At 39.8% G+C, this 54,236-nt stretch overlaps 1 protein-coding gene across 1 annotated transcript; it reads left to right on the top strand.

Moving 5' to 3' along the window:
* Positions 1-3,021: 3,021 nt before the first annotated feature.
* LOC134212014 (SWI/SNF-related matrix-associated actin-dependent regulator of chromatin subfamily A containing DEAD/H box 1 homolog) lies at positions 3,022-24,637 on the top strand. Its single transcript, XM_062689491.1, has 8 exons — positions 3,022-3,479; positions 20,351-21,852; positions 21,915-22,055; positions 22,114-22,271; positions 23,213-23,360; positions 23,420-23,734; positions 23,855-24,038; positions 24,100-24,637. The coding sequence occupies exons 1-8, from the start codon at positions 3,407-3,409 to the stop codon at positions 24,231-24,233; spliced, it is 2,655 nt and encodes an 884-aa protein (XP_062545475.1). The 5' UTR covers positions 3,022-3,406; the 3' UTR covers positions 24,234-24,637.
* The last annotated feature ends 29,599 nt before the right edge of the window (positions 24,638-54,236 follow it).

The following is a 54,236-nucleotide window of genomic DNA, read 5'->3' as shown; positions in this document are numbered from 1 at the left end:
GCCGACGCCGACATTACGTCATTATAACTTAAAATACAATTTTAATACCCGATTAAATACGCCGACGCTCCAATAATACGCCAATACCTGCTAATACCAATCAGTTAGATTATTTTGACAGCTATGAAATTACTGTTTTGGAAAAAAAAGCTGCTGTAAAAAATGTCGGAAGTCGTGTAATCTCGACTCTAATATCAATTTACTCGATTATCGTTATCGAGCTGGACATCGATAATTACTAATGCTATACTGTGGAGAAAGTTCTTGGGGAACCAATTTTTAAAAAATGTGAAAACTGGGGGATTCGCTCGCTTGAACACATAAAAGATCATTTCGGATAAATTCAAGGTATAGCTGGAAAATGATGCAACTGGAATAAGACCGACGAGCACTGTTCAGGCAGGGTAAAAATCCAGCAGTGGCAGCTTTTCTCAGAAAGTTTCCATGCATTGATCTTGATGAAATTATGAAAAAATAAGCACCCGACTATGATTTAGATTTCGGGCTGCCTAGACTTAAAATCAAAATTGTTTCCGAAGAGTTCCGTGGCCATGATATTCTTGAACCTTTCACTCATTTTAAATATTTTTCCCGATATAAAAGTAGCAAGTTTTTTTTTTCTTTTTCTATGGCAATACATTCCCACTTGAACATGGCCTGCTTTTCAACTTAGCATTTTATCAGCATTTTCTCAGTTATTATAGTAGAAAGCTTTTCCATGCTTCGTTCTATGCCCGCCCGCTTTGCCCGACTTCCTGAGAATGTTTCACACCCGAAGAATGTTTCAAACCCGAAAATCGACCTCTCCATCTCCGGATTAGCAATGTTATCCCTTTTTTTCGCAAGGAGACCAAAAAATAGTAAATATGCCGTTATCGTTATTTTTTTACATGCGATGCAACATATATATATAAACAATCTACACGTCTTTGTTTTAAAAACATTCTGATGCTGAAAAATGCAAAAAACAAGCGACAAAAGAGAATAGCGATAACTCTTTGTTCTCATCTGCAGAGGATAAAGACATTGTTGCATTCCATTTTATTTGCAACAAACATAAAGAGGAAATTGTTGTGAACTTTTTAAACTGCGATAACTTGTATATTTCAGAAGTAAAACACAAATCATGTCAACAGATGGTTGAGTTTATGTCTAAGCTATGATAACTGATACTTATTTAACCAAAAACATCATCGGAAACCGACTACTTCTCAAAATGCGCGGCAGACGATCATTGTCCTATTCTGTTGAAGTTAGGGACAAACGCTTATTGCGAGTTGAGTTTGTCCCAACATTTACAAGAGAGGACAATGTTGTTGTCATTGGCAATGTTGTTATTTTACATTCCTTGATTAAGAGCTATTCCTGCAAACCCTGATAGTAGGCGAAAAAACATTGGTAGCTGGAAAAGGCCTAATTTCGTAGAAAATATTGTAGATCCAGTTGAAAACCGAACTGAGCTCTCGCAACAATCGCATTTTCTCCCATTTCTGGATGTTGCAATTCCATCGCGAGTAATGCGCATCTATGCCATAGCCGTGCGCAATCCGGCGCACCACCCGCGATGCAGTTGCGGCACTTGGAAATGGGAGAAAATGCGATTGTCGCGAGATCTCAGTTCGGTTTTCAACTGAATCTACAATAAGCTTCTTCAGCTTAAATGGCTTAAATTGTTTGTTGGGCAGACCATGACCAGAAATCAGCAACATATATCATGCGGAAATAACGCGAGAAGAACGGATGAGTTAAGGTTAAAGTTGGCAAGGATTTCTTCACGATCCGGAGATATTTCGCTTTAAAGGTGCTTTTCCAGAATATATATTGTCGCAATTATCTTCTATTAGATTCTCGTGTAGGTCTTACTCTTGCAGACTCAACTGCGAACTGATAGATGTCAAGATAGCCGCTGGGTTAAAAGATAGGAAGAATTTTCCCACTCAAGTCAAGAGAGTGTTTATCATAACATAACATGTAGGCATCTTTGCCGTGAAATGTGGTCCTTCTGTGATTTTAAGACGCTAGTGAACCTAATGGTGGAAGTCAAGCTTTACTGAACAACGCCTATAAGACAGATCAACTTCGCATGCTTTGCTGTCTCTTTCTTTTGCATTGGATATACGGGACTGATACTAGCTTCAATCATTTGGCCGATTTCGGGGAATTTTGCTTCATTTCACCGAAATCTCAACAGCAGAACTGTTCGGTAATTATTTCCCCGATTTTCTGGTACTTTTTTTTGTTAAACTGTTTTTTATTTATCGAACTGTTGAGATTTCGGTGGAATTTTACAGTAATCTGCGATTTATTTTAAGAGTGATACGCCTTTGCACACAAGAATAACTGGAGATTCATTCAACATATTGTTATTTATCTAATAACCGTAACGTAAATATTTGCAACAGTAAATGAGCATGTTACGCCAATCTTGATAAACAGCACTTTTTTGATTTTTTGTTTTAAATTTCAAAAATACTTAGATATAAAAATATAATTACTTTAGGAAAGTTGACCTTAAATAGAATAAAGAATCGATTAAACGAATAAATATGTTTCACGGGAAAGGTTAATACATATTACGAACAACCTCCTTAAGAAATGCTGTCAGTATTGCTTTTTGCATTGAAACTTTTCGTTTCGTCACTGAAACCATTGACAGTTGTCTTCAGCGACTGCTTCCGCGATAGAGCATTTGCACATTTCATTCACTCATACATCTACATTGCTGTCAAATTGTGCATTTGACAACTAAATTTTCAGCAAAAAGCTCTATTTTTTGACACCGGTGCACTCACACAACCAATCGACCTAAGTTGTCAAAAAATCAGGAGTACCAACTTGACCACTATCTCCTTGTCGCCGAGCCTGGCGCTGAGTGCTCGGCGCGGAAACCCAAAGGTGGGAATAAAATTTTGGGGCTTATGCGCAATATTCACAACTTAATTTTGCCAGCATTGTCCATTCGATCAAACAGTCCAAACCCACCAAATGTCATCCGTTTTTCTCTTCATCGTTTGTTTCTTTTGGCACCGCCGCCGCTTTCATGTGTCTTCCTTTCAATCTTCCATTCGCGAAGCATTTTTTCGTTCCGTCGGTTCTCCATGTTGCGAAATCGGTTCAAAATTGTTGGCATTTCGGTGTAAAAAGTGCATCTAGGCTTACTGGGTCTGCCACGGAACGGAAGATCGTGCGATCGGGAATCCGGATCAAGTGGAAAATACGGTTCAATCCGGCGATAAAGAGTGTAGTTCGAAAGTGTTTCTGCTGCCCTTTGGTACGGCGTCTTGGTCTTCATGTTTTTTCGTGGAATCATTTCATGAGCAGGCTCGTGAAAAGTGGAAATTTTTATAAGTTTGATCAAAGTTTTCTCGGTTTTGTATTTGTTGTGCGGCCTCAGTAAACTCGTACGATGTCCCTGCGGCAGTTCCGGAAACCGGGGACAAGTGGCTCCAATGGAACTGTTACGCCGAGTTCCGGCCCAGGTAAGGAAAAAGATGGGAGCGAGTTCTGGTGTGACTTTTGATGATGCCTGTTTGCCGAACGAAATCAATCCGAATTTTGCACTAATGTGATATTCATTTCCAACTAGGGGTGATCGGGGCAATATGGGCCACCTAAGGAAATCGTTCCGAAAAACGCTGAAAAGCTCAAAAAACATCTTTCAAATGTAGTTGACTTATACTAGAGAATGTTACCTTTCATATTACGTCGATGAATGACGAAAAATGCGTTTGGAAATTCTTGGAATGCACTTTTGTAAATGTATTGATTTCAATGTGTGTTCCCGACTATACGGGGCAATATGAGCCACCATTTGGGACAGTATGGGCCACCCATCCAAAACGTTCATTTATGCGAAAAAAGATACGTAATATGGAAGAATATGATATTCCTACAAGAGTTGTCAGTATTCCATACCAAATACAACTAAAAAACCGCACAACAGCGGACTGAGCCGATTTTCCACTCTTCACAGTTTGAACATTCAATTGGTCAATGGTCATTTTTTTCTGCTTCGATCGCAGTAATGCGCTGTTGTAATTTATCCGTAATGAATCTTACATATATGATAATATTCTTGTATTTGACAACTGAAATTTAAACTTTTTCGCATATAAAGGCCTGATATTTTGCTCTGTGCAGGTATGCCCATATTGCCCCATAGAGACTGGTTTTAAGGACAAAAAGTTTTATGATAAATTCAGATTTGTATCAATACAAACATGTGTGCACACTATTCAATTTTAATATATCTTTTAATTGTGGTGTATTTTTGACCTGTATTTTAATCAGTTTTGTGTCAAAACCTTATTTATAAACTTCAAATCTTATAATAATTTTGCCTATGCAGCGAAAATTTACATTTTCAAGTGTATTTTTATATTTGAATTGAATTTTAATGCGGTTTTCACGTTGAGGCATATGTGGAGCATCCTCTTAAAGATCATTTAACTTTTACTTGATAAAACTTGTCAATAAGCTCAAAAGGAAGGTGGCTCATATTGCCCCGTATGTTCATATTGCCCCTACTGCCCCTAAGTGTTTATAAAGTTTAAATTTTTAAAATTCCCTGTCCATGGATAAGAGGCTTGACGTTGATATTTCAAGCACAGACAAACAGACATAACACTCATGAAATTCTCATCGTTCACTGATTTACCGGTCATTTTAAATAATCATTAGTTGGCCAATCGGTCACAAGTGGCGTGCGCATCGCATTTGCTCGAGTTTGACGTTTGCTCACTAACGCCATCTGGTTTGTGATTTGCCCAACTAAGTGAAACCAACAGATGTCGTTAGTGTTTGTACGACGATGAATTTGATGAGTGAATGTTCAATGTGTTATGTCTGTTTGTCTGTGTTTCAAGTGTCTTAAAAAGATTTTTATTTTATTTTTATTTTTGTTGTTTAATAGAGTGCTTTTTTCAAACAAAGGTTAAGTTCAACACTAAATTAAAAAATTAAGATATTTTTCCATTTTTTATATCTCCTTCACAAGAATATCGTTATTTTAATGGTAATGGTTTGAAAATAAATCCGTAGAGAAACTTTTATCACATCTTACTTAAATAAGGTCAACAGTTATACCAAACACTTGAGGTACCATGCCTCCAAGTTAACTAATGGTTAGTGTCGCACGATCTAACAACAACTGCCTATTGGTAAATTTTGAGGTGCCGGCAGGGCTCAGTAGGGGTCTAACTAACATAACTCTAATACTAACAAGACCCTGAAACAAACGCTTATCCAAATAGCATACATCTATTTATACTTGTAGTAGTAGCTAACAATAATTCATTTTGTACCCGTATAGCTGAAGTAGAATTTTAGTAGTGAAAAGTAGAATTTGTAGATTTACTAATTTGGCATTGGAGATAGTGAATGTATCTATTATATCTTCTCGATAATCTTTTTATTTTAGTCTCTCTAGCTGTATGGATCCACGCAAAAAAACTGTTTCTCTCTTCCTTCTATTAGGTTAGTTAGAAAAATTAGCGGATATATAGGGGACATGACTTAGTGTTTCTCGTATTAAGACAAATTCGCTGACCTTTACTGCCGTGAATCGCATATCTGTCCCATCTTTGCTGGGTTTCCTATTCATATGGGACAAATATGCGATTCACGGCAGTTTACCTTATAATAAAATAAATGACCGATAGTAAAATAAATGACTGAAATTTAATGATATCAAATAAATAATAAAAAAACGAAAATAAATACATGACCATCGGTGGACAGAAAGACAAGAGACAGAGTTCTGTTTAGAATAGTTAATTGAGACCATTGCACTCACAAGATAGATAATAACTAGTACCACTATTATTGCTACAAGACTAATAACTTGACCACTTACGGAAATGAGGATAGACCATATGATGCGTTCATCCACTATTATATTGAATATTGTATACCCTGAATCTGAATAACTGAATTTTAGACCTCATTATTTTAATAAATAATAAAGGTTTGAATATTAGAAAAGGGAATAGAACTTGACCAAAAAAAAGCAATTACGGAACAACTGGACAGAAATTTTGTATAATGATCACTATTAGACTACTGAAACTTTAACATATGACATTACTGTGACTGATAGGATACAATTAACTCGACGACGTATTGACAAACATCCGATACTCAACCGTGTTAAAATAAGGGAAGCTCTTCAATGTGTCCATTTATTACAATAGTACTTAAATTAATCTATTTTGAAACTACCCTACCAGAATGATATCATTACATCTTTATTCGAAATTGTTACTTGGAAATGGCAACAGTATCACCCGTTGTCAACATAGACTACTATTAGGAATTGAATGTCGGCTCCAAGTAACTAATAATTAAATTTACATGTTAACTACTTATTCAGAAAACATCTATGTACATGTTGAGCTTCCATTATTTGTTCGGTTTATAATTGACAGACTGTAGATAGAAAGAATAATGTATCGGTATGATCACAATACAAACCCAAGCCGCAGTGACCTAGTGAGCAACATAGCTTGAGTCGTCTGCTAGTATTGTGTATCACATGGAGAGCCCAGCCGAGATACCAGTCTATTAAGACTACAACTGGTCAACTCTCGAAAAAAAAAAAAAATAAAATTTTAAATTTTAAAATTCAATGTCTACTCGTGGTTAAGAAAAAAAATGTTTTTATATGCACGTACATACCTTGTTTTCTTAATTATCTTTTAGTATGAATAATAATTGTTTTATTTCATTTGGTTCTCGTAAGAATAATTATTTGTAATTTATTTATTGTCATAACGGAAGCCTACAGGTTACCCCATATTTTAGATCAAGGATTATTTAAATTGAATCCTTATTAAATTTTCTAATAACTTAAGAACAAACTTCAAACAAACTGTTTGAGAAACTTCCTATGTACACGCACTTTGAAGAGCAATTATGAAGTACCGCTTGCAGTTTTCGGACTGGAAGTGCTCCAAGGTGTTTGGTACATGGACCCTAGTGCTTTGCCTTTCTTGTTTATTTTTTTCGGAATTAAATGAAATCACGGTGGAAAAAATGTAATTTTTATTATAAATGGTGGAAAGTAGGGCCTCCGCATACTACAGACTTATCTCTTATCCTTCTATTTTGGGTCGATTGTGTAATATTAGTCTGCACAAATATTGATTAATAAAGTTTATACTTCTCATGAAATTGGTTTCAAAAATATGTTTTTTCGAGGCGTTCCCTTTTTCCACAAGATAAGCAAGATTCATAAAATGTTTGAAAATTTTTTTTGGACCTAATAAAACATTAGTTACCATTTTTTTGCTCTTCAAGGGATTATGCACAAATGATGTTTCTTCCAAAATTGTCGCTTTATATGTTGTTTTTGGGTTCACTGGTCATAAATTTGATTGAAACTAATGTTTATGGTTTACTTCATATTCGTTGTTTTAGTCAACTCTGATTTAAACCAAAATTATTCTGGTTCTTTTGTAAGCACTTGGGGAAGCATTTAATATTTGGGTCTTACTTATTGCCTTTTAAATATTGTCTATAACACACCTGGCAGTATTAACCCAAGCCGACAAAGTTTTATAGGTTTCTGCTATCAATTATATTTTCTTCAAATCTCATCCAATTATTAGTGTGGGTAAACTATTAGGCATAAATGCATTAGGGGATTCAATTTTTCCAACAAAACAAATAATTGGTAGTCATATGGCTATCGCTTCTGCCTCATATGCAGGAGGTCATGGGTTCAATCTCAGGCTCGTCGTCCCATTCCTCCTACTTTTTATCTTTCTTGTATCTTGTTTTTTTTGTATCTTGTTGGAACCTTGCGTTGGAATTTCACTTCATGCTGTTATTGTCCGACGGCCACTCGATGACTTTTCGCAAAGACGCCACCATTTGGAACACCTTCCAGCATAGCCACTGGTGGTGTGGGATCGCTACAGACGCCACCACCAATGATTTTCCATCGAAACTGCTCCGTTGCGTCCGCGCTGCATGAAATCTTGTTCGATCGCTCTCTGCGGAATCTCGGTCAAGATGGATCATTTGCAATAAATTTTCAGCATCACGCGGGATTGCAACAGACGACATTTTTGTAATCTAACCTTTCTTCACATAAAATGCTGGTTCGTTCAGGTTGAATGTTGACCACCGACGCCAACGACCACCATAAATACAATTGTTTTCTGTTGAAAATGCTGCCAGTGCCATCGTGCTGCTGTTTACACTTTGCTGCGTTCGCTCTGCATAAAATATTGTCAGAACTGAGGATAAGATCCAAACCCATAATGGTTTTTAAATATTTGTATCGGCCTTATTTAGGTTGAAAAAATGTGTTTTCCAGTTTCATCACCCTTTTACATTATAGAGCATCTTCCCTTGTGAGCATGAGCATGAGCATGAGCATGATGACCGTGCATTTCGTAGTTGCTACTCCGTGATCAACCGAACAATCGCAATTGCACAGGGAACCAATGGATGGAAGCATGGGATTTGCTCTCCAACCTCAATGTGCACAGTCCGAGAGTTCTAGTATTTTGGATGGTCGATAACGGCGCTGGCCACGTCCTCACGGTCATCGGGGATGGGAAGGAATTGATGATGCAGTCACTCGCCCACTGCAAGCCGAGAACACCTCTGCACTCGCCACGAGTTCCTGCGGAATTTTATTGGAATCTGGGGGTAAGGGTTCTATGGCAGAGGTTCGTCTTGGTTAACGGGTTGCCAATGTGATAGTAATGAAAGGGAGATGTATTCTAATTGGATGCCGAAACGAGCTTTTATGCTCATTTCGAATTCTAACAGTTACCTGCTAGAACTAATCAAGTTGTAGGTATAGGGATAGAAGACGGAAACGGTATGAAAGCCCATTTCCAGTTCTAGCGATTGCTAGAACATGAGAAATATATGAAAGATACAAAGTAGGAGAAATGGAACGGGCCTGGGATTGAACCCACGACCTCCTGCGTATGAGGCAGAAGCGGTAGCCATATGACCACCAAGCCCGTTATTATAGAGCATCTTCCCTTGTATTAAAAATGTGAAAATAATGCTTACTGATGCTACAATCGTTGTTGGCGATCTTGCCCCACTTTCCCCTACCGCAGCGGTTTTCAACCTGGGGTACATGTACCCCTGGTGGTACCTTCATTGGCCCTAGGGGGTACCTCGGACAAGAATGCGTAATGGCGGATGTATTACAATTCCAATAAAAATTTAGTGGTAAAGTTTTTAAATTGTGTAATTCTTAACACTCTCCAGTAGCCTTGCAAGCACGCTTTTGCCAATCCGGAGATGGCGAGTTCGATTCTCGGTACGGTCTAGGATGTTTTCGGGTGGGAAACATTCTCGACACCATTTAACTAACTACTAACGAATATTTCAAGAAGGCAGCTACAAAAGGTTAACTGAATCAAGAAGCCGAATAGTGGCTCCCAGTTGGATGGACTTTGAGTCATAGGGCATAGTGTGTCCATTGTACTTGCCACACAAGATACATACTCATGCAATGGCGGGCATAGAAAAGCTTTCAATTAATAACTGAGGAAATGCTAATAGAATACTAAGTTGAAAAGCCAGCCAAGTTCCCTAGCCAAGGTCACGGGGGTTGACGGTACTGAAGATAATATTCATCTGTGTAATATATCACATTTGGAGCACTTCAGTGCGCCTCTAACGATTCACAGTGGATCGGCTCTGCTTTGCAGACTGAACCCCTGATCGTATGTCCCGGCATACCCAAATAACCACCAAGCATTAATTGATGCAGGTAATTAATCACAGATCAGCATATTAAATGCTAATTCATTAGATCAGTTTTAACGATGTAAAGATGCATTTATTCATCAACTGTCAAGCAACGATGCACTAGTTCAGCATTACAAATGCAGCAATGCATTACTTATGTTTTATTTCAACATGTCAAAGTAATGATGCATTATTTCGGTCGTAAAAGGGCCTTTTTGCACTTTAAGTCAACTTTAATGGCTGTATTATTTGCAAGCATATATAGCTCATGGTTACTTGGGTACTTATCAGGTATAGCTCTTTACATGGAGGATCCGCTAGGGCTCATTAGCATTCTCCAAGGGGTCGGGAAATTAATCAATTTCTCGTCAACTGGAAGTAGCGAAGCCAACCCGTGGCCATAGGTAGGATAGGATAGGTTGAAATATAGATTGAAATTCAGAAGTCATGAATCACAATATATCATTCTTGTATTTTAAAGACATTCAATTTTCAAAATGTTTGCAATTGGGAGTGGAGAACTATTTAGACTTATCAGGATTTACATCAGGTTGAAAAATTCAAAATAGTAATGTCGATGCATTATGCAATTAAATGAATAGAAAATAGCTTAATGATAGGAATTTGAATTTATGTTTCCCCATTACAATGAATATTTTTTGCATAAACTTTGTATTGGTTCTGATGATAATTCTTAACATCATAGCAAACCAGAAATCAGCCAAGAAAAAACGTAGGATTAAAAAAATTAGATTGATCATAAAATGAAATAATAATAATGAACATTTTAGATTCAGTTATTAAATGATTGTTTTTTAAATTTTTGTTTGAGTAATTGTTTAGAGTAGCCAAGGTAGAAGTTTACTGTACTGTTGGATAGAAAAATATTGAATTGAAATTCTGAGATAGAAGAAAGACAGAAGAAAAAAGTAGAGATTGAGATATAAAAGAGAAAAGAGATTGATAAAAGTAGAAAGCAGATATTGATAGATATAGGAAGGACATAGGATTTGTAAGGCAATACTCAACAATTCTTTTATAGTTTTATACATACTGTATCTAACAATGACTAAAACACTAATAAGACAAAATTGTATAAGACGTTTATGTTGAAACATAATAGACAACCGAGAACAACACAATGACAATAACAGATCTCAAATATAGAAGACAAGTAGTGTTTTACATTAATTATACAACACACAATAATAGAAATGGCTCAATAAATAATCAACGCCTAACGTACATACAAACAATACTGACATACTCAAATTTACATTTTGACTATACTTTGTCCTATGTGACTGACTTGACTGACAAAACCGCATTCCTGGAAGTTTTCAAGAGGATTATGTTAGCTGATTCCCACAGTCCGGTGTTCATTTGGTCAAAGTAGACTAGTTCTTCCGGCATAATCACTTGTCAATTTTCAAAAACCCACCCCGATCATAGCAATCCAAAGGGGCAAAAAAAAGTTGAAAAGCCAGCCAAGTTCCAGTTGGAATGTAGAGCCATTGAAGAAGAAGAAGATTACTATTGCTCTTTATCTACAAATAATGAATCAAGCCTATGTTTCCATTGTTATGAACGTATCGTTTTTTACTTGTCATACTGTGCGACGATTCTCTGAATCGTGCGACAAAGGTCTTGCATATCAACGGCAAACTGGTACAAAACATTAAGGATCTCCACCGAACTATTATACGCAAAACAATCAAAAGGCCGTCATATTTTTTTGTTTTACTTCTTTATTGAATTGATAAATATAATTTTTGTTGGGAAGGGGATACTCGCTATGTTTGTTGATAATTTGTAGAAGATATTGCTTCTGCTCTTCATCGTTAGTATTTTTTTCATTATAATCAGTTATTAACTGTGCCACCTCGGGTCGAAGACGGTGATCCAGTTTTTTTTAATTTAACTCCTCTTTCTGCATTATCACTTGTTCCGCGGATATTGAGTTTTTGTTTGAGTTTTTCCTGACCGTTGAGATATTCTTCATATTTTTTTCAATATTGAATATCTTTGTCCAGAAATGTGGTGTTTATTTTAAATCTTGCAAATAAATGTCTGGTTTCGGAATTTACAAAATTTGATATGCAGATTTTTCGTACATCCATTGTACATATTTTAGCTTGCTTAGCTCCAACGTGATCTGGAGCTCTATTCAACGCGTCGACCCTTTTTTTTAATTCCCGCATATAAAAAAAACGGGAGAAAGGTACCACAAATGTTGCTTGAATTTGTCTGCAGCCGCCTTCCACACACTATCATTTTTCTTTTTGGCCAATGACTTAAGTCACAGTATATCCCATCGTGCTGCGCATAACGGTAACGGTGCTGTGTACCATGAGGGAATATTAGTGGCCACGATTAATATACAAAAATTTTCAAGAGATTTTTTAATGTGTAACAGATAACAATAAATGTTTCCGGAACAAATATATTTTCAGAGCATATATGCATTTATTCATCCACCTAGCTCTGTGTATTGATCCTGGTGAATGAACTTATTGGATCTTCTCCAAGAAAGCAGAGGGCAAGTTCCAGAAACTTGTAATCAGCGCTGGGTAGGTCTGTCTGATTTTCGTTCTACCAATGTACCTACATGCTCCGGATTTATGTTCTGTATTCGAGCTTGTAGTATCAAAGTACATTCCTACATAATCAATGTCGCTTTCGTGTTCGAAATGCCGTCGCGATCGAGTACCATACTTAAATCTTGACTTACGCATGTTTTCAATTTTTTTTTCTTTTCTGGGGGTTCAAAATCCGGTTTTGCGTCTAGGTTGTCCAAATGGCTCATGTCAAAATTCCTCTCGAATGTAGAATTATTAAAAGCGGCTGGTTTATCTGGAACATTGTTCACAGCTGCAGTATGAATTGAATTGCCTTTCTGGCCAATATCATCGAACAGTTCACTCAAAATCAAATCAAAATTTGTCCGTTTTTGAATATGAACTTCTTCATCTCTCCATTTGCTCTTCCTCAAAACAATCCATTTATCATGGAGCTGCAACAACATCTTCAGGGGATAATCTGATCGTCGAGTTGGAATGCCAAAGGTTTTCCAAACATCAGAGATCATGTTGCATGCCTTGCGTGCCGCGTATTTTCTTCCATTCTTGTTATAATAAAAGTAAAACTGCAATGCCTCTCTATTGCTTGGAAGCTTCTACTCCCCAATTGCCGAAATTGCACGTTCGACAAGCCACACCGGATCTCAATTGTGTGAATTTGAATTTAACGCTCAATTTCATTACACTCCAACCCAAAACAAATAAATAAAACAGTTACTAAGTAACAGTAATCACAACATCATTGATGCCCTATCGGCGAAACTTGCCTTTTAAAAAGTGTTCTAACAACAGCAAGGTTTCATATTTTTTATTAATTTCGTTACGAAAACTAGTTTATAATTCTTATATGTCTTCTTGAAAAATATTAAGAATAGATTTAAATATTATCTCCAGCAGAAACTACTAATCAAGCAAAATTACAGCATATCGAATGTAGATAATCGATTCTCTATAGTAATTTTTTTGTATGTAAAACTTAATCGTCTTCGCGCCACCATTAAACCTTATCCAAATGAGCTGAAACTTTGTCAGAGTACTACTATAATATCTTTCGATCCAATGTATGGGAGTTTGACTTTAAACACATTTTTTTTCAATTTAAACTGCCCTATGCAACAATCGTTGTTGGTGATCTTGCCCCGTATGGCGGATTTGCCCACTTTCCCCCACCGTATGTTTTTTTTGCCTTTCTCGTACAACTTGAGTTCAACAATCAACAAAAACATTGCTTACATTCACACATTGAATCATTAATAATTTAAGCCGTGGCGCAATCCATTACTCTCATAATTGACTAATTTTTTAGCAGCTTGCATGAAACTAACCATTTGTAACAAAATGAGAGAAAAACGAGTTTTTTTTTTTAATTCTTGTGTATATTTGGTAGGCACTCGGTGTTCTTAACCGTTACTGCACGTAAAAAAATGTAATGTTGTTTATTATTAATATTTCTAATACTTTTTTGCCAAAGCAGGCGCTTAATGACATGTATAAGAAAAAACTTATACATCGCATTAGTCACCTACATTCAGAAACTTATACTTTTCATTAACTTATGAATGTTATTAGCTTTTTGATATGGGATCATTCATTATGTGGCATAATGAAGAGTATAAGTATTTTCGAATGGTTTTTTGCCATAACATATAAGGTTATTTTTTTACGTGTGTGCCGTGATCTACAATTCTCGGGTACTTATTCAAAAGGACGTATGTGATTTTGTAAACAAAGATTCAAACGTCGATTTGTCCAACCTGATGGCACTCCCACGCAAACCAACACCACCAACAGGTAGCCGAAGGCTTCCCCTACCTGTGTGTGGTGATGGTTTGCGTGGAAGTGCTATCAGATTCGTCAAATCGACGTTTGAATCTTTGTTCACAAAATCACATACGTCCTTTTGAATAAGTACCCGAGAATTGTGGTACTCTGCAGCCAGAATCTACACTTACTCTATTTTTAGATGTCCATAATTGGTTATTGTTGGCGTTACCACACGTGTATTGTTGTTGTTGTCGGTGGATCGTGTACATTATTCACTCCGGCTAAATCGCGTCGTAATTTTCTATTTATTGCTTCTGGTCACTAGTGTCACTTTTATGTGGTAAAGAATCGCGCGCAAATAATCTGTGATTTGAGAACTTTGCATTATTTTATTGCTCACCAACGGCGGCGCACCGTTTTCGCCTTGTGTTTGTTTTTCTGTGCCCTAGCTGCACTTCACTTTGCTACCGTACTTTTGCATCAAATAACAATTGAAGCGTCACGCAGATTAAAGCATCCCCATCGTTGTTTTAGTAACATTAATTTTGGTTTCTCACTGCATCATGTCTTCTGCTTGAGACAAATGTGCGAAGTCAGTTGAAGCCGATGAGGAATCTGTCACATGCATTGGCTTCTGCGACATAATGATCCATTTGAAGCCCTCTGGCTCAAACCTAAAGCTGAATAAAAACCTAGTAAACTTGCTTCTGACCAGTCCGAACCTATTCTGGATGTGTGACGAATGTATGAAATTGATGAAGTGTGCTCGGTTCAAAACCACCGTCTTGTCGTTTCGATAACTCAAAGTCAGGAGTTGGCCCGCGGAACTTAGAAAGGAGATATGTTAAATTCGGCAGCCACGATGCACGTGACCTTTCCACCAGAACGCACCGACAAAAGCATTTTGGGAATCCCCAGTTCCTCTTACTCAGTCGCGCCTACTGCAGCCAGCGTTCACCATAGTCGTTCTGGCCCTGAGTTTAGAGGCGGATTAGGGGACTCCCAACTTGTTATTCAAGGCAAGTACATCTCTTATCGACATTCATCGCCAGATGCCGATTCAAATTTCAGCATCATCGATCAATTCTCAAACTCTGCTGGTTGGTCGCCTGCAATTACTCCAAACTTCCGATTCGCGCCAAGCCAAACTTCTGTTATCTCTGCTAACATCCATTCGGAATTCGGCAAGTACAATCAGTTACCAGTATCTTATGTACCTGAGAGCATTCCGATTTCCAGTATTGCTACAACATCTGGCGTGGCGTGGAACTGGCGTGGGTTCAACTGCATGTTACCGGATGTTTCAAGTGATAGGCGTACGGTTCAAGAATCTTCGAATGTATTGATATACTACCAGAACGTCGGCGGGATCAATAGTTCTCTTGCCGATTATCATTTGGCCCTTAGCGATGGCTGCTACGACTTCTATGCCTTCCCCGAAACCTGGCTCAACAATAATACCACCGTAAATCAACTCTTCGACGAATCATACTGCGTTGGAGGAGGTGTTCTGTTAGCCGTTCGCTCCTGCTTCAAATCTTGCTTAGTGAGTCCTCCTGGAAACTCGTCGGTTGAGCAAGTGTGGGTCGCTGTAACTACTGCTGATGCCGCTCTCTTCATCTCCGTTCTTTACATCCCTCCCGATCGAATCAATGATGCGGAGTAGATCGACAGTCACCTCGCTTCGCTTAACTGGGTGGTCTCACAATTAGGTCCAAGGGACAAAATGATTATCATCGGTGACTTCAACTTGAGCACAATCAATTGGCAGCGCCATAAATCGGGATTTCTCTTCCCGATTGCATCGAGATCCCTGATCGGCCAGACGTCTCGTTTGCTGTTTGACGTGTATAGCACAGCTGGACTGAACCAGATGAATAATGTGGAAAATGAAAACAACCGAATACTTGACCTGCTTTTCATCAGCAACGAACTCCGCGGGAGCTGTTCGGTCATGCAGGCCCCATCACCGCTCGTCAAGATTGTCAGACATCATCCTCCCGTCCAGATGCAACTCAAGATAAAACCGTTCCATAACTTCCACGAGCCGTCTGAAAGCATTTCATATGACTTTTACAAGGCCGTGAGATCCACACCAGAACCGGTCAAACCAGCCTGGTCTAACGCTCATCTCTAAAATCTGAAAAGAGTCAAACGCGCGGCCCTCAGACAACACTGCAAATATCGTACGGACTCTACAAAAGCTAGGCCAAGGCCAACTACGAATTTCAGAAACTCAACGATCATATCTATAACGCCTTTCAAAATCGTTTGCAAAGTCGTCTCAGGAATAATCCCAAAAGCTTTTGGCGGTACGTCAACGAACAACGGAAGGAATCTGGATTGCCCTCAACGATGAGTGACGGTTTATCTGAAGCCCAAACTCTTCTTATTGCACACGCAGCCCGCACTGACAGTCTATTCAGGCCCTATATAAATGCATGGGTGAATACTATCACTTGAAAGACAATGACAGGAAATTTGTGCCGAATGATCATCAGCTTCAGCCCGCTGTTGGCAAACCGAGTTTGCTAAGCTACTCCTGGTTTGTCGTTCTGACTGAAAGGCACCGTCATATACAAAGAGGAGCAGAGAAAAATACAAAACAAAAGAATCACACTCAGCAGGCATTGTTGATAAATTGCACCACTGATCTCGACCCTCAAGATGTAGTTATTGCCACTAGGGATGCTCCCAGTCTGTGCGCCGTTTCCAAGCTATTTGAGTTGATTGTTCTTGGCGAATTGACTTCAAGCTACGCCCATTACATTTCAAACGACCAACACGGGTTTATGCCCAAACGTTCAACGACCACTAACCTAGCGTGCTCCACTTCCTTTGTAATAAGACAAATAGATAATGGCCATCAACTGCACTACGGGACCCCCCCAACACCCCAAATACCAAGTATATTGTAACAATTATCGCAGCATCTCATCCTTGTGCGCTGCATCCAAATTATTCGAGCTAGTTATAACAGAACCACTCATATCTCACTTTAAGCAACATCTGAGTGCCGATCAACATGGGTTCATCTCAGGCAGATCTACGACCACTAATTTTTTGTGCCTAACTTCGAGCATTACCGACAGCTTTGTGCAGAAAGCACAAACGGACGTTGTATATACGGACCTATCTGCAGCTTTCGATAAAATTAACCACGCTATCACGGTTGCGAAATTGGAAAGACTTGGCATTGCTGGTTATCTTTTGCGCTGGTTCCATTCATATCTCACCGGACGGAGACTGTCTGTTACGGTAGGCAATTCTCAGTCCACTGAATTTTTGGCAACCTCAGGCATTCCTCAGGGAAGCCATCTTGGCCCCTTGATATTCCTCTTGTATTTCAACGATGTAAACAATGTGCTTCGAGGACCGCGACTGTCGTATGCGGATGATATGAAGATCTATGCACTAATTCGGTATATCTCTGACGCAATGGACCTACAACAAGATATTAATTCATTTGCGGCTTGGTGCACATTGAACCGGATGGTTGTCAATCCTAGCAAATGTTCCGTGATCTCTTTCACTCGTGTACATCAGCCAATAATGGATCAATCAAGGTAACTCATTTTGCACTCACCGCATCAAAACAACGGCGGCACTGTATACGCATATTTCTATTCATGTGTGTTTGACAGAACATGTCTACGGTGGCGCAATCTGTTCATTTCATAGCGGCAGTTTTTGCTTATTGATTGGTCCATTTACAACTACGAGCTCAATGGAATTGTGATGCAACGTGTGAATTGTATAAAGGATCTTGGTGTTATTCTAAGGCTCTGTCTCATTTCCCGAATCAAATTTAATTTTACTTAAAACTGACAGTTCGAAAATTTAAAAATCACCCGGCCATAAGAATGGCTGCGTGCTACCCAGCAATTCCAATAAGACATCGATCAAGAATGATTCGATATCTGTCAAAAGTAATCCTGCTCATCCAGCAGGGTTATTCGATAATTATTGAACTGTCACTTTTAAGTTTATTTGAGTTTAATCATCCAATTGAGACAGAGCCTAAATACGCAGCAAACATTCAAGCATCATGTCTCTTACGTGATTGAGAAGGCTTCTAGAACATTAGGATTCATCTTTCGCGTCGCCAAGGGTTTCACCGATGTTTATTGCTTGAAATCACTGTACTGTTCGCTGGTTCGATCTACGCTGGAATATTGTTCCGCTGTATGGCATCCTAATTACCAGAACAGATCAGTAAGAATTGAATCTGTTCAACGCCGCTTCATTCGTTTTGCTCTTCGGTTGCTTCCATGGCGAAACCCATTCCGGTTACCAAGTTATAGCAGCTGTTGTTAATTAAATAATCTTGAAAGCCTACAATTGCGGAGGCACATGGTCGTTGCTGATATGCTCCAAGGCAGAATCGACTGCCCTGAAATTCTGGAATCAGTAAACTTGAACGTTCGACCTAGGGCACTGCGAAATAACGGAATGCTGAGGATACCTTTTCGAAGAACGAATTACGGACAACGTGGAGCGATGGTGGGTCTACAGCGGGCATTCAACGAGGTTGCCCCATGTTTTGATTTTAATCTATCCCGACAGACGATTCGTCGTAATTTTATAAGGGCTTATTCTGCCATGTTTCATAATTAACGATGATTTTATTATAATTACTTTTATTAGTATTAATTAGGATAAGCATCATTAGGACCTAAGTTGTCTGTTGATGAATCAAACAATAAAGATAATAAAGATAAAGGTCTTCTACACATGTTATATATGCTTGTGAGCGAGAGAAGGTTGAAATTATTGTCTGTACGGGTCAAATGAATGGTCCTGAATGACAATCGTTTCACCATTCTGCATTCTACTTTACGTTATGTTCCAAAGATCTCATGATCCGGATCATTGGACTAAATGACCCAGATCTGATCCGTTCAATGAATTATTTATTTATTTATTATTTATTCAGACTAAGGCCGAAACCGTTCAATGAAGTGATCCGTTTTGACCATCTCGTCACCACTGAGGGATACATTTGGGTTCTAAAAATATATTTTTAAAAAATATTGTTCTCCCTTCTATGTCAACTTTGCCAATGAACTACTAATTTTCCAAATATCCCACCGAATTACTCGCAGTTGTAAGTGAACAAAATCTCTGCCAAACAAAAATTGTAAAATTATACAATATCGAATAAAGAGCCCATTTTTTGTCTTTATTAACGAGACTTTCAGCCCAATGCTGGCTCGTCTCGTATGAGCCCAAAAATTAAATCAAAATTTAAAAAAAAATCAAAAATCTTATATTTTGCATCTTTGAATTTGCTATAAGCTCTTTCTGTATGTTACGCTTAGTACCGTTTCTGTTTTGTGGTGTGAATCTTTCTCCGCACCACCCCCAGCTGACACGATTTTCTCACCACCCTCGTCACTTGTCACGCTGTTCGCGCTGTTCACGCATCGCCCTCGCAGCTGTTGACAGTTTTTCTGTCGCGCTTTGTGTGTTTACTTTTTCATTCTCTGTGTCATTATCCGGCTTTTCTAAACTTGAACTCGGGAGGCAGATTTTTACGATTAGAAAATCGCTGATCATTGTTCAGCAGAGGAAAATGGTCTAAAATGTACATACGATCAGATTTACAAAAAAGGCAAACGGCATTTTTACAGTAGTGGTCATAATTACTTAACGAATCATAAAGCGACATCTTTAGTTTGATAAGATAATATTTTCCTTCCGAAAAATAACACGAAATTGACTTGTGAACATCGGTATTTTTTGTATGCTTGAGCAAAAATCGTTTTGATTTTGCACTATTTGATCATTAAAATAATAATAATTTTGTGATTGCTACTGAGAAGGTGTTGTTTGATTGTTCCTAATGCCATTTCAATTTGTCACAAAGAGTGTACAAAACAAAGCAATACAATCTGAAAATAAATGCACATCAGTCAATTACACAGAACGTGCGAAGCGAACAAAATTATTTCGCTACTTCAACCGTATCCCTAAATTGTTTTTGATTCTTATAAAGGCTGGTTTATAGTTCGGAAAACGTGTCACGGGATTTGGCCCCCCATGCATTTTTAAAGGGGTGGGATTCAAGGGATTTGGGCACGGAAAACGAAAATACATTGGGGACCAAATCCCGTGACACCGTTTTTTCAAACTGTAAACCAGTCTTAACATGCCGCCTTTATCAAGTTTCAAAGCTTGTAGTCAAAATATCCTGTTAGTCAAGTCACAGTCACGAAACAAACAATTTTGATAACCCTTACTTTCTTTAAATGCCTAAAACTCCATTCAATTACTATTTGCAGATGACAAAAAGCTCGAACTGGTTCCTGGTCGGCAACGCATTCAAGCGATGGTAGACAGTGAAAGCGAAAGCGAGTGCAGCAGTACTCCAACAAAGGCAGTTACGGACAAGGTGATTGTTTCGCCTGTCCCGATTCCTACGGTTGGAGCGGTTTCATCCACCACCACCAGTCCAGCAGCCTCACAGAATGGGACCTCCGCGGATGCTTCCTCTCCGGCGCCGGTTCTCACAGTCAGAGACAAGGAGCTCTGCCTACAGAAAGTTCGAGCTGAGCGACCCGACGTAGACACGATGATCGTCCAAGACACCTTGGTAAAGCACAAGTGGGACGTGGAGAAGACTCTGGAGGATCTTAAAAACAATACGTACAACAAAAAGCGTATCTATGAGCAATCCCCAGTAGTACCAGGCCAGAGAACTGCCATCATGACGAACAGTAATTCTCGGAACAATCCGCCCAAGAAACGTCGCGTCGATGACGTGGATGGCGGAAGTGACAGTGAAGATGAATCGGGTAAACAGCAGGATAGGGTCTTCGACAGCGATGACGAGAGTGACGATGGGGGCAATTATGGCATGTCGAGGGATCGGAAGGGAGTTTTTGAATTCCTGAATAATGCTACGGCGAACGAGTTGACGGCTGTTAAAACCCTCTCCACGAAAAAAGTGGATCTCTTAATGGAGCAACGGCCGTTTAAAAGCTGGGACGAGCTGGTGGACATGCTCAAGACTCACAAGAGTTTAAAAACAGACATCCTCAATCACACGCAGGGGTATTTGACGCAAAGAAATAATCTGGTGACCATCATGAATAAATGTAGGAAGATGTGTCAAAAGCTAGAGTCGGCAATTGCGTCCGACAAAGGTTCAATGGAGCAACCTTCTAACATTCCCGAGGAACTCAAACTTGCCGAGTATCAGCTAGTTGGCTTGAAGTGGCTGTCCGTGATGCATCATAACGATATGAACGGTATTCTGGCCGATGAAATGGGTCTTGGCAAAACAATCCAAGTCATTGCATTCCTCGCTTGGTTGAAGGAGAACGACCTCATCAAACATCCCCAGCTGATTGTGGTTCCATCATCCACGTTGGATAACTGGGACAATGAGCTCAGGAAATGGTGCCCGGAATTGATTATTATGAAGTACTACGGCAACCAGGAGGAACGGAAACTTATTCGAATCGATTGGGCCAAGAACGGCATATCCGATGTGGACGTCGTGTTGACCACGTACCACATGATGGGGGCTTCCGGTGAGGAGAAGAAAATGTGGAGAGTAACTCCCTTCCAGTATGTGATATTTGATGAAGCCCACATGTTGAAAAATATGACCTCGCAGCGGTACGAAAATCTACTGAGGATCCGAGCGGAACGGCGCATTTTGCTGACCGGTACTCCACTTCAGAACAACCTTCTGGAGCTGATGTCGCTGTTGTGCTTTGTCATGCCCAAATTGTTCGGAGGCAAAGTCGAAGACATCAAAGCACTGTTTCAACGGATTGTAAGTTCATGCACTGGCTAATTGATTTCTTAAATTCTCATCGAAGTCTTTCTATTTCTTAGAAAACAAAGGACAGCGGAGAGGATCAAACGACATTTGAGAAGAACCAGATTGAACGGGCCAAGCAAATTATGAAACCCTTCATACTGCGGCGATTGAAAAAAGATGTGCTTAGCTTCTTGCCCCCAAAGACAGAGCAGATTGTATGTCGCAAACGCTGCCTTCGAGTCGCAAAATTTTAGTTTTCCATTTTACTTTTAGATGAAAGTACCTATGCTCGACTCGCAGAAGGAGAAATACGCGGATTTGATTACCGAGTACCAGAATGCAACGGGTTTGTTCAAAAGCAGTACGGAGATTAGTGGTATGTCGATCATGATGGACATGCGTAAGCTCGCCAACCATCCGTTACTTCTTAGGTAAGTTGGAGCAAAGCTGTCTTTTGAAAAATGCGTTTTAATTGCTGCCTTATTGAGTCGAAAGGCAGCTCTTTTGGCGGGGTTATCCCACTTCCGGCAAAGCATCTCAGATATTTTAAAAATAAAAAAAACATCCACAACTGAAAAAAAAATGAAATTCGTTGACTACATAAACGGTTTTCCACATATTGCTCACAAAGAATGTGCCAATCGATCCAGGTTATTCACCTTGGAATATTTTTTTTCCCCATTTCAGCTATGTCGATTCTCAAATTAATCTGCAAAGCTGATATCTCCTAAAAGATTAGTCTAACTATTTTCGTCGTTTTAATTTATTGATCCAAATCAGGGACAAGAACGGCTAACATTTCTTTTTACCTTCCATCTGCCATGCAGTCAAAGAAAAACAAAACCACGGCAGCCGCAGCAGCAGTGGCAGCCAAGCAGACGACAGTCAGCAAGTGCTTCTACTATATTTTCACCCCACAATTAATGCTTTCGTAAAATAATTTCACAACATATTACTGTTTTTTGGTGGAAAATATGAATTGCATTACTCAAGGAGTAAGATTAGAAGATATTAGAACTAATAAATCAGTACCTGTGGCAAGTTTTCCTTCCAGGCTGTGCGTCAAGGGTAATTAAACTCGATTCTGTTCTGACCCGAAACAAAAAATCTTATGCAAGCGCTGACCGCACCGTCGGCACGAGACTCTTACGCAGCAGCAAACGAACAGTGTGCAGATAATGAAAAAAAAATGCAAAAATGTCGGCAAATTTTTTTGGCAAATTGTCTCAGTTTGTTCAGTGCGTAAAATTTGACCGAATTAAATGTAAATATTCAGCGTATCACAGAGTTTTACGGTACCACACTGTTCTTTTCCCAATACTTTTTCCGAACCTTAATAATCTATCATTTTTCATTTCGCATATTTCATCAGGTACTATTTTTCGGACGCAGAAGTTCGCAAAATCGCCCGAAAGTTGGCCGGCGACTCTGACTGGAAGAACAAAAACATCGATGAGACGTTCCAAGATATTGCATATCTATCGGACTTCAAATTGTTGCAGCTTAAAGATAAATACACTGTAAGTTGAAAACGTGATTTATGAATATTCAAATAATTATACCATCCGTTCGTATTCAGAGCCTATACGATCTGCGCATACCCGATCAGCTGATAGTAGCGTCCGGCAAGTTCCGGCAGTTGGATGAGCTACTCCCCAAACTGAAGAGCGAAGGGCACCGAGTTTTGATCTTCAGTCAATTTGTCATGATGCTGGACATCATGGAGAAGTACCTGGATATCCGGAAGCATGGGTTCCTACGGCTGGACGGTCAAACGGCAGTTACAGAGCGACAGGAGATGATCGATCTTTACACGCAGGATCCAAACATTTTCGTGTTCCTGCTGTCGACGAAAGCCGGTGGCTTGGGCATTAATTTAACTGCGGCTGACACGGTAAGATTCGTTGCGGTTGCCTCGAAAACTGATCTTGTGTCAATTTTAGTTTATATGAACTTCACAGCTGCTTTCCGGAGTATCCCAAAAGTGCTAATATTTTCATTCAAATTCAATTAGGTAATCATCCATGACATTGACTTCAATCCGTACAACGACAAGCAAGCCGAGGACCGGAGTCATAGGATGGGACAAACGAAACCTGTAACTATTTATAAGCTAGTAAGTGATGGAACGATCGAAGAAGGAATGCTCATGATCGCCCAAGAGAAGCTGCAGCTGGAGAAGGATGTGACTGATGAAGGTAAGCAAATGATTCTCGAATCATCTGGTAGACATTTTTCTAACTTTCCAATCCACCACAGACGTCGACAAGAAGGAAGAGCACAAGTGTATGGTCCGGCTGCTGACGATGGCACTTGGCATGGATAAGAACAAGGCGGAAACTATTCTCAAGAACGAATCCCCCAAAAAGAACCACCAGGAGGAAGACTTCTAACCCTTTAGTGTTTCCAAACTTTATTTAATTTTACTTGGCTACCATTCGAAAGTGATGTTACTTAAGTATTCATTTTCCTGTTTTCTTTTTTAATTCCATTTGCACCGATCCACAAATTGTACAAACTATCGTCGGGATTCTAATTCTGGGTCGCGATCCACTTTCTCCTATGGATTAGTTTGTTAAAACCAAAAGCTATGTAACTGCAAAATAGTGGCTGTATGTTGAAAACAGAAAAAATGCGACTTTGCTAGCAGCAGCATCGTCGATCGTCTCTGTATGTGTTTTATTGAAATTTGTTTACGTCCTGTTAAGTTATGACTTTTGTCGAGGTACGAACATTGAGGCGTTTTCGCATATACAAATTATGATCACGAATAAACTATTTAATGTACTCAAACTGACTCTATAGCTTTCGTAGCTTTCTGTTGAATATCCGAAACTCATTTTTTCTTAACTCATTTCAGACTAAGACCGAAGGGGCCTGTGCAGTGCATAAAAGTCTCAAGTGCCAAGACTCCAGCTGGTAGAGTAATTTTTTTCTAGTCGATATAGAGGTCACTGCGGCAGCTAATGCACGAAAACGGATTTCCGGATAAACTGATACGGTTGATCAAGGCGACGATGGATCGGGTAATGTGCGTAGTTCGAGTTTCAGGGACATTCTCGAGTCCCTTCGAAACGCGTAGAGGGTTACGGCAAGGTGATGGTCTCTCGTGTCTGCTATTCAACATCGCTTCGAAGGGAGTAATACAAAGGGCAGTGATTGACACGAGTGGTACGATTTTCACGAAGTCCGTCCAGTTATTTGGTTTCGCCGACGACATTGATACACGCAGAGAAATGTTTTTTAAACTCAATGATATTATGTATAAAAACAACAAAAATAATTATTGTTCCCCGGCTAATAATTTTATTTGTTGAATTCAACAAAAAATCAGATTTGATTAGACGAAAAATATTGTTGTTTCTACAATGTTCCAAAACAGCACTCAAAATAAAAATTGTTGAATTTACAATATATTTTTTTGTTTGTGCAAAAATATTTTTAATCCAAAAAGAAAAATTTTTGCTTTCAACAATATTTTTCTTAAATTCAAAAAAATAATAATATTATAATCAAAAATTTATTTTAAATGTTATGTAAAATTTCTTGTGATAATCAATTATTTTATTTCTGGGTAGGCTTCGTGTGAAAAATGAAACCACAATAATTATATTTGTATTTTTTTTCAAATATTTTCTCCAGAAACTAGTTACACTGGATTGCAGTAGAAACAACAATGAAAATTTTTGAATTAAATATATTTCAGTTTTGATTTTAAAAATAAAATATTTGGGTTTAAAAAATATTTCAATAATTTTATTTTTTAGTTCAAAAAGGTAGATTTTCTCTGCGTGTATCATGGCACGTAACTTTGAGTACTTTCGTGTACTTGGGTTCACTGGTGACCGCCGATAACGATACCAGCAGAGAAATTCAGAGGCGCATAGTGGCTGGAAATCGTACGTACTTTGGACTCCGTAAGACGCTCCGATCAAATATAGTTCGCCGCCGTACCAAACTGACTATCTACAAAACGCTTATTAGACCGGTAGTTCTCTACGGACACGAGACCTGGACGATGCTCGTGGAGGACCAACGCGCACTGGGAGTTTTTGAAAGGAAAATGTTGCGTACCATCTATGGTGGGGTGCAGATGGCGGACGGTACGTGGAGGAGGCGAATGAACCACGAGTTGCATCAGCTGTTGGGAGAACCATCCATCGTTCACACCGCGAAAATCGAAAGACTGCGGTGGGCCGGGCACGTTATCCGGTGAAAATGGTTCTCGACAACGATTCGATGGGAACAAGAAGGCGAGGTGCACAGCGGGCAAGGGGGATCGATCAGGTTGAGGACGATTTGCGGACCCTCCGCAGACTGCGTGGTTGGCGAAGTGCAGCCATGGACCGAGCTGAATGGAGAAGACTTTTATGTGCAGCACAGGCCACTCCGGCCTTAGTCTGATAATAAATAAATAAAATTAGAGGTCACATGGGTTGCAAAGGAATATTGTTTCTAGGTTTTTGTCGCTCGATGGTCTTGATGTTTTCAATGCATTTTTCATTTCAGGCCCTGACAGAAGCAAGCTCCGCTGCAAGACGCTGCGAATTGGAGAGACATAAGGCACAATGCTGCACGAACCCTCCCAATTGTTTGATTTGTTCCAGCAAAGCTGCGAACAGCAAGCACCCCATGGGGGTTCGAAGTGCCCAGCGTTTAAGCGTGTTGCAAAATCACAGTGCAGGTAACGCAGCTAAACCTGAACCACTATGATGCAGCCCAGCAACTGCTGTGTCAGACAGTTGCTAAATGGAGGCCGGATATCGCCATCATAGCGGATCCTTACCGGGTACACGCCAGGAACGGTAATTGGGTCACCGATGGGTCTAAAATGGCGGCGATATGGACAACGGGGGAATACCCAGTCCAAGAATAGGTGTCATCGACACACGAGGGCTTCGTCATTGCCAAAGTCAACGGGGTCTTCTTCTGCAGCTGCTATGCGCCTCCTCGATGGTCGATCGAGCAGTTCGGTCGTATGCTGGATTGTTTGACGGCTAACTTGATGGAGCATAGGCCGGTGGTGATAGCGGGGGACTTCCACGCTTGTGCCGTGGAATGAGGAAGCCGTTCCACGAATCAACGGGGGCAGATCCTGCTTGAATCACTGGCCATGTTGGATGCGGACTTGGCCAATGTCGGTACCAAAAGTACCTACAGCTGGAACGGGGCCGAGTCGATTATCGACTTTACGTTCTGGAGCCCTGCCACAGTAGTTCAAACTAGAGGGTAGATGATGGCTACGCTCCCAGCGACCACCTGGCGGTTCGCTACAGTATCGACTATACAACCAGCATTCAGCGGACGGAAGAAGGGGCGAGGCCTAGCCCTCGAATGTGGAAGACTTCATACTTCGACGATGAGGTGTTTAAGGAAGCGCTCCGCCGCGAGCACAATACTCTCGGTCTGAGCGGCGAGTAGTTGGTAACAGTATTTCGCGTGCATGCGATGCCACCATGCCTAGGAAAGTCCACCCCAGGAATGGGAGGCCACCGGCTTACTGGTGGACTCAAGCAATTGCAAACCTGCGCCGCGCCTACCTACGGGCACGGAGGCGGATGCAGCGAGCACGCACAGAAGAGGAGTGTGCTGAACGACGGGTTGCGTTCGTGGCTGCTAGAGCCGCTCTGCAGACTGAGATTAGATCAAGCAAAAAATCCTGTTTCGAGTGCCTGTGGCAAAGGGCCAACGCTAATCCATGGGGTGACGCCTATAGGGTCGTAATGGCCAAGACACGTGGGGCGATGGCCCCTACAGAGCGGTCTCCAGAGATGCTGGAGAGGATCATCGCGGGGCTCTTCCCACGTCATGACCCAAGTCCCTGGCCTCACTTTGTGGAGCTGCCAGGGGCCAGGGTGGCCGACGAGGGAAGAGTAACTGTAGCGGAACTTGCGGGGATTGCACAGTCCCTTAGTGTAGGTAAGGCGCCAGGACCGGATGGTATTCCGAACCTGGCCATCAAAGCGGCCATTGCTGAGGCTCCCGAGATGTTCAGATCTGTCATGCAGAGATGCCTGGACGAGGGAGTCTTCCCTGAAGCATGGAAAAGGCAGAGCTTGGTCCTATTGCCAAAGGCGGGAAAACCACCGGCGGATCCGTCGGCATATAGACCAATATGCTTGCTTGATACGGCGGGGAAGGTGCTCGAGGAGATCATCCTCAACAGGTGCACAGCCTTATGTGCCGACACCTTCCTAAAACAATTTTAAATACTGATGGCAGTGAGATATTGTAAAAAACAAGGCCGAATATATTCAATTACTCAACGCAAAGTAATTTAAGCAATCAACATAAATTAAAAATTTTGCATATAGGAATTGTTGGGTTAATTTACCTTTCATCAATTTAAAAGTTATGTGAGATATCGCATACCCTTATCACGGTTTGGCGAAACCGTCGAAAACAGCTTAGTCAGATTTACTTAACTGGAGCGCGGTGGGTGACATGTTCAAACGTGCTCACATATTGGACAGTGCACGATATAGCGGTACATAACCGCGATCGTCATTGATGATGATGCATTGGCGCATATGTATAGGACACTAAGGAAAGAATTTGTTTGAGTGAGGAGCGTAGAATAATAACTTAGCCAAAATGATAGAGACAATAAGAGTCTTCATTGAATCTACATACACGTATACAGGTGTATTGATCTAAAGGGGTTTGTTGCCCAGTGTGAAAAACAGAGAGAACATGATTTTGTTCTTACCAATATAAACTTGAAAGGAAATATTGATATTGGGGTCTGAGTGGTTCGGAAAAAGAAGAGCCGACCCGAAGGGGTAATGATTCTTTTGGGAAAGGGGAATTTAATTCAAAGCCCAGTTGAAAGAAAGAGAAAACAACTGATTGATTGATTTTTAAGAGTATACTTAACATCAAAGAGTAATACAAGCGGTAGCTGTTAATAGCTCGGCGGTATGATGCGCTGTTTTACAAAGAACCCATGCTGGGTTCGAATACAGATTTTTAAGTGAATGTTTTCACAACTTCGTTGGTTTAGTAGTATCATGCATTATAAAACATTTGGGACTTGTTGAACATTACTCTGTGAGACAGCAATGTTCAAGTTTAGGTGTAAAGAAAGGGGCAGGACTTAGAGATACTCATTTTATACAAAAAAATATATGAATTAATACATTAGTAAATTGAAGTAGCCACTTGAATGCGTGCTCGAAATAAGAGAGTTTCAGAGAGTGGAAAGAGAACAGAATTTTTCCAAGAGAATTTCAAAGGGGACATCCAAAAAAGGGGCAAAGTTTCGTTAAGTATGGAAGTCCAATATTAAGGCTGAATTAGCTAATCTATAACAAGAAATTAAATAACTATTGTAAAAATTGGGAATAAAAAGTAAGTTGTTTCGGAATTTATGGATTTTTCAAATAAGCTGATCAAGCATTTCGTGCAAAAGAACTTTAGGGGGCATCCATAAAGAATGCAAAGTTGAGTAATGAATGGAAGCTAAAACTTGAGGATATTTACGAAGTTGAAATTAAAACCACATAGTCTGAATAGATAAATGTGGGATGAGGAAAATGGTTACGTAATTTAAGGATTCTTGGACCTTTCGTGGGGTCCAAAGTCCAGTCTGATGCAATTCATGAAATCATTATGAAATTCAAAACTCGGATTGACTATATATACCGTGCGCTTTTCCAAGCTCGGGGTCAGTCCCAAATATTCAGCAGCACCTTTATTGGAATTCGGCGCTTTCTAGGTTTCCCTAGCCGGCCTACCGAATACTCCAATTGAGTCAGGGTCAGTCCCAAATATTCAGCAGCACCTTTATTGGAATTCGGCGCTTTCTAGGTTTCCCTAGCCGGCCTACCGAATACTCCAATTGAGTCAGGGTCAGTCCCAAATATTCAGCAGCACCTTTATTGGAATTCGGCGCTTTCTAGGTTTCCCTAGCCGGCCTACCGAATACTCCAATTGAGTCAGGGTCAGTCCCAAATATTCAGCAGCACCTTTATTGGAATTCGGCGCTTTCTAGATTTCCCTAGCCGGCCTACCGAACACTCCAATTGAATCAGGGTTGTCCCTTAGACACCTCGACACTCGTGACTAGTGCACGAATCGAGATCTAAGTTTAAATTAATTAACTTCTTGAAAAGATAAAAGTGAACAGTTAAATAGTCCGTCGCGGTAAAATCGAAAATCGGTGTTAGAGTCCCTTGATAAGTATCGAAAAAAAGTGTTAGAAACTTGTGAAAACTTCATACGGAAAATAGTGCGAAATCCGTTGAAATGGATAATATTTGAGTTTAATTCCTAGGGAAAAAGTGTAATTATAAGAAACAAGTGTTACATAGTAGAAGAAAAGTACAATTGTAAGAACTAAATAGTGTTACATAAATAAAAAGGTCTTATTCCAATCGTAATTGAGTGTTTGAACTAAAACCCCGAAAAACCAGTGCCGCGCCGTCGGCCCCGAACACTTCATATATCGTGGTAGAAGCGTCTTAATAATCCGCTCGGGACATTTCCACTTCGTTTCATATGGTGACAGCGGAAAAAGACTGTTTTCGCAACAGAGGAACGCTAATTTTTGATTAAGTGAAAATCAGTGCCGAAGAAAATAAGAACAAACATCAGATAAGTAGAAGTGGTTTTGCGGAGAAAAAATACAGAAAACGACCACAAGATCGAGCACCAGGTCTTAGATATGGAAACAACAATAATACATGGAATTTTAATATGGTAAGTAACAAACCTTTTTCTTTAATTTGAATGCCTTAAAAAAATGTTGGATATTATTTCTCATCATCAATAGTGAAAATATTTGCTGATTTTGACATTATTCAAATAAATGTCAAGTTTGGACGATTCATTTGAAAAAGATTCTGAACAATTAGAACAAATTCGAGAATTCTTTTTTAAGGAATTCGATAATTTAAACAAAAATAGAACCAGAACCAGGTCTTTACAGGGTATTTTTCATAAAACAGAAATCTTAAAAACGGCGTTAGAAGAATTCGAGAACATTGTCCAAAAATATGAACAATTAAACGAAACTGAAATTTGGAATGATTTAACAGATAAACTGGATATTGTGAAAAAGAAATATGAAAATTGTATTCAAATATTAGAAAATACCAAAACAAAAAGAAATACGGAAAAGAACTCTGAAATTCAAGCAGGAAAATTTCATAATTTGAGGAATAGACGTGTGAGTGTTAGTGAAGATCATTTTCCAATTAGTATTGAGGATTTTTCGAATCTGAACGTGTCCATATCTGGCACAGATTTATATTTTGGACCAATACGTGATCCTAATATTTTATCATCTACATTAAATAACGCTGATCAATCTGAAATCGATACCAAATCTTTGATATTAAACGAGCTACAAGAATTTAGTGTTAAATTTGAGCCGGTATACAAATCATTCTTGAACAAAATGGCTTACGAATTCCCCACTGAAAAAGCAATTAAATGCATTCCAGAATTTCGAGGAACAGCAGCTGAATTGGATGGCTTTTTGTTCCAAGCAGACTATTTTGCAAAATTCATTCCACCAAGGAATGATCAGAATGAGATCCATGAAACCGAAACGGAACTCATTCATGTAATATTATCCAAATTGAAAGGACCAGCAGCATTGCATTTCAAACGAATACATGCCGATACTTGGGTAGAAATTAGAGATAATTTGCAAAGAGAATTCAAAGGAAAATTGAAATTAGAAGAATTGTTTCAAAAGATTGAAACGTTGGAACAAGGGAAACAGAGACCTTTCAAAGTTACAAAGATAGGGTGCTTACTATGAAACAACACATTGATGAATATGAAGCGAACAGAGGGGGCGGCGAAAATTCATACGCTCTCAGAAACTTACGACTCCATTTCTTAGGAGGGCTTAAAAATAGAAACTTGAAAAACTTAGCCAAAGCACATAAGGAGGATAATTTGGAAGACTTGATAACTTATCTGCAGGAGGAATGTATAGATGTGGAGCAGATAGAACAAATTGAGCATAGATTGCAGGATGCTCATATTGCAGAATCACACAGACTTGAAAAAGAAGAGCAAAAATTCAACAACCAAAGAAAAAACTTCGGAAATTTCAGAAACAGAAACAATTTTTACAGCAACAGAAACATTGACCATGACGACAGAAATGATCAAAGGAATAGAAATAATGACAGAAACCATTTCAATGGGCAATCTAATAACTACCAGCAACATCAGAACTACGGATATCCGAATAATAATAGTTATCGAAATCGAAATGATAACTATTCAAGAAATGACAGACATTACAATTCCCCTCGCAACGAACGAAACAACTTTGAACAAAATTCTTACAGAAATAACGGTAACCAATATGACAACAGTCATAGCCAAAACAATAGAAACAATTCGAATCAAAATTATCGGAATGAATCACCGCATCAAAACAACGGAAATAGAAATTACTTTAATACGAACGGAAATTCAAACTCTGAAAACAGAAGATTCGAACCATTACGTGAAGGAAACTGGAATAACCGAAATTTTGAATACAATCAGAAGCAAAAAAACTAAACCATGGGGGTTTGGATAGGAAAAAGATAGACGGATCCCACTGTTTTTATACACAAGTATATGATACTAATGCACAATACGAAGAAGAAGAAACAGGAAAATTATTTGCAACAAGCCCTATGTATGGAGGCTTTTCAACCGGTTTTTATTGGAAACTGGCAACCGCAGAAAATCCACAATACAATGAGAGATACTACTTGGATACAAGTATCTGTTATAATTTCATTCATCAGAGCACCGCAATCAAAGTCGGAGCAACAAAAATAGACCCATTCAAACATGCATGGATATGCGTAAATGGTAAACAAGTGCCATCCATTGGAACAATATGGATTCATTTAACAATAGGAGAACTAATCATACCGACAAAATTCCACGTGGTGGATAAATTAGGAGTACCAGCCAAAATTGGGTACAAATTTGCTAAGGAGCATATCGAATCAACATACATGAATTTCGAGGAAACACGTTTTAAACTAAAAAGATCAGAGAACACTTCTCTAAATGTTTACGGATTTGTAAGCAAGGATTTAATAGAATATGAAGAAAGAGATAAGTACGAGAAAAACATCGATTCGGTTATCCAACAGAATAAACAGAATTATGACTTTAAAAGCGATATAGATTCCGAATCTATCACAACAGAATCTTCGAAACCCGAAACAACTGGATCATTCTCAGAAATAATTGAACCAATAATGGATGAATCAGGTAGATTTGAACTTTTTTCCAAACAACAAGAATCAATTCGGAACCCACATAATGATGGTCTAGAAAATATCAACTTCAATGTCGACACAAAAGATAATACATGGAAAACATATCCTTACGAAGAGTTTGTAAAAGCAATGCCACAGCTTAGACAGAAATCAATAAGATTGACGACAAAAATACTTGAGGAATATGAAACAGATGCTACATTTTAATAATTAACAGTCTATCAGCTTATAAAGAACTGAAGAATTTCATCGACCTTCCGTATGGTCTAAAACCACATTTAAATGGAAGAATTTTTCATTTCCTAATAAAAGAACTTGGGTATATTAATGAATGGTACTAAGAAAACAGATTTTAACTCGAAAGTATTTTCAAAGGACTCATAGATGGATTCCATAACGGTCCAGAATTTGCCAAGTTGGCGAAAATTATTCAAGTATTCTCCTTTAAAGATTTACTTGACACATTAAGTTTAGACATTTTAAGATACATAGCAGACACATTCAATAAGGAATTCATAGTGTACACTGCAGATAAAGACAACAATGGAGGCTATACTTACGACAGGAAATTAGCCAAACTTAACGAGGACATGGGATTTGTATTTGTAGCAAAATCAGATAAAACGTGTGGTCATATAGAAAAGCCACAAGACATTCAAAACTCACACATTGCAGCTCAAGTTACAACGGAATTAACTTATGATAATGATAAATATTTCATGGAGTTGGCGTCAGTGGACAAGCCCATGAATAAAGTAAAATATTTAATAGATACAGGTTCTTCAGTAAACCTATTAAGATATGATTTATTAAGCTATGTAGGCGTTAAAAGTTTTAATATGGATGAGATAATTACACTAGTGGGTATAGAAAATGGTAGTAAAGTAACACTCGGGAGAGCAGACGTAGAATTACTTATCAATGGAATAAGATTTATAACTACTTTTCACTTAGTAGACAATTTAATAATGCCAGGTATCATGGGAATAGAATTCCTTAAACAATATGTATCAAACATTAGTGAAAACTTCAGAACAATTACTTTGAAAGCGGGTGCAAACCATTTCGAAGGTTCGATATCAAGCAGAAACAACAATAGGTACGTGCATACTATTAACAAAATTCAAACAAGTACATTGATCAATCAAAACACGTATTTTAACCAATTCGAAAACGATTGGCAGCATAATGATGATGAGATATGTAAACCAAATCAAGTTATCAACAACATGAGTCCGGAATATGGATCGGATCATGCAGATGAATATTATTACGACGAAACTACAATGATTGAATCTTCAGAACAAAAATTGAATGATAATATGGGCGACAACGATATTGATGAATATGAAGAAAACGAATATCGGGAAGAGAATTCAGAAATACAATGGAAACCTGTGGATTTGGACTCCAACCAAGACTACAGCTTGGTAGAAAACAAGAATCGAAAGCAAATAAGAGGCAATGAACGCTGTAGTAAATTACTAGAAATAATCGACTTCAAGCATTTAAAGAAACCTAACTTCAATGCGATAGAAGAAATTATGGCGAAATATAGCGACGTATTTTATTTGAAAGAAGATAAACTTACAATAACGAATGCTGCAATGCATGAAATTGAAACCACAACAAATGTACCAATTAATAAACGACAATACAGATTTCCAGAATCTACCAAGAAGCATATTAATGAAGAAATTGATGAAATGTACAAGCAAGGCATTATTAGGCCAAGTAAAGTCCATGGAATGCACCTGTGTTATGCATTCCGAAGAAAGATTTTGATGAAGAAGGAAACAAGAAATATCGAATTGTAGTAGATTTCAGAGCGTTAAACTTGATTACGAAACCATTCGTATATCCAATTCCATTAATAGATGAAATAATGGACAATTTGGGGATAGTGCATATTTTTCAACCATTGACTTAAAGTCAGGATTTTATCAGGTTCCAATTCACCCTAAAGATGCAGCCAAAACTGCTTTCTCAACACCAAGAGGACATTTTGAATTCACAAGGATGCCAATGGGACTAAGAAACAGTCCATCAACCTTTCAAAGATTAATGAACACAATAATTTACGAGATTAAAGATGTCAAAGCTATTGTTTATTTAGACGACATCATTGTTTTGGAAAAACAATAGAGGAACATAACGAAAATCTTATTAAAATACTTGAAGCTCTTAGAAGGCACAATTTGAAAATTGAGCCTACGAAATGTCAAATTCTGAAAACTCAGTTAAAATTCTTAGGACACATGGTAGATAAAAATGGAAAACGACCATTAAATGATAATATTAAAGTTATTAAAGAAATGTCTGTACCCAAGACAGTGAAAGGAGTAAGATCATTTTAGGAACTGTGAACTTCTATGGCAAATTCATACCTGGAATAGCCGAGAAACGGAAACCCTTGAATGAATTATTGAGGAAAAATGTTAAATTTGTTTGGTCGGATGACTGCCAAAAAGCATTTGAGGAACTGAGAAACTTTTTAACATCGGACTCACTCTTATCCAGACCAAATTATAAAGACACGTTTGTTATTACTACCGACGCGAGTGAACATGGCATTGGTGCGGTACTATCGAATGAAAATTCAATTGATAAACCCATAGCTTATGCTAGTAGGAGTCTTATAGGAGCAGAAAAAGGTATCATACAATCGAAAAAGAATTACTCGCAATAGTGTGGGCAGTTCAGCATTTCAGACATTACATATATCATCAGAGGTTTATTGTCTATACGGATCATAGACCGCTAATTTCATTATGGCATTTAAAAGAAACTTCGCCAATTCTCACACGCTTAAGATTGAAATTACAAGGATTAGAATGTGACATTAGATACAAACAGGAAAAGAGAACATTGTAGCAGATTTTTATCTCGGCTTCCAACTGCCGAAAATCAATCTCTCAAAAACACAGAATCAGAGGAACAAATTATTGCTGTTGTTACACGTCAGCAGCTTAAAAACAGCAGGAACTCTACTTGTTTGAACCAGTAAATGCAATAAAAGATAATAATTCGCCTAATACAAACATAGACAACGACAAAACTTGCCTATTGTAACGCACCAAAATCAAATTAATGATGATATGACTCAATCATATGATATAGACAAAAATTGTGACGTTGAAGATTCCAATATGACCAACGCATACGAAGAATATTTGGAATCATCTAAAGAAAATTCAATTGACATAGAACAATTAGTAATTTCAAAATCACTAAAGGATGACTCAGCCGATATTAATATCGTTATTTTGAACAGTAGATCAAAATACAATGAAATTTCACAAATCACCAATTTACCGCATGGAATAAAAGACTTTAGCGAAAACGGAATACTATCGATTCCACAGGAAAACATATTTGGAATAATTGTTGACGGGAAAAGTAATTCAGTAATCAACAGCAGAAAGTTTTTCCAAAAATTAGATAAATGTTTAAGCGATAATGGAACTATGATTAAAGCTTCAAATAAAATTCATGTCACATCGTTTCGAAAAATAAAACAGTTTGATATATTAGAAATATTACAATTTCTAGCAACCAAATATGGCTTAGTTATCAGCCTATATAACGCAGATTCCGAACGAATTCAAATTAATACTAATGAGATTGAAACAATACTTAGAGAATTTCATGATGCTCCCTTAGGAGGACACGTCGGGGCACGCCGGATGCGAAAAAGAATTGGATTAATTTTCGTGTGGCAAAACATGAGACGAGATATTGACAACTATGTTCGGCAGTGTGCCTCTTGTCAAAAGATAAAATTGGTAATTGGTAAGATAAAATTGGTAAATCACACAAAATACCAAGGAAAATTACTACCACTGCTTGTGAACCATTCGAAAAATTATACATGGATATTGTAGTTCTACCGGAATCGGAATGGGGGAACAAATATGGGCTTGTCATGCAAGATGACCTGACACGTTTTCTGGTGGTATCACCTATGAGCAACCAAGAAGCCGAAACTGTTTCAAGAACGTTTGTAGAAAATTTAGTTTGCAAGTACAGGACACCCTTAGAATTGGTTACAGACCAAGGATCAAATTTTATGAGTAAATTTTTCAAACACATTTGCAAAATTTTGAAAATTAAAAGATTAATACTAGTGCTTATCACCCACAGGCAAATTTAGTAGAAAGATCTAACAGAGAATTGAAAATGTATCTTAGACAATTTGTAGGGGGTAATCCACAATTATGGGATCAACACTTAAACTACTTCTCGTTTGAATATAATACGACAAACAACGGATCAACGAATTATACACCGTTCGAACTCCTATATGGAAGAAAAGCAAGAATCCCGTCATCAATTTATACAATTACCGAGTCAGAATTAAACTATGATGACTACAGTAAAGAAATGAAAATAATTTTTAAAAGATTGCATGAAAATGCAAGACAAAATTTTATAATATCGAAGGAAAAACGTAAGGAAATTTACGATAAGAACTCTGTCGAATGGCAGCCCATGTGGGGAGATATGGTTCTCGTTCAAGCCAACCCAACGGGTGCAGGACAAAAATTACAGGCCTTATGGAAGGGCCCCTATGAAATTGTCGCTTTTCCTAGCGAACAAACAACAATCATTAAAACTGGGAACAAATTGGAGAAAATACATAATAACAGATTAAAAAAATACAATAACTAATACCAAACATTTGATTGTTTTCATCTTCTATCATCGTTCTATGATAAGAAAAGAGTATTTGATATAGGGATAAACGTCGAACAACAGAATCAACGTACTGCCCTACAAAACTTAGTTTATGCACCTTTAAAGAATCCATGGTTTACTACCACGTCCATTGCAGTCATAGGAGGGGTGATAGGTATATTTTTATGTTGTTTCAAAGGAGAAATTTCTTGTTGCGCAAGAAAACTAGAATTCAATCCACAAGGAATTAGTAAAAAGGAGAAGTATAATAAAAAGAACAGCATAGATAAAGAGCAACGTCACAGAAATAAAGGTGAGAATTTAAAAATGGGGAAATGCAAGACAGAAAGAAGTCACAGACAAAAAGAAAAATTGATATATACTAATGACATAGAAACTGGGTTGAACAACCCAAAGAATACAACAACAATCGATGGAACGTTGAACAGAAAAGACACAATTAGCCAAATAAAAGAAGAAAATGAGCTCACTCAAATAGCAACAATAAACGAAGGTACCGACACTCAAATTATTTCGAACACTATGGATAATAAGTAGAGGAAAATTACGGAAAACAAACAGAAGACGAAACAATATTCATCAGCAAATATATACTGAATATGGGAAAAGGAAATGTATTAAGCAGTTTTCACAAATATGACGAAGTAATGTTACAGTTGCACAAAAACCTTGAATGGACACCCATCAAAGCCTTAGCATGAAACAGAACGGAATTATTATCTTTGATTACTCTAAAAATATCATGGACTTTGAAAATGGAAAGTATTTCAGACATCTAATACGAAAAAATGGAAACATTAATTCAATTAAAGGTAATTGGTAATTATTGCTTTATTATGCAATAATCAAATAAATGAAAATAACCATAGGATAATTTACTAAATCATAACAAATTAAGTTAGGAACTTATAATTTTGCATACTAATATACATATATTTATAGTACAACTAATAAATTTTCATTTGTTTTTTATTTTAAAATGTTTATAAATACTATGAATTAATCGCAAGGATTGAGTATCATTTCAGAAGCACGCCTAGAGCCATGATCGATGAGGGGGGAGAGGTTGTAGCAATTTCTCAACCAAAACCGCCCTAAATACTAAAGAAGTAAGTATAACACGATAGACGTAGCAACAAGTATTTTGCAGGAAGAAATTTTTATTGAATTTATACGTCCCCAAAAACCTGCAGAAGACATTCATTGCTACAACACAAAGATAAATTTAATGGGAATAATACTGGGAAAACAAAATAATCGAAAAAATGATAATAATAGTAAGTAAGGTTCATAATAAAATAACTTAAGCATGTGAAAAGGTAGCAAGGAATTAATACCGAATCGAATAACTAAAGTAAGTGAAAAGTAACAAAGACTGTAGGAGCAGGTCCTTATATTTGCAAAGTCTAATAAAAATTATAGGATAGTGAACTATTCACAATAATTTGAGAAAATTTAAATATGCACAACTTACTCGAGAGACGGTCGAGATAGCATCTATTGAAGACGAACAGACGACATCGGCAGAGAAGGAAGACATCAACGGCTCACGATATACATACCATAGTTAATTGGTATCACCGGAACGACAGGTCATACGGTGGGTTGAAGATCGAGTGTGGGGATCAGGAGACAGAAGACGAAATATTCGGAGGTTATCAATGAAGGCGAACTCAACCAGGAAGTGAAAGGGTTAAATACATCATACGAAATCAACAATACGAATTAAAGTGACAAATAACAGGCGAAGACGGATGTGCATCATACGAAAACAAAAAGGCGGATTCAACAAGGCGATTGGAGACAAGTGAATGACAAGACATTATACAAAGCTGAAAGCAAGGACATATTCAGGAGCATCATCATACACAACCGAAAGTGCAAGAAGAGATTTTAATTCAACCCCTGGAGATGATTTTGGGAGAGTTAAAGTAACACAATAATGACGGAACGAGCAGATACAAGTCGCCTCACAAAGATAAAAACAACGTTAAGACGAAATTTTAGAACAATCAACAATTCAACAGTGTTCATCAATTTAACCAGACGGCCCCAAAAAGTCAATTCAAAGCAGAGGTCCTAAAACTACAGCGGAGGCGGGTCTAACACAAAGGCAACTTATCAAGTAATCAAAATTTCCACAAGCTGAAGCCAATACACAGCGAAATTCAAAAAGCAACAACAAAGACTTCGAATCAAACACAAACAATGCGAACATCATGATAACGGTACAACATCTAAGAATCCATTCATTTAAGCAGTGTGACACACGTCAATTCATCACGACTTGCTAACTAGCAACTTATCTGAACGGAAGCAGCTTAAAACTATTGGAGAGTCACTGTAATAACGTCAAACTATTGCAAATGTTACATGCAGAAAATCATTGAAATACAACTAGAGCAGAGCTACTTCTACTCCTCTGGAGATATCACGTCAGATTTATACAAGTGGCCGGTACAACAGCAATTTTTGCACACAACAAACAATAGACATCATTTACCAAAACATCCTCATGGCTTGGCCAAAACAATTTCATCGAAGACTACAAATTTAGACGGCAGTACAAAGGTACCCACACGAGAGGAGCAGCTTAAGATGCGAAACAAGTAAGGCATCAGAAAGCACAACGGCGATACGGAAGAATCAAACAGCAGACTAGGAACACACCCTGCGCTCGAGATTTACAACCAACCAAGTGATCAACAACACGAATGATTACGAGGACGCAAGAGCAACACCAAGTAAAGGCGAGGCGATTCGAGAAGGCATCATCAGGTAAGAAACTCTCGAGAAAGTTTATGTGCAAATATGAGAATACTTAAAAGATTAGAGGAAATAAAATGGTCACACGAAGAAAAAAAAAAAAAAAGGATATAACAGGGTGATTTGATAGATTAGAAGAACACGTAATAGATGCAGTATGGTCAGAAAACAAACAAACAAAAAAAAAAGTTTTTTTTTAATAATAAAATAAGTTGATATAACACTAAGATACGGGTGAAAAATAATTTTGAAATAACACAAAGAGTACGAATTAAATTAGAAGAATAATAGGGATATAATTGAAGGGATAAATTAGAAGAATAATAGGGAACATGAAAATTACTGTGGAATAATTATATATATTAACTCAGAAACGTATCAATGTATTTAAATCTTGGTCAAGAGAAGCGTTGAAGAATAACAAAAATATGTTAGCTGAACCATATCAAAGATCCAAAAGTAAAACTTTGTAAGAAATTATTATTAAAAGAATTTATAAAAACATATACAGAACGAATAACATCAAGAGATTCTAACACTAAACTCCACCGAAAGTAAAATTCAGATATGACAGATAATAGTTAATGATTGATAAACAACGGACCATTGAATGATTATATAATAGAAAAATATATATGTTTGGATCATTTTCTTAATGAACCTTCACCTCGTTTGTGTGGGAGGAGATGAACGGCCTTGAGATCCTTCATCACTCCTCATATCGGATCACGGGATATATCGTAGGAATCTTTAAGCCAAACATAGAAGAAAGCGTAAAACTTAGAGACAGACTCAGCTGACCTATTTTCATGCGATCAGCTGATCCAAAACAAATTAAAATAAACGATCGGGCATACGAAATAATATACATACAAGAAGCAAAAACATTGCCACTGGTTAGGGACCAACGCCCGGCGATTCACATACGGAGCATCATATTTCAATTTTATTAGTGGCAATTATTGTACGCAGGAAACGTTCATTACCTTTCCCAACGTAATGGAACGACAAGTACGTTATTAAGGGTCAATGTAGCATAAAATCACTATTGACAATATAATTCATGTTACTTTTGACCGTTTGACCGATATATTTACTCGGATTTTCCGGCGCAAACAATTGAGCATAATCTACTATATATGCTCAACTCGATGGGATGGAAGGATATGCACAGCCTTATGTGCCGACACCTTCCTAAAACAATTTTAAATACTGATGGCAGTGAGATATTGTAAAAAACAAGGCCGAATATATTCAATTACTCAACGCAAAGTAATTTAAGCAATCAACATAAATTGAAAATTTGCATATAGGAATTGTTGGGTTAATTTACCATTCATCTATTTATCAATTATGTGAGATATCGCATACCCTTATCACGGTTTGGCGAAACCGTCGAAAACAACTTAGTCAGATTTACTTAACTGGAGCGCGGTGGGTGACATGTTCAAACGTGCTCACATATTGGACAGTGCACGATATGGCGGTACATAACCGCGATCGTCATTGATGATGATGCATTGGCGCATATGTATAGGACACTAAGGAAAGAATTTGTTTGAGTGAGGAGCGTAGAATAATAACTTAGCCAAAATGATAGAGACAATAAGAGTCTTCATTGAATCTACATACACGTATACAGGTGTATTGATCTAAAGGGTTTGTTGCCCAGTGTGAAAAACAGAGAACATGATTTTGTTCTTACCAATATAAACTTGAAAGGAAATATTGATATTGGGGTCTGAGTGGTTCGGAAAAGAAGAGCCGACCCGAAGGGGTAATGATTCTTTTGGGAAAGGGGAATTTAATTCAAAGCCCAGTTGAAAGGAAGAGTAAACAACTGATTGATTGATTTTTAAGAGTATACTTAACATCAAAGAGTAATACAAGCGGTAGCTGTTAATAGCTCGGCGGTATGATGCGCTGTTTTACAAAGAACCCATGCTGGGTTCGAATACAGATTTTTAAGTGAATGTTTTCACAACTTCGTTGGTTTAGTAGTATCATGCATTATAAAACATTTGGGACTTGTTGAACATTACTCTGTGAGACAGCAATGTTCAAGTTTAGGTGTAAAGAAAGGGGCAGGACTTAGAGATACTCATTTTATACAAAAAAATATATGAATTAATACATTAGTAAATTGAAGTAGCCACTTGAATGCGTGCTCGAAATAAGAGAGTTTCAGAGAGTGGAAAGAGAACAGAATTTTTCCAAGAGAATTTCAAAGGGGACATCCAAAAAAGGGGCAAAGTTTCGTTAAGTATGGAAGTCCAATATTAAGGCTGAATTAGCTAATCTATAACAAGAAATTAAATAACTATTGCAAAAATTGGGAATAAAAAGTAAGTTGTTTCGGAATTTATGGATTTTTCAAATAAGCTGATCAAGCATTTCGTGCAAAAGAACTTTAGGGGGCATCCATAAAGAATGCAAAGTTGAGTAATGAATGGAAGCTAAAACTTGAGGATATTTACGAAGTTGAAATTAAAACCACATAGTCTGAATAGATAAATGTGGGATGAGGAAAATGGTTACGTAATTTAAGGATTCTTGGACCTTTCGTGGGGTCCAAAGTCCAGTCTGATGCAATTCATGAAATCATTATGAAATTCAGAACTCGGATTGACTATATATACCGCGCGCTTTTCCAAGCTCAGGGTCAGTCCCAAATATTCAGCAGCACCTTTATTGGAATTCGGCGCTTTCTAGGTTTCCCTAGCCGGCCTACCGAATACTCCAATTGAGTCAGGGTCAGTCCCAAATATTCAGCAGCACCTTTATTGGAATTCGGCGCTTTCTAGGTTTCCCTAGCCGGCCTACCGAATACTCCAATTGAGTCAGGGTCAGTCCCAAATATTCAGCAGCACCTTTATTGGAATTCGGCGCTTTCTAGGTTTCCCTAGCCGGCCTACCGAATACTCCAATTGAGTCAGCGTCAGTCCCAAATATTCAGCAGCACCTTTATTGGAATTCGGCGCTTTCTAGATTTCCCTAGCCGGCCTACCGAACACTCCAATTGAATCAGGGTTGTCCCTTAGACACCTCGACACTCGTGACTAGTGCACGAATCGAGATCTAAGTTTAAATTAATTAACTTCTTGAAAAAGATAAAAGTGAACAGTTAAATAGTCCGTCGCGGTAAAATCGAAAATCGGTGTTAGAGTCCCTTGATAAGTATCGAAAAAAAGTGTTAGAAACTTGTGAAAACTTCATACGGAAAATAGTGCGAAATCCGTTGAAATGGATAATATTTGAGTTTAATTCCTAGGGAAAAAGTGTAATTATAAGAAACAAGTGTTACATAGTAGAAGAAAAGTACAATTGTAAGAACTAAATAGTGTTACATAAATAAAAAGGTCTTATTCCAATCGTAATTGAGTGTTTGAACTAAAACCCCGAAAAACCAGTGCCGCGCCGTCGGCCCCGAACACTTCATATATCGTGGTAGAAGCGTCGTAATAATCCGCTCGGGACATTTCCACTTCGTTTCACAGGTTGTTGATACGCACAGAGGGTGCGGATGGTCTATAGAGTAACCAGTTTGGTTTCCGAAAGGGTAAGTCGACCGTAGACGCTAGCTTGTCGGTTACCAAATCCGCGGAGATAGCTATCTAGCGTAAGAAGAGGGGAGTTCGCTATTGTGTAGTAGTGACTCTAGACGTGAGGAATGCATTCAATAGTGCCAGTTGGGCAGCTATTGCAGATGCGCTCCTGCGTCTTGGAATTCCCGAGTACCTGTACAAGATTCTCGGAAGCTACTTCCAGAATCGAGTACTGGTATACGACATGGAGGCAGGAAGTGCGTTAACATAACCTCTGGGGTTTCGCAAGGTTTCATATTGGGTCCGGTGTTATGGAAATGCATCATCAGAACCGGCGCCCCCGCAATTGGGGCTTTTTAAAAGAAATGTTTCATTGGGTATTGTAACGACCCCTCGGTCGACGCGGCTCACTACATGGAGAAATGAGTAGTGGTCAGCTGTGGCCGAGGCTGTGGCCGAGGCTGTGGCCGAGGCTGTGGCCGCACACAGAAGGAGACAATAGGCAATAAGAAAATGTAATGGATCATGCGAGATAATAGGGAAGACAAATTTGATGTGTTTTCATGCTAGTGCTCTTCAACAAGCTAAACTATAGTGTAAAATTATATAGGCTAATCATATTATTTGAACTAGTGCTTAAATCCAACCTGTTTTCAGTGGTGGTATGAATTAGACCTAAAACTATTGAATTCTTCCTGCATTATATCTATTTTGTTTTCTTAGATACTTAACCATAAAGGTTTCACTCATTCATGCGCGGTAGTCAAGACTGTAAAATTCTTTTGACCTTGAATGGTAAGATCGATACGAATCTAGAATTTTACCACCAACTGAAATAAATGTAATTAAGCAGGTGAAAGAACAAACAATTCTAAACTTGATTAAACATAGGCGTTCGAAGGCTTAAGTTTGAATTCGCACAATATCGAAACGGTAAATTAATTAATGAATTTATTTGAACATATCCTAAAGAAACATCTACTTGATCGCAGAAGTCTTAAACTTGCTCTACTCTACTTAAAGCGGTACAGAAAAGATCTGGAATTAACTAGAACACTAAACGTAAGTCATAAGTTCTTTCAAAAGATGTATTCCCATTCAATTTACTGGATTATACTATGTTACAGGATTTTTTTAATACATCGCTGTAGTTAAAAAATCGGAATTATTCTTTTCTATCGTACCGTTGACACCAAATTAAAAAAATCGTTTAATTACGATTCTCCGCCGACGAACTACAGTGAGAATGTCGACGCACTCCAATGCATCCGGAGCCGAACCATCTGGCCAAGGAATTTCCTGCTCCACGCCAACGGGACAATGCAAAGTCTGTAATTACACGACTCAAGCGCGACTGTGGCAGTGTAGTACGTGCCATAACTGCTACCATCCGGTTTGTATTGGTATACAATCAGATCAAGAAAACCCTGCGTTCATCTGTCTGCAATGCAAACCACCAGCGGGCACTCATAAGCACACCTATACTGTTGCTCCATCTACAGTTCCTGTAAGTACGGTTCCCCTCGAATATGTGAATATGTCATGGTCACAAATATCGCCAGTTACAAGTATAGCTTCATCAGGCCCATTGTGTATGCCACCCAAAACTACCATCTATCCCCGAATAATGCCCCGATTACCAATCGCTCCATCATTTTCATACGTCACCAACCAGGCACCTCTGAACTCGTTCCCATTAATGTCTAATCTGGCTCATGCGTTGCCGCCCTGTCAAAGTCCGTCGTTTCCTTCGCTAGCAAGTCATCCGGCTCTAATACAGCAAGATGCAGTGCCGGTTATTGCTCCGTTAGCTACCGAGTACAGATCAGCCCCGCTTACACTGCCTGTAAGCAGTCACCATGATCCATCCGGAAGCCAACATCCGACTTCTACTGAACAACCTATTCAAGTACCTCTGACGATGCCTGTAGGCGATCCACGGAACAAGGAGTATCCAGGTCAAGTAGATGCCAGAAGTCAGAGTTCGAAGGCTACAAGCTCCAGGTTATCTACAAGGATGAAACAGAAGCAGTTGGAACTAGAAATGCTAGACGAGGAAAGGAAGCTGCAAGAGATCGAAGAAGCTAGGAAACGGGCCTACATCCGCAAGCGTTACGAATTACTGCAAGAAATCGCGAGCGAAACGTCGTCGACATCTGACATTCTTGAGGATGAAGAAAGGACTAACGAGAAGGTCAACTCATGGTTACAGTGTGAAGTGCCAAGTAGCAATGTAACTCGAACTTTGCCTTCTGCTTCACGATTTAAACATCATCATCCTGTAAGACCTGCTCCTGCTGCTCCATTCCAAACAGAAGACGTCACGATGCAGAACTCATATACCATCAGGCCATCATCTCGCAGACAACAAGAAGACAGCTCAGCTCCACCTAGAAGCATACGATTCGCAAACATCAGCGAGCCGCACTTTATTCCCATGCAAGGATCCACTCCAAGACACCCAACAACACGAATCGTACATGAGCACAACTTAACACACAATCAAGTAGCTGCACGGCAAGCAGTATCGCGCGAATTACCCCTCTTTGGAGGCTCACCAGAGGAATGGCCCTTGTTCTACTCCTCGTTCATCCAAACAACGGACATGTGTGGCTATACACAGGAAGAAAATCTTATTCGCCTCCAAAAGTGCCTTAAAGGAAAAGCTTATGAAGCCGTGAAGTGTAGGTTGATGCATCCTGCTAACGTTCCTGGAATTATCGCCACACTTAAAATGCTCTACGGCAATCCAGAAGTGATCATCCATAACATCATAGCAAAGATTAATGCTGCTCCTGCTCCCAAATCTGAAAAACTCGATAGTGTGATTGAGTTTGCGCTAACGGTTCAGAACTTATGCGCAACGATCGAGGCATGTGACCTTCTGGAGTACTCTTATAACGTTGTACTACTAAGAGAGCTCGTTGACAAACTTCCATCCAGCCTGAAATTAGATTGGGCGAAGCATCGACGTACTCTTCCGTCAGTTCATCTGTCTACATTTGCAAATTGGCTATACGATCTCGCTGAGACCATCTGCCCAATAGCGTCTTTAAATGTTTCTCGTACCGGCAAGAATGGACCAGCCTTTCTTAATGCGCACTGTGAGAAAGCTGACACCTGCTCTACCACCGAGCCCACATCATCTGCAAAATTATGTTCTGCGTGCCAAGGAATTTGCACTAGTCTCGATAAGTGTCAAAGGTTCCTGAATGCCGAGTATAATACAAGGTGGATGACGATAAAGGAAGCAGGAATTTGTAGAAAGTGCTTAAGAAAGCATAAAACGACTTGCAAATTACAACAGTCATGTGGAATAAACGGATGTACCTTCAAGCACCACCCATTACTTCACAACAGACAACGTGACAGCAGTGCCGATATTGACTCCGGAAATCCGTATCGCAAACCAGAAAATGAAGAAACACACCCAATACCCCTGCGAACGCGAATGCAATGCTCATCATAGCTCCATTAAGAAGACGCTCTTCCGCGTCGTCCCAGTGACGCTATACAGTCGCGATAAAGTTGTCAAGACGCACGCTTTTTTGGACGATGGCTCATCATGGACTTTGATGGACGCTGGGCTCGCAGTAGAATTAAACCTACATGGGAAGCCCTCACCAATATGCCTACGATGGACCGGAAACAAACAGCGATATGAGAAAAACTCGAGAATGATTGACGTCGATATTTCAGGAACCTTTGTAAATGCTAAGAGATACCCTCTACGAGAAGTGCATACGATTCCAAACCTCGGCCTTTTTCATTCGGTCCCCGAATCAGTTAATTATCGTAACAGCTTCCGAAAAATGCATCTCACGGTATGCTACCTATCGAGAGTGTATACAGACATGATAAGTGAGATTTTTTCATTCTCCTTTAGATTCAAACCCTGTTTTTACCTTATCGAGTTCACAAGGTCACGTGGTCACGGCTTTACAGAAAATCAAATCGACCACATCTGCATCAGCCGAATCGCGTCTAATTATCACCTCCTCATCGGCGAAATACGCCAACGCACTGCGCGGATTTGTCGGCAGAAGGAGAGAGTTGGACGACGGTTCAACACACGCCGACTGGAAGATGTTACGGTGAAATCACGTGAAACGGTCCTTCGTTGAAGAACTGGCGACACGTGCTGCAGATATTCCGGAAGGTGGCAGCGTGGTCCGACATCAAGAATGCCTTCATCGCCACCAGCGAGAATATTCTGAACTGCGCACCCGAGAAATCAATGTATCACCGATGAGATCTGGAGGAAGATAGAGAGGCCGAAAATAAGTCAAAACCGCGATAGAGCGAACAAAAACCAGAGAAGCCAAAGTCTTAGCCCGAGAGCAATACTCGTCTCTGGAGAAGGAAGGGAAATGCTCATGTCGACAGGACAAGCGAGCGTGTGGAACTCTCTGGCCGACAAAGGAGAGAGCCGCAGCAACCGAGGATATTCACCTCCTCTACGATATCTCACGAAGCTTAAGCGGGCGAAGATGTATGCAACGATGCTTGTAGTGCTGTGGTTTGTACACCAGGTCATTGTGCCATACATTGTCGAATGTCTTATTGGCATCAGGTAAGGTCATGAAGTAGGTTTTTGAAACAAGTTTGTTCCCTCTTGTGGGGGCAGCAGGGACTATGTCCAAGGCCTTGACGATCCCTCCCCAGTGGGCCTTGTTAAACTCCTATAAAAGCTGCATGTATCCGCAATTTGGCCCCACCAAAGCCGTGTGCCGCTCAAAGGTGGGACACAAAACAGGCCTGACACGACGGCCCTCAAACGAGACAGGAGGTTTGCGCAGGCCCAATAAGCCGCCTATAAAACCAATCATTACGAGCAATGTAAGAGATAATACGACTCGATATAATCGGCAAAGACCTAGGTGACGAATAAAGGATCACGATTGGAACATTGAACTGCATGGAAGTCGCTAGGTTTCGCAGGTTGCGACAGGGTGATCTACGATGAATTACATCCCTGCAACTTCGACTTCGTGGCGCTGCTGGACAGGGCAAAAAGTGTGGAAAAGCGGGCATCAAGTGACTACCATCTACCAAGGCTGTGGCACCACCAACAAGCTGGAAACCGGCTTAATAGTGCTAAGCAAGATGCACTAACGTGTGATTGGGTAGCAGCCAATCAACGCAAGGATGTGCAAGCTGAGGATAAAGCACTGGCTAGAGCGTCGACTAGCACCAATTGCAAGGGAGTTCGTGGGGCAGTACCAGGCGGGTTTTATGGGCGAACGCTCCACCACGGACCAGGTGTTCGCCATTCGCCAAATACTGCAGAAATGCCGCGAATACAACGTGCCCACACATCATCTATTCATCGACTTCAAAGCCCCATATGATACAATCGATCGGGACCAGCTATGGCAGCTAATGCACGAACACGGATTTCCGGATAAACAGACACGGTTGATCAAATCGACGATGGATCGGGTGATGTGCGTAGTTCGAGTTTCAGGGGCATTCTCGAGTTTCTTCGAAACCCGCAGAGGGTTACGGCAAGGTGATGGTCTTTCGTGTCTGCTATTCAACATCGCTTTGGAAGGGGTAATACGAAGAGCAGGGATTAACACGAGTGGTACAATTTTCAATAAGTCCGTCCAGCTATTTCGCTTCGCCGACGACATAGATATTATGGCACGTAACTTTGAGAAGATGAAGGAAGCCTACATCAGACTGAAAAGGGAAGCTAATCGGATCGGACTAGTCACGTCGAAGACGAAGTACATGATATGAAGAGGTGACCCATCGCGAGTTTGCATCGGTGGTGACGAAATCAAGGTGGTAGAAGAATGTGTGTACTTGGGCTCACTGTTGACTGCTGAAAATGATACCATCAGAGAAATTCGAAGACGAATCTAATAGAGTTCGCCGCCGTACCAAACTGTCTATCTACAAAACGCTCATTAGATCGGTAGTCTTCTACGGACACGAGACCTGGACGATGCTCGTGGAGGACCAACGCGCACAACGCGAAAATCGGACGACTGCGGTGGGCCGGGCACATAGCCAGAATGTAACCCGGTGAAAATGGTCTTTGACAACGATCCGACGGGCACAAGGCTAGGTGCGCTGCGGGCAAGGTGGAAGATGACTTGCGGACCCTCCGTAGTCTGCGTGGTTGGCGACGTGTGGGGAATGGGATGTTCTAGTTGTTCATAACAGGTACAGCAAAACTTCACAACTTACTTACTTACTTATGGATCCTGTACACCTCCGGTGGTGCAAAGGGCCGACTTGAAAGATCTCCATCCTGAGCGATGCCCGGCTATCGCTTTAACCTGCTGCCAGGTTAGATTTCGGTCGACTTCTTTTATTTCTTTATTGAGGCTTCGCCGCCATGAGCCTCTGGGTCTGCCTCTGCTGCGATGTCCCGCTGGGTTCCAGTCTAATGCTTGCTTACAGATTTCGTTTCCGCCCCTACGTAGAGTGTGGCCGACCCAGCCCCACTTCCGATCCCGAATTTCTGTTGCTATCGGCCTCTGGTGACAACGACGATGGAGCTCGTTGTTTGAGATCCAGTTGTGAGGCCACCAGGCCCGAATTATATACCGCAGGCATCTGTTAATGAACACCTGCAGCCGTTGAGTGTTCTCCACTGATACACACCATGTTTCGCTAGCGTATAACAGCACAGATTTCACGTTAGAGTTGAAAATTCGTATTTTGGTGCGTTCACTTATCTGCCTGTTTTTCCAGATATTTCTTAAACTCGCAAAGGCAGCCCTTGCTTTCTTGATCCGTGCGCCTATGTCGATCTTGGTACCGCCGTCTGACGCCATTTGGCTACCAAGATATTGGAAGCTTTCAACATTCTCCACTGGTTGCCCGGCTACTGTGAAACTGGAAGGAGTCACCGTGTTTACATCCAACGATTTGGTTTTGTTGACGTTGATGACTAAACCTGCCGAGGAGGAGCGATCGGCAAGGTCGTTGAGCTTACTCTGCATATCATAGCGCCGTTGCGCGAGTAGTGCAACGTCATCCGCCAATTCGAAGTCGTTTAGGTGCTCCATGGTTATAGGCTGCCATAACAGCCCGCGGTTTGGTTCACGGTCAATCGCATCTACAGGAACAGTAACGGTGATAGAATACATCCTTGCCTCACACCAGCTACGACCCGGATAGGGTCGGACAGGACCCCATTGTGCAGCACTCTACACGAAAAGGCCTCGTACTGTGCTTCGATGAGGCCGATGATTTTCTCAGGAACCCCCTTGCGTCTCAGGGCGCCCCACATATTCTCGTGATTGAGACGGTCGAAAGCTGAAAGTGAGATATCGTAGAGGAGGCGAATGTCCCCGGTTGCGGCGGCTCTCTCTCCTTCGTCGGCCAGAGAGTCTGCCCACGCTCGCTTGTCCCGTCGACATGAGCGTTTTACTTCCTTCTCAAGAGCCGTGTATCGTTGACGGGCTAAGACTTTGGCTCCTCTGGTTTTCGATCGCTCTATCGCGGCTTTGGCTTCTCTTCGCTCCTCTATCTTCCTCCAGGTCTCAACGGTGATCCATTGTTTTCTCTGGGAGCGTAGTTCACCCAGATTGTTCTCGCTGGTGGCGATGAAGGCATTCTTGATGGCGGTCCATTGGTCTTCCACGCTGCCACCTTCCGGAATATCTGCAGCACGCGTCTCCAGTTCTTCAACGAAGGACCGCTTCACCGTGGCATCTTCCAGTCGGCGTGTGTTGAATCGTCGTGCAACTCTTTCCTCCTGCCGACGAATCCGCGCAATGCGCAGGCGTATTTCGCCGATGAGGAGGTGATGATCAGACGCGATATCGGCACTACGTTTATTCCGTACATCAAGAAGGCTCCGTTTCCATTTTCGGCTGATGCAGATGTGGTCGATTTGATTTTCTGTAAAGCCGTCACGGGAGACCCACGTGACCTTGTGAACCGGTCGATGAGGGAAGAGCGATCCCCGATCACCATGTTGTTATTACCACAAAATTCTGCGAACAGCTCTCCGTTTTCGCTCATTTCTCCGAGACCATGGCGTCCCATAATGCGCTCATGGTTCGAGTTGTCGGATCCGATCTTCGCATTGAAGTCGCCCAAACAGATCTTGATATCACTCTTCGGAATTCTATCTACGACGGCATTGAGTTGACTGTAGAAGTTCTCTTTGTCTTGCAGATCGGCAGCATCGGTTGGCGCATAACATTGGATTATAGTAAGGTTTCGGACCCGTGTTCTAAATCTGGTAACGATTATCCTTTCACTTATAGGTTCCCACTTCATAAGCGCAGAGTGTGCCTGAGCGCTTAGTAGGAAGCCAACTCCGTGATGCCGGGGAGCGTGTTCACCTCGTAAACCAGAGTATAGCAGAACTTGTCCCGACGGCGTTCTGTGCTCTCCAAAGTTTGGCCAACGGACTTCACTCAGTCCCAGGATCTCAAGCTTCATGCGGCGTCCTTCATTGGCAAGTTGTGCCAATTTACCCTGCTGGGCTAGGGTTAAAACGTTCCATGTTCCTATTCGTGTCCGTTGTTTCGCGCTAAGAGTCGTCGCCGTAAAATCAGTCCGTATTCTTTCATTATCGGATTCTCGAACAAATTGATGTTTCGGGAACAGTAGGTTGTTGGCCCAAGGTTCCCTATCCACCGGGATGGGGCTGCCATCTTAGGTATAGCTTCCGGGGAATAGCATTTCATACTCAGCCGCTGGATGCCAGAACAGACGCTGTTGGAGCCGCACCTCCTTGGTGGACAGACGCTCGAAAACTTCACAAGGACGCCCTTTTTCGTACTAATTACTCAGGGAATAGAAGGTCGAGAATAGCCACCGTTGCTAACTAAAGCGCGAACCGGATACCTGGGACTCCCACAATATCCGCGGCAATAGCAGCAAACGATGCTCTGTACGTATTTAGTGTTTAATTTCAAATTTTTAATTTTATATATCAACGAAAGAGAGGAAGGAAAAAAATAAAGATTGCTCAATAGTTGAGACAAAATCGCTTTAGTTTTGGACAAAACTCAAGTACGCTTAGCTGCTAATAGGATTAATTACAAATTATCAATAAGGAGAAAAGTATAATTGAATTGGGCATTTGAGAAAAAACAAATAATATCTAAAAATTAGATTTGGACTTAAACGTTATTCTTATCTTATCTTGTCTTATCTTATCTTATCTTATCTTATCTTATCTTATCTTTTATCTTATTGCTTATTTCCTTTTTTTCTTAATATAAAAACCAATCTATGTATGTATGTTCGCTAGCTACTTCTGAACCACTTAGCCGATTTCAACCAAATTTGGTACACTCATTCTCTATCCTCAGGAGAAGTTAACAAAGAGGTGGGATGGTCATTTGGAAAAGAGGGAGGGGTTTTGCCCAGAAAACGAACAATTCTGTGTAACTTTCAACTCGCAGGACCGATTTCAACCAAATTTTGTACACATATTCACTACGAGGCGGCGATCACATAGGAGGGGATTTGGGAAAGAAGGAGGGGTCTGGAGGGAGGGGTTTTGTACAGAAAACGGGCAATTCAAAGTAAATTATGAACCACTGTACCGATTTCAACCAAATTTGGTACACACATTCTATATCATAAGGAAAAGATAACAAAGGGGGTGGGATGGTCATTGGGAAAAGGGGAGGGTATAGGGAGAGGTGTTGTTTTTGGAAAACGAGGAACTCAGTGTAACTCCCAACCCCCAGGACTGATTTCAATCAAATTTTGTACACATTGTGTGTACATTTTGTCACTATGAGGAGCCGATCGTATAGGAGGGTAATTTGGGCAAGGGGGGAGGGGTCTGGAGGGAGAGGTATTGTTCAGAAAACGAGCAATTTAGCGTAACTTCTGAACCCCTGTACCGATTTCAACCAAATTTGGTAATCACATTCTCTATCCCAAGGAGAAGATAAAAAAGAGGGTGAAATGGTCATTGAGAAAAGAGAGAGGATATGAGGGAATGGGTTGTCTTCAGAAAACGAGCAATTCAGTGTAACTCCCAACCCCCAGGGTCAATTCCAACCAGATTAAATGATTGAATCATTCAACTCTATGATTAAAGATTTATTCATTTTTGACAATGATGACTGATAATGATTAACGATTAAATTCTTTTTTTACAATGATTAATGATTATGAATAATGAAAAAAACCGTTGGAGTATGATTAA

Source organism: Armigeres subalbatus, chromosome 2 (genome assembly GCF_024139115.2).
Source record: "Armigeres subalbatus isolate Guangzhou_Male chromosome 2, GZ_Asu_2, whole genome shotgun sequence".
In the NCBI taxonomy this organism is placed as follows: domain Eukaryota; kingdom Metazoa; phylum Arthropoda; class Insecta; order Diptera; family Culicidae; genus Armigeres; species Armigeres subalbatus.
This window is presented reverse-complemented; position numbering and strand designations above follow the sequence as displayed.

What these genes read in the sequence shown, in the direction of transcription:
- LOC134212014 (XM_062689491.1), top strand. Translation starts at nt 3,407, where the DNA reads ATGTCCCTGCGGCAGTTCCGGAAACCGGGGACAAGTGGCTCCAATGGA. An exon ending in AAGCACTGTTTCAACGGATT is followed by an intron (nt 21,853 to 21,914) that starts GTAAGTTCATGC and finishes TCTATTTCTTAG; the next exon opens with AAAACAAAGGACAGCGGAGA. An exon ending in ATTTAACTGCGGCTGACACG is followed by an intron (nt 23,735 to 23,854) that starts GTAAGATTCGTT and finishes AAATTCAATTAG; the next exon opens with GTAATCATCCATGACATTGA.